The sequence below is a fragment of the Condylostylus longicornis genome, unplaced genomic scaffold, assembly GCF_029603195.1.
Source record: "Condylostylus longicornis isolate FDR11 unplaced genomic scaffold, ASM2960319v2 ptg000286l, whole genome shotgun sequence".
In the NCBI taxonomy this organism is placed as follows: Eukaryota; Metazoa; Arthropoda; class Insecta; order Diptera; family Dolichopodidae; genus Condylostylus; species Condylostylus longicornis.
The window spans coordinates 11,930-73,269 of record NW_026578250.1 but is presented as its reverse complement, the minus strand read 5'-3'; the positions used below and the strand labels follow the sequence as shown (position 1 = coordinate 73,269).

The following is a 61,340-nucleotide window of genomic DNA, read 5'->3' as shown; positions in this document are numbered from 1 at the left end:
GTTCATATATTTAATATTGAATAAGTTTTATAGTTGAACATTGAAAATTATATATTTATTTAGAATTAAGGTTCATTCATATTAAATAATTGATAATATATTTATACTCGTATAATAATGTTCGTACAGAGTGTATATGCAATCACAATACAAATTAAAAAAAAAAAAGAGTTTAAGCATTTAAACTTTTTTGTAATAATAATAAAGTTTTAAAAAATCTCTACATTTTAAAAATCTCTATTGATTACAGTTTATATTCCAACAGTCCTGTAATAATTACGTAACTGTAGATTTTAGACTGTGTAAATATTATAGTGAGGTAAAAATAAATCCGCCTATGAGCGTTTCCTATAAAAAACTCTTAAGACTTACAAGTTATTGAAGAGGTCGGGAAAGTTATAATGTTCGACAGATAGAAATTCTGCCGCAGAATTAGAATTTCGCAGTTTTCAAAAAAGTGCAGGTGCTTTTCAAAAAAGTGCAATTTCCTCTACTTCCACAAAAAAATTCCAAGCACTATTGCTTACTATAGGTCTATAACTTACATATAGATATCCCCTTAGCTTGCCGTATGATTAGATAAAACATCAGTCAGGATTTTCGTCTGGTTATTGCTTATTTTGCGTTTTCCCTATTTCAGCAATAACATTTTTGATTTGAATCAACTTTATTTGCTGACATAAATTGCTGAATTCGGTTTAAAATATTAATTCCTAAAATTAATTTAAAAATCCTGTTATAATGCAACGTTATGGAACTTTAAAAGAGAATTTCCAAAGATTTTTTTAATAAACTAGGAAAAATCGTAAGCACTGTGTAATTTTTTTATAAAAAAAAATGCATCTTTTTTTGCCTTATTATACAAGTAAAAAATACATACAGTACATGTATATATATGCAAAAATAATAATAAAAGAAAAAATAATAATGTTGTAGTTTTTTTTTTGTTTTTAATATATGGATAAATTTTAAAGTAAAAACATTTCAGTATGAACTCAGACTTGCTTCTGTTAAAACCTTCTCAATATATTAGAAGAAAAAAAAAAATTAAATTAAAAAATTGAAACAAAAATAATTTGCAAAATCAACTCAGACCAATAATAGAATAATACAATTGATAAATTTCTGAACTATTGAAATAATAAATTAACAACCACTTGGAAAGTGAGAATTAAAAGAGAAAAAAAAAGAATAAAAAACTAAATGAATACGAAACTAAACCTTAGTTTTGTCGAATTATTCGATCGTACGCACGTTATATTTTTATGTATACTTAATTAGTGTTTAAAATAACAACAGGATATAAAAGAAGAATAGAAGGGAAACTAAAACAGAACAACGAAAAGCAACTGGTAAATCTGCATTTTCTGACTTTTTTTAATATTTTTTAGTTTTTAATTTGATGGAGTATCGGTGTGCTTTCTCTACGCGATAAATGATGCGCTCAGTAGTAGCATTGTATTTTCCAATCAACTTCTATTATAGCTGTATAGATGACTGTATCTATTTCTGCATTCTTCATTTCCTCTCTTTCTCTTATTATTGCTCTAATGCTCTTTTATTTTCATGTTTTAAAATGTATTTTTTCTGCAATATTCAGAAAAACACTAACTAATTTTATATTTCAAGTTTTAATTTGTTTAAGAAAATTATATATGGATATAATTAAATGGATGTATAAATATAATGAATTTAAGAGTGTTGAAGGTCGTACAAGTGAAGAATATGTATAGATATGTTTGTACATATGAATATTATGAAGAGGTGAATGACGCCAGTAGGGGTAAAAGCTTAAGCGTTTAAACAGTAGAATCCTTTAATAATTATTGTAATAATATAAAGAAGATTCATATTGAAATAATTATTGTAATAATATTAAGAACACATTAAACACAATTATTATTATTGACCTATTTGAAAAAACAAAAAAAATCGGTTAAGTAATATTGTAAATAAGCAATATTCTAAATTTTTATACTATATACGTTATAGTATATGCTTGATTTGGATGCATATTGATCATCAATGAAATTTTTTGCATTATAAAAGTTTCATCCTATTTTAAATATAGACAATAATTTTATTTATAAGAGCTCGTATACATGATATTAAAATCGATATGCTTTTATTATGCTATAAGCGTTCAAATATTTAAAATGTCTATAATAAAGGCAAAATACATTTAAAGTTTTAAAAATTATTGAGATGTATATAAATTTGTACATAATATGTTTGTCTATAAACATACTATATGTAAAGTAAATTTGAGGTCGCTATATCTTTTGCGATTTTACTGTTGATATAGAATATATAATTTATATTGAATGTAATTGTATATTATTGAATTTCACTTTAAAATACGACTGCATTATTTCTTATTTAATTTCTTATTTAAATATTTATTATAGAAAAAAAAACAGAATATGTTTATTTTTAACTTTCGCGCTAATTAAACTGGTTCTTTCCTAATTTGAAATATCGTTTATTTTTTTCTTTAAGAGAACAAAACATTATTTTATAGTAGAATAAAAGATTCAATTAAATTATATTCAATATTATTCTTCAAAAAAGCTTTTTACATTTAACAATGTGCAATTATGCATAAAATCTTCAGTATAAGTTCATCAAAAATTTGTTACGTTATAATAAGATAAATTTTATTTTGTATTCTATATTATTTTAAAAAAATCGTATATTCTAAATGTTGTTTACTACTGTATTATTTCAAAAGTTTGGGGAATCAAGTAGAGCTTGTAAACTAACTGGTGCTGCTTAATTCACTTAACGTTACAAGTGTACTGGATAATAATACAAAAATTACGCAGAAATATTTATCAGCTGAATTGTGTAGCCAGTTTCATAAAATTAATTTAATTGTATAATAGTAGGTTAATTATAAACAAATCTATTAAGAAATATTTATTAACTGAATTAAGCAGCACACTGACATCTAAATGATATATAGTACAATATAATGTATTAATATATATAATTCAGCATATCATTTAAATATTTTATGGTTAGTAATAAGCAGTAACTTATTATCCAGAATAGTATATGTCAAATTATAAAACAAGTTTAATTGTTTCTTTTATTTTATTCTAATTTACATAATTATATAGATGTTTTATATACTTTTTGGTTTTTCGATAACAAAAGAGAATTAAAGCAAAAAAAACTAAATTTTATATTAAAAAAAACGTAAGTTTAAATGGGAATTCCAAAAAATATTATTTACTTGTTTAGCGAATTTTAGTGAATTTTATTTTTATAACTTATTTAGTATATAAAAATTTTATTTAAGTCGTTTATTTTGAAAGTGATCTAAGTTAATTGTATTGAAAAGTAAATTATTTGCATTTGAGTTTATAAAAATATTAAAGTATGGAAATATTCATAATGCACGTATATGTATAATGTATAATTCCAACTATAGGATATTGTCGTTGAAATTATCAATGGATTTAAATCACTATTAAAATAATCGATCCATTTATGTTAATTTTTGTTTTTATAATTACAGGATGATATTTTTGATTTTATTTAGAAAAAAATATCAAGTTTAAAAAATTCTGTTAAACGTGAGATCACTATAATCATGCATTCCATAAAGAAAATAATTTGTCTTAATTTATTAACAATATTAACAATGAGTGGTGTTATTATCGGTTTTATAGTGGGTATTACATTAATTAATGTGCGTGGTGAATCATTTACATCAAGAGAAATATCATATGTTTATTTTATTGGTGATATATTTTTAAGAATATTAAAAGCATTAATATTACCATTAATAATATCTTCATTGATATCAGCAATTGGAAGTTTAGATTTACAATTATCTGCTAAAATTGGTGGACGCGCTATTATTTATTATATAATAACAACAATAATTGCTGTTATATTAGGCATTATATTAGTACAAACAATAAAGCCTGGTAAAATAAATTTCAATGATCATATTAATTCAAATAATGATAGTGAAGCCATTTCAAATAAAAAACGTAATATAACAACAACTGATACATTACTAGATTTAATCAAAAATATGTTTCCACCAAATTTAATACAAGCATGTACAAAACAATATCAAACTGTATTAAAGCCACCAAAAAATTTTACAACAGGTAAGAAAAAAATTTTTTTTATCATAAATGCGGTATTAAATTATAAATGTCGTATTTTTGGAAATGCCGTCTCGTATGCATTTCATAGGGATTTTACACCGATCAAATGTAGATATATTATGTAAATAAATATTTAGAGAAAAAAATAAATGCGCTCAACGAATTAGAATTGATTCGGTTATCGATTTGTGAAGTTAAGCGGCCAACTACGTCTCTAAAAATGGACAGAGCGTTGTTTTTAAAAACGGGAATTAATAATTTTTCTTTTTAATTATTAATCTCTTTTTTGTAATATTTTTTATCTATTTTTTTTTCTTTTTCAAAATGTCTCTAAAATATTCACGTAATATATAGATTTATTGAAATGGAAGGTGACTGGTGAATTCGTTGATGGAATGAATATATTAGGCTTAGTTGTAGCATCAATTACGTTTGGAATAGCTTTAAGTTCAGTTAAAACAGAAGCTCAAACTTTAATAAACGTATTTAACGAGATGAGTAAAATTATGATGAAAATAACTTGCTGGGTTATTTGGTAAGTATATTTTATTTGCTTAACTTTTTATTTTTATAACGATATTTTAAATATTTTTTATAAAATTTTTTAATTATCAAAATATGTTTTTAAATTTTGGCATTATTTAGTAAACAAAATTTATGCAGACATACCGCAATACATGCAAGAAAATCTAGAGTTAAACAATTTATTTATGTGTTATTTTTGCATTTTAACAGCTAATGTGTTAGAATCTGCAATGTTAATGAATGCAATCTATTTTACAGTGTTATCAAACGTAGTATTATATACAATTCTTTTTATAGGAAAGTCTTGTATAAATATTATATCAATAAACTTATGTAAATAATTTAATCTTGTAAATTAGAATTATTTATAGTACATATGAATAGTTTTTTGTTAATAATTGGCATATTTTTTAACTATTTATTGCAGTGAAACCATAAGCATTTTTCAAATTTTGCAAACGTAGAATACCAGCGGCTTGCTTCTTCTATCGCGGCATACTGTAGTTAAATTAAAAAAAAATAAAATGGCCTTTTAAAATTACCGTTGTCTAAAATCCGTTTTTTTCAAATTTTTGATGTTATTTTTCTTCTAGACCTCAGGTTGTGGGAGCATAAAATTTTAGTAGCTTTTAGGCACTATTAAGTAGCTCATTTCGTTGGAAGAATATTTTTTTCCATCTCTACCCCCTCTCAAGTTATCGCCTTTGGAAATTTGTAAAATTAAATTTTTGGCGCCTTATATTTCCGAAACCGCAAGCTTTTTCAAATTTCTATAAACGTAAAAAGCTAACGGTAAAATCCATGACATTAAAAATTATAATTATTTTTTTTAACTCACGCAATTAACCTTCAAAATCGAGCATTATGTTAATCCCTTTTTAAATTAATTTTTGCTTTATTTCAAAGACTGCATAAATCGTTCATCCTAAATATATGCAAACGTAGAACTAGTACGTATTTTTCTTTCTTTTCGGCAATAACGAAATGCAAAATTATAAGCATATTTAAAACCATAGTATTATTAAACGTTATTTAACTATAACAATTCAAAGAAATTTATTTGGAAATTTATTTAAATATTTTAAATTTAAATGAGAGATTTGCTGTTGTAAACATGTATGTTAAATGATAATAAAAGAGATATTCATTAGTTTTATTTTGAATTATAAAAATTTATCAAAAACAACTTATAAATAAAACATTTAAAAAAACAAAAAAGCGCTTTATATACATTAGCTCTGTATTACGAACAAAATTTAGTGTTTTTTTTATAAAAAATACAAACGAAATACAGCTTATACGCATCTTCAGTTCAATGAAAATCATGGTTATTGTATTTAAAAATTATTTCAATTTCATTTTAATTATTATATTCTTTGTTATTTCGATAATAATTTTCTTTTTTCTTATGATTTTTATATATTAGGTTATCACCAGTTGGTGTTATATTTTTGATATGTTCCAAAGTTATTGAATTGGAAAGTTTAGATGATTTATTTGGTAAACTTGGTTTATTTTTTATAACTGTAGCAGGTGGCATCCTATTTCATGGTTTTGTAATACTTCCGTTGATATTTTTTGTATTGACTAGAAAAAATCCTTACAAATTTATTGCAAATATGAGTCAAGCTATGGCTACAGCTTTTGGGACAGCATCAAGGTAAATTCTTTTTAAAAATTGTTAAGAAAATATATATACATATATATAATAAATATATATACTATATACAATATTATGTACAGTCGCATTTCTAAAACTTTTGTTTAGAATTATTATGTCACAGCTCGACAGTTTATGAAATATAAAAATTTTAGGGATATTTGGTTAAATATTTATTACACACATTAATTTGTTAATATCTTCTGCTTCAAGAAGATGGGAGCTTTGAATTTGAAGTTCTTCTGAAGTTTCTATTGAAAGGTTTGAAGGTAGAATATGACTCCATTTTGTATTTAAAGTGGTGTCGTAATGACAAGCTTTATGTAATAGCTATTATAACTTATTAAAATTCGAATTCTTATCAAAAAATTCAAAATTTTTATAACTTTTACATTCCATATATAGTAATTCACTATACAGGGTAAATCAGAAAGGTATACAACAACATAAACCGTTGGTTTGATGGTAGAAAATGGGTAAAATTTTTGTCCTGCGCTAGTTGCGAAATATCAAGGGTTTCCAAGATACAGGGATTTTAACGAATTTCCAGGAAATTTTTACGAGTTTTTTGATTATTACTTCCGTTGCGAAAAAGATAAGGGCTTCAAATAAACAGTTCCTGAAACACCTAGTAAAAGGCTTAAAATAAACCTGTTGCTTGATTATGTTTTTTTTGAAACTTCGAATTTTGTCCACTTTTTCAAGCTTTAACTTAAGTCACTATGTGTTGGAAAATCTTTTATGGTATAGAAGATATAAAATGAAAGCCTTATCTATGTCAAAATTTTAAAGACCCTAATAAAATCTAAAAAACCAAAAAATTGTCATTATTTTTGATTTTTATTGACTTTGAAAGCTGTATTTATCACCTACTATAAATTTTTTATTGCGATATCACTCTAAAAAACAGTTAACATTTTTAAGAACCGTTATTTTGATAAAAAATCTGAATTTTAATGTTTTTGTTAAAATACGAGTACAATAAATTTTCAGAAAAATCAATATTTTTGAAATTTTTTTTTGCTTCGGGTCACTCACTAAAAACTTAAACTACTAAATTATACTGAAATTTTGATTTATCAATATAAAACAAAATTTAAAACATACGAATAATACAATCGCACAAAAATATAAAAAAATTTTTTTTTTAAATTTAACAACGTTTTTTTGTTACTACGTCTTCGAAATTTGGTTGAATTTAATTCACAGTTATAATTTTTAATATTTTTAATATTGATTGAACATGTTGATCTGTTAATCTTGATCTTTCAGTTTTATTATTTCGCACAAATATGTGCTTTCAAACATAACTAAAATTGATTTTTCTTTCGAACATGCTGAATTGATTTATTGGTAAATAATTATGAAATTTAGTAATTTCTACTTCTTTAAATTCTTGTTTCAATACAGAATCACACAGGATTCCAATTTTAATTGTAAATTTGCATCAACTGTTTCAATATTAATAGAAAATGCAAAAGTAAATAGGTTAAATTAATGTGGTAATCTACTCTAAAAATCTTCTTTCAAATTCGGTTTTTAGTAATTTATTCTGATTAGAATATTCAAAAAATTTCGAGTTCACTTAATTGGTCTACTGTTAACAAATATAACAAAATTAAACTGGTTCGAATATATAAGTTTTTGATTTTTAGAACAGGCGCTTTCCGCTTCTCGAAACAAACTAACGTGAAAATTCGGTTTCGGCTACGTTGTACATGCAGTTGTGTATTTTTCGCATATGCATAAGTTTGGTTTTTAGATGTGTGAAAAGCCCCCACAGAAACTTCACTTTGTTTTCAACACTTTCTAAATCAATATTTATAACAAAATTATAAGAATTAAGTTTCACAATTTTCAAAAACGTAACGGGCCGCAGGATTGAAAGGTCCGCTTGTTTGACATGCCTGCTCTAACCAATGGTATATGTTGTTGTATTCCTTTCTGAATCACCCTGCATATTACACCATATATCTTTATGAATGCAAGTTTAACATTAAGTAAATTATAATTCCCATAAGTAAATTTGATAGACTTACGGTAACGGTTTTCCATTGTGGAGTTTCAATTGACTTATAAATTTTATTTTTATTTTTTTTATTTATTTCTTGCCAAAATTCTTTATAATACTAAAAAAGTTCAGCAACATTGCCGGTAACAATAAATTGTTTAGAAGACAAAAATAATATTGATTCAAGGGTTGCAAGATTTGTATTACCAATTGGTGCAACAATTAATATGGATGGTACTGCATTATATGAAGCTGTTGCTGCATTATTTATTGCACAAATCCGTGATGTTGATTTAACATTTGGTAGTATTATTGCTGTAAGGTATGGTAATTTATAGAAAAAAAAAGCAAGCTAATTTTTTTTTCTGTAGTATAACAGCTACTGCTGCAAGTATAGGTGCGGCTGGTATACCACAAGCTGGTTTAGTTACAATGGTTATGGTTTTGGATACGATAGGATTACCAGCGGAAGATATTTCTCTCGTGATAGCAGTTGACTGGCTATTGTAAGTATATGGTTAATATTTTGCAATATACTCGTATACATGTATGTATATTATACAGAATGTTCAGTTTCTAATTGCTCACAATTAAAACTGACGGGAAACCCGATCCTGGGTGACCATGGATCTATTATTCCTCTTCCAATCTATGACCTTAACATCCATTATAACAGTTTTCCTAAAAAAAATGATTGTTTTTTTACAAAATTGATTGCCATTTATAAATTTTAATATTTAATTTGTTTTACTTATCCAGAGATCGTATTCGAACAGTGGTAAATGTTCTGGGTGATTCATTTGGAGCTGGTATTGTTAGTTTTTTAAGTCAAAACGAATTAAATAATAATGAAATTAAGTCAAATAGAAATATAAATGAAAATTCAAATAATAAGAATCAGTCAAGAACAATGTTAATTGAAAATGAAAATGATTCAACAATTGTTAGTGAATATTTGTAATTAACATTTTGAAACTCGTTTTAAAACTTTTAAGTAATAAATGAAGTACTGCGTGCGTAAAGTCAGCATTTAATTATAAATCATAAGTTATAAAATTTAAACTAATATTATTAAAAAAAAATAATTACCCGTTCATAATATGCAAATACCATAATAATACTAAATGAAATGTTAAATATATTTGCAAATGAAAGTTTAATTATAATTTTTTAACGTTGATAATAAAATTTGAATATTAAAAAAATAAAGTTTTAATTTTTTTTATAATGTCAAAGACACATTTATATTAAATTTAAAATACATAATAATATTTAAGATACATTTTGACCCTCTTCTACAAGAAATCGTTTAATAAGGATTGGTTATTCGTCAAACATATTTTATTTAAGCTCAATAGATGGCTCTGAGTAAAATTAAGAAACTGATATATCTTTTTATTTTTGATTTAAAATATACATATATATATTAGTTAATTTTGTGATTATAAATGGTCATTGATAATATTCTCATAATACTGCAGTTAGTTGAGTTAATTATCATATTTTTGTCAGTTTTTATATAACGTAAGTCACACCAAATTAACTATCAATATCAATAATAGATAATAATAATAATAACTTCTCAAATGATAGTTTGACGTGAGTAACCCTTTAGTCAAAAATTTTCGATAAAATTTTATGGTTTAATGGAAAAACATTATAATTATATTAGTGCTATTTCTTAAATAATATCTGATATATTATTTAAGAAATAGCACTGTAGGGCAAAAAATTCACAAACAAATTTTATTATGGTAAGTGATGACATAAAAGTAAAAATACAACTTTAATTGCGGAGGAAATTAATAATTGTTTTGTTGGTATTGGACAAAAGACTGCAAACTCAATTAGTTCATCGCATTGCGATATTATTAGCTTATTTGGTATTCTAAATGTAAATTACTCAGTATTTCATTTTGGTGCTGTGAACGAACCTGATGTTTTTGACATTATACAAAGTTTAAAAAATAAAAATTTTGTAGGTTGGGATGGGAATGGAATAAAAACTATAAAAAAATGCGTATAGAGTCTTCAATATGAAAAAATTATGTATAAAAAATTGAAAAAATTATGCATTAAATTTAACATCATATTCACGCCAATAATTTTTTATTTCAATATCAGTACGGATTTAGGATGGAAATTGGCTCTCAAAATGACCTTGAGAACGTAGTTAATATGATTTGATAAAAATTATTATCATTTGGAGTTGTAACGGGAGCGTTTGTAGATCTCGGAAAGGCTTTTGACACGATAAATCATGACTTATTACTTTGGAAATCATTTAAAGGATTCTCTCAGGATGAATTAATGTTAAATAAAAGTTACTTAAAGGGGAAGGAATAGTTCGTTCAGTTTAAGGATTTAAGAAGCACGTTGAAAAACATTTTTGTGGGGGTTCCGCAAGAATCAATATTAGGGCCTTTACTTTTCCTCATTTTCATAAACGACATTCAGTATCTGCCCTATATTGGAAAAATATTCTTGTTCGCTGACGTCTGTAACCTATTTTACTTTGGAAATGATTCCTATAAAATTAAATTAGATATTGAACATGACCATGTTATTCTTTTGAAATATTTTAGGATTAATAAACTGCCGATAAATACAAAGAAAAAACAAAATTAATTAACTTATCAGGTAGAATAGTTATTGATTCAACTCAACTTCGGGTAGAAAATGGCGTATTAGAAGAGGTTGAGGAAATAACATTTTAGGTCTTATTCTTTATAAGAACTTAAATTGAATGCCGCATACTTCTATGTTGGATAAAAAATTAAATATGCTCAACGGTATCATATATAAATATAAAAACAAATTGCTAATACATATAAAAATGAAAATGTATTATGCTCTTTTTAACTCTATAACTTATTATGGAGCGCTGGTTTGGGCATCGAATAGCCCAAATAAAATAATAAAGAATATATTGAACTCACCTCTACTGTACAATACTTTCCAATTATATCATAATAACAAAATTTTTCTGATCAAACGCATCTATCAGCATCAGAAAATTTTGTTTGTATATAAACTTCTAAATAATATGGTTTACTGAATCATCACTTCTATCGAGAGGTATTCTCATGGATTCTGTATAAAAGATATAGAAATAACATTAGAGTTTAATCAAGGGAAACAATACTTACTTCTCAAAGAATTTCTATTACAGGATCTAACCTTTTTAATAATTTGCCAGAAAGTCTGAAAAGCATTGAAAGAATAGGTAGATTTAAAAGTGAATTGCAGTCGTTTTTGTTGACACCAAGTAGATTAAATCAGTTAATCTAACATCAAATTTTGCGATGGTTATTCAATTTACTCAATTAATTACCTAAGAATAAAGGAATATATTTTAAGATTATTTATTTTTTACAAATATTTGTTTACATACTCTTAAATATAAATTGAATTTTAGTTTTATATTTGTACTAATTTCATATTATATTAATTTTTAGCACTTTTCCAAAAATTTTTTCAAAAAAAAATGCTTATTAATTTCATTCTGTCCGTCCGTCTGTCCGCCCGTGGACACTTTTTTTGTTTACAAAACTTCTACACCCTTGAAGATAGAAAGCTGAAATTTAATATGTACATAGATCTTTACTAGAAACTTATATCCGTAGAACAAAATTTTTACCTATCTTCCTCTTTCTAGAAGTTATACCCCCCCAAAACCCTAAAAATGCCATTTTTTAACTATTTAGTGCAGTGAGACCATAAGCATTTGTCAAATTTTGCAAACGCAAAAAGGCAGCGACTTGCTTCCGTTAACGCGGTATACTATAGTTAAACTTTATAAAAACAAAATGGCCGTTCAAATTTACCGTTATCTAAAGTCCGTTTCTTCCAAATTTTTGATGTCTTTTTTCTTCTAGACCCCAGCCTGTAGAAGCTTGAAATTTAGGGGCTTTTAGACACTAGTCAATGCTTCATTTCGTTAGAAGAAAGTTTTTTCCCATGTCCACCCCCTCTTAAGTTATCGCCTCTTGAAATTTGTAAAATTTGAATTTTTGACACCTTATATTTCCGAAATCGCAAGCTTTTTCAAATTTCTATAAACCCAAAAAGCTAACGGTAAATTCCATGACATTAAATAATATAATTATTTTTCTTTACTCAAACAATTAACCCTTAAAATCGAGCATTATGTGAACCCCACTTTATCTTAATTTTCGCTTATTTCAAATACTGCAAAATCGTTCATCCTAAATATATGCAATCCTAGAAATAGTTTCGTTTGTGAATGAAAATAATTTGAATAGTGTCGTGGATATACAGTATTTTCACTTGTTGAAGGGAAAAGTAGTACAATACAAACCATTGGTTTGACCCAAACTATGTAGAAAAGTTTCAATAATACCCACAGGGGCGATGAAACGAAAATGAAATTGTTACTTAATTAAACGAAAAAAAAATTTAACTAAATCAATTTTTTTTAATTTTAATTTTAAATTGAAATACGTAGTACAAATCCAAATAATACCATTTATAACTTATCAACCGTGCATTATATATTACCTTAAATATTACTCACAAGATGTCAATATAAACATTAAGAGTATTTAAATATATTATACGTTTTTTTACTTTTGATTAAGTATATTACCTTGAATATTATTAGCTTACAGCGCCATCGATTGAAAATAGAGAGAAAATATGATTCGTATTTGGTTTAAAATTGAATAAAAAATGTATCGACAGAATTCAAAGTGCTGAAAAAGTGTTGTTATATAAATATTTTTTCTTATGATGGATCCGTTAAATTTTACAAGATAGAAATTTAAAATATTTCTTAGTTAGGATTCTTAAGGTTAGGATTAAAATATTTAATTTTTGAATTTTTTAAATTTTGTGAACCAATAAAACTGGTTGCCAAATTTAATAAAAGATTAATTGAAAGGCAAAGGTTAAAATTGAAAACTTTATTAGTTTTGTTTTTCAACCAGTCATCATTTTTTACCTTTTTCTGTGTTTAACATTTACGAATGACAATTATTGTTTTCTAATTTTTTTGAATAACGCTATTTCACATTTAATGTCTGCATATTATGTTAATTGTGTGGTTTTTCATATATTTTTTGTCTTTTAAAATTGACGAAGATATTGCTGCCCTTTATGCCATTTATATGATATCTCCAAAAAAACATAAGGATCTATTATATGCCAATAAATTTTCCATGCATATTCCAGGCACACTCCTGTTTTTTTGATAAAGGAAAAGATAATTTAAAAAAAAAACATGAATAATAGGAAGTATATTTACTTTTTCTATTTCTTTTTTATTCTTTATTATTATTGTACTTTAAAAATCTTATATAATATAATCATATGAAAAGTTATTTGAAAAACTTTTTCTATAAAAATTATTCATTTTTAGTTTTAGAAACGTTTGAGTTTAAAACAATACTTTTTTAAAAAAAAATATTTTTAATATTATTAATAATTGTTTAAGTACTGTTAAATTTTTATAGAAATAGATAATTTTACATTTTTTTTATTTTAACCATCCCTGACTTTAAAATTACAGTAATACGGTATTGATACAAAATTCATTAATCATTACTTATAACCTGAATGATATATTAATATTATTTTAAAACGACTTTAAAGTCAGAATATCCCTAACTTGAAAATTGTAGTAGTATTGAATTGATACGCAAATACGATAGTATTTTTCATTTTTATTTACATTATAGCATTCTTTTATGTTTGATTTACTCCCACTTTATTATACTCGTAATTCAATTTATTAATTCAATTTTCAATTCAATTTATTTATTATAATTAAATTATAATTTAATTTATTTATTATCAAAAATATAAAAAAAAACTAAATCTAATATACTTTCTAATTTTGAAATTAATAATTACTGATTCCGGCGGGTATTAAATAATAATAAAGTATAAAACAAGAAAATGAAACAGTAATAAAAGGAAAACTTTATACTATCCTATACAATACTTATACATTTATATGTATATTATAAACTTTATATATTTGTATGTATATTAAAAGGAGTAACTTATAAAAGAAATTGAAGAGCTTTAAGACGTTGTTCACATATAATGTAATGCTCGTAAAATTTAAAAACAACTATTAGCTACAGAATTCAGTTAAGTATAACTCAAAGGGTAAATAGCGTATTAATACCGTATAATTGCAATTTTGAAGTCATTGGCAATTTTTGTTATTTCAAAGACCTTCTCCCTTTTTCTCACACCCTCATTTTAAAAATCTATTGCGAAAAATCCCCTCCTTCTTGTTTCTAGACCCTTACATGATATGTGAACAGCCCATGAACATGATATTACAATTCTACTATAAAAAAATATTAACAATTTAAAACTTTAATACTGTCTTAATTCGGTTTACTAAATTTACAATATAGATTAAAAAAATCTGATTCTTAAAAGTTATAATTAAAATTAAAGTAAGTTCACATTTGTATTAATAAAAATGTCATAGTAAAAAATGTTCAAATAATTAATATTAGTTTGAATAATTTTCAAACATTTTACCAAAAAATTATACATAAATACGGTATAATATATCGAATACACAAAGTTTTATAATAGGTTTTGTTCATAATATTAAATAAGTTATAAAAACAAATGGTTCGGTAAATTGGAGAATCTTGTTATATGGGGAATTAGTTATATAAAGATTTTAAAACATTTTCTTTTATTCAATAAATTATACATTATATTCTGAAATTACATAACGTATTTACTACTTTGATATGTTTAAGCATTTTATAACAATTTCTCCTAAACTTTATTTACCTATAATAAAATTAAGAACAATCGAAAAAAATAAAAAAAAAATATCCCAAATGTAATTTTTGCTTCTATTTTTCTAAATATTTCCTATACCATGGTAACATTTCTTCGACGTTTATCATGTTGTTGTTGGTGTTGCGTTTGGTGTTTTAGTTGTTGTTGCTGTTGTTGTAAATAATATTGTGTATCATAATTTTTATTTAAAGTATTACAATTGCTGTTACTATTATTATTATTATTATTACTTATTAAATAATCTATATTACAAATATTGCTAGATTTTAATTTTCCTATTTTTTCTATATTATCTATCGTTTTGGTTGTTATATCATATGGCAGTGGTAATGGTGGCACAGGTGGTGGTATTGTTAATGCTTTATTGTCTTTTAATGTAATGTTATTATCATTATCACTATTATTAATAATATTTATTAATGATGATGATTGATGATTATGATTAGGATGATTTAATAACAATAATGATGATGACGGCGATGTTGATGGTGTATTCCAATTGTTATTATTACTATTAGTTGTTGTTGTTGTTGTTGCTGTTTTTGGTAACTGTATTGAAGTTGTTATGATTTGATAATCAATATATGATGAATTAGATGAATATTTTCTTATATTATTATTATTATTATTATTATTATTAATATTATTGTTATTACTATTTGGTGTTAATAATGATGATGATATTATACTAAGACCGTTATTATTGCTATTATTATTACTACGGTTATAATCATTCAAATTTGATGCACTCTGTTGATATATTGTTGGTATAAAACTGCGAGTTTGTTGTTTATTATGTAATAATTCATGTTTATTAATAGTATTATCATCAATAATATAATATTGTTCGTTCAATAAATTTTGTTGAAATTGTTGTAGATGCGGTTGTTGATTATAATATATATGATGATATTTTTGTTTTTTTTTTATATTACTATTAGTTTTATTTATTATTAAATTATTATTATCATTATTACAATCATATATTGGTATACCAATTGTATGATGATCTGGATGCTGTTTTTGTTGTTGCACATTATCATTCTTATGTATATTATTATATAATAATGATTGATTATAGGATTTTGTAATTTTATTATCAGTATTGTTATCATCATTAATAATTATGCTTTCGTCATCATAATTATTATCATTTTCTGTATTGATTATTGTATCAATACAATTATTTGATATTACATCAATATGTTTTTGATCATGTTGTTCTTTTTTTTGTTTGTGAAATTTTTGTGATGGAATTGTATTAATTTTTGATGTTGGCAATGATGATGAAAATATTGTTTCAATATTATCATTATTATTATTGTTATTATTATATAAATTATTAATTGTTGCTAAAAAATTATTTTGTTCCGACTGTGATGCTATTGACGTGGGTGTTGAAGTTCTTGGTATTGTAGTTGTTGTATTTGTTGATATTATTGTTATATTAATAATATCATCTGGTACAATAATATTTGATGAATGCTGTTGATGATGTTGTTGATGCTGTTGCAGATGTTGTTCATTTTTTTGGGAAAAATTATGTTTATTAAATTTATTTTTTTTATTATATTTGTTCTTTGAAATATTTCTATGATTATTATTTTTATTAGTTTTTGATTTTTTTTTGCAGTAACCACAAAATATACAATAGATTATAATAACTAACATAACAAAAACTGTACCACATATTATTGGTATAGAGTATTTTATTTTAATGTCATATTCATTATGAAATAAATCATTATTATTATTTATGTTATTGTTATTATTATATAATAAAGTTTGATTATCTATATCATTTATATTATTTATGTTAGTATTATTTTTAAGATTTGGTATTAATATACGTATTGGATTTGATATTGAACATGGTATTAATTCATAATTTAATTTAATATATGGACGTATTGCAATATATATTTCTTTACCATATAATTCTTTTGTAACATTATCATTATTTTTGATATCTAATATATAATCCATATCATGACCAATCGGTTTTATTATTGGTATTATATTATTTTCATAATTCCATATCATAGTTAATTGATCATAATTATCAATAATATCATTAATATTGTATGAATATTTAATATCGTATTTAATTCCTTTATAACCACTTAAATCAGGTGATGTCCACATTAATTTAACGTTATTATCATTTAAATATACATAACTTAAATCACCAATATAACCATATATTTTATTATCAATATTATTATGTAAATTATTACCATTTTGATTATCATTAAAATCATTATTATTATGATGTATTATTATTGATGGTAAATAACGTTCAAATGGTATTAATAAATTTTGTTTTAATTTTTTTGTTATAAATGAACCACAACATTTTTCATTTAATATTACTTTATTATTCTTATCATTATTTTTATTGTTATAATTATTATATAATGATGTATAATATGATGTTTTTAAATTATTGTTATTGTTAATAACAAAATCAAATTTATAAATACCATTTTCATATAAATTTAAATATCTTGTATATATACCATCACCTTTTGTTATATCTGGCATACCACTGCCATTATCATATAATAATATCTTTTTAGTTGTATAACAATTATTTGTTGTTGAAGTTGTTGCTGTTGCTGTCGTTACATTAGTGTTACACATATAATCAATCTGTTTTACAATTACTTCAACATAATTGGAATGAATTGGATAATCATTGTCTAATTTTAATTCACAATATATAATATATGGCTTATTTATATATTTTGGTATTTTAATCCATGAACGTGCACGTATTATATTATAATTATTATAATTATTGTTATATAATAATAATTTATTTGGTGTTACTAATACTTGTACATAATGTGGTTGTGGATTACCATTAAAACGTTCTATTTGATATGACCATATACCAGTTTCATTTAAATTTGTTAATATTGTTAATTGTTTAACTGTCATTCTTAAATCACTTCTTATATTATATATTATGTTTGTTGGACTTACTAATTTAATATTTTGTATTAATGGTTGTTCTATACTGTGTGTATATATAAAAAAACCATCGGATAACGATGATTGTAATGTTCTTAAATTATTTGTTAAATAAAAATTACCATTAATAATATTACTTGAACGTTGTTTTATATTTTTTATATTTATATTATTATTTTCATAATTATGTATTATATTTTTTAAATTATCATTGTTATTATTGTTTATATTATTATTATTATTGTTATTATTTTTATTATTATTATTATTACTATCAATTTTATCCAATAATTCGTTACGATGTATTTCAATTGCCAAATTATTAATATCACCTTCATAATATTTATTACCAATAAAATATAATATATTAACTAATTCAAAATATGTATTTAAATATGTTTTTTCACTATTATATTTATTTTCTAATATTGTATGATAATAACCGTTATTATTTAATTTTGATAATATATCTAATGGTATACGATCATTTGTTATATAGGGATAATTAATTGTTATTATGTTAATATTCATTTGATTTGTTTTACTAATAATATAATTGTGATTAATATTTGCTTCCATACCTGGTGATATTATTAATATATTATCACTAGCATTACCATATAATTTGCGTTGTTCTGTTAACATATTTAATGACATATTAAATGCTAATAATAGTGAACCAAATTGTCTTGAATCAGACGGTGTGTATGGTATAAATGATGCAACTAAATCACGCTTATTTTGTTCATTTAATTTTGTTATATTTAATATTTTATTATTATTTAAACCGTTAAATAATATAATACCCATTTCAGTATTTGATTTTAAATCATAAACAACCCATTTACGAATTGCATTACGTAAAAAATTCCATGATTCACGTATCAATATATCTTGTGATTCATCAATAATTATTATAAAACGTGTTAATTTACGTTTTCTATAAAAAAAATTTGTTATTAAGTTATTATTATTATTAATATAATCATTATTTTTCATGTAATTACTTTTATTGCTATTACTATTAGCAATATAATTATTACCATTATTTTTTGTAAAATGTTTTGGTAATTCTGATCCTAATAGAATTGAAGTTGTATTTGATAATGTAAAATTTATATTATCATTTATATTATAATTATTATTATGATTAAAATCATTATGTTTTAAAATAACATCAAATGCACTTTGACGATTACATAATAAATTATGTTTTGTTGGGATATAACGATTATGTGTGGTTTTATTACAAAATTCAATAATATTATCAGAGTCCATTGTAAACATTATATTTGATCTAATTGTTGATTTTTTATTAATTAATTTTATTATATCTTTATTAGTATTAGAATTTTGACAGTATCTGATAAAAATTTGAAAAAGAAAAAAGAAGAGAAAATATTTTGTTAGTAACTGTGTTTGTATATATATTTGAATGCTACATAAAATAATAAGAAAAATTATTTTTAATGTTTCATATATCTTAGAAGCAATACACGCAAAACCGCCGAAATTTAATAAAGTAGAATGAGAAAAACGACTTCTGAAAAATTTTGCTGACCATGATTTTAAATAAAAGATACAATAACCCAAATTTGATTTTTTTTAGTATTCTTTAAATTAATTCAAATATGATATCTGAAATAGCCTGACCTTAAAATTGCAATAATATGGTATTAATACAGAATTCAGCTTATCGGTTGTGTTTGCCGAATTATGTATTAATGAGTATTATTTCAATTTTAAAGTCATAAATCTAATAAGACACCATAATTTTGCATGGTAAAAGCAATTTTTATATTAAATGAATTTTTTTCAATCGTTACATGCGGGTAACGATTACAATTTCATTAACTTAAAACTACATATCATTAATTCTAATTTAAATGCAGTTTTGTGTTTTTGCTAAATAGGTACATTACATTTGTGATACGAGTATAAAAAGAAATAATAAATGTTATGTATTTTACTTACCCCGAAATATCTTCAATTTCTTCATTTAAACAACCATTTATATATTGTTTATTATTTGTGAAATAGCATTTTGGATATATTTTATCATCCTCGAAACCAATTTCATCGAATATACCATAGCGATATTTTGCCCACTGTTTTACAAATTCTTTACCAATATAATTTGATTGTTTCTGTTCTAATTCATTATACGTTATATAAATTTGTTCACCTTGTTCACCACATCCACCAGATTGTAATGTCCACATACGATCACCAAATAATTGATTTATATTTGTTATCTGTACATCACTTCTTTGGCCGTTTGATATATCAATTGTACTATTCATTGATGTAATACATTCATCTGGCCATGAATCTGGTATGTTTATAATAATACTACCAAATGATGCACGTTTATTTAATACATTATATAAATGATTTGATGCGGAAATGATTGATTCCTGAATATAGTATGATAAAGAAAAAGAGAAAGAAGAGGAAAAATATTAACTAAAATATGAAATATATTATATATTTAATCTTTAATAGAAAAATTAAATAAAATATTCCTGAATAGAATGATAAAGAGAAAGAAAAAGGAAAATTATAATTAAAATATTAAAAAGAATATTAACAGAGTGATTAGTATATTTCAAATATCAAAAGTTATATGGTATAATATAATATAGTAATTCTATATTTAAAAGTTTCCACATATCTCTCCGCACCTCCGCCATTTTCACATTTACACACTAAGAGTAAATAAATCTAAGCGACGCGGTAGAGATCGTGTTGAAACTGATTTGCCTTTAGCAAGTGGTTTAATTTAGATTAATTTAGGTTTAATTTATCAGTTCACACGATTGTCAGAACAGTCAAATACGGTTTTATATTAAATCTCGTGTTATTTAGAGCATAACAATTTTAATCCAACAAGCCAATATCTAATATAACCTTCACAGGAATAAATTAATGAACGCGTTCTTTATAAATGTCACTGATGAAATATGTTTCTTCGTTTTCAGTGGATCCGTCATATATTGGTAACCCGGAAAGAATGGTTGGTGAGAGTTTTTCTTTGTCCCCAACGAATGAGAGCAGGTTAAACAGATTATTGTTGGCCTGAGGCCTAATATCTCTGCGAAATTTATATAAAAATTCTCTGGGAAATTGGCATCTAAGTTGCAATAGTGAATACAGTTCACAAGGCGGGTTCAACCTCGTATCTATCTCTATGTGAAGTGCCCCTTATAAAATGTTTGAAACAGTGATTAAACATCATCATAATGATTACCTGAAGAACAACAGCATATTAAATAGGATTCAAAATGTTTTCGGGAGCGATTCCGATAATACAGCGGCGTGCCTCTGTTAAACAAACTTTATTGCGAACAATTTTGATGCAGGTAATTTCGTGGTATATTTTTTTATAGATTTAGAAAAGATTCTCAACTGTGTCGACCACGACATTTTTCTGCTAAAAATATATTAGTAATAGAATTATATGTCCTTAACTCTTCAAAATTCACATCGTTGACATATTTCATAAAATAATTAACAATTTAATTAAACCTAACTTTATTTTAAATAGAATGATAGATACTCATACGCACAATACAGTAGTTTCTATGTGCTTATTTAATAGGTTACCCATGGCAATTAGAACAATTAGGAATTAAAACGTTTTTGTTAAACACAATTAATGTGAAATTATGGCTTTTTGATTTTGGTCGATTTTCCAAAAGTTAGGTGGTGCGAAATGGCCGAGCGAAGCGTATGTTAAGCTCTCCCTACCATAGAGAAGTGCGTTCCAACAAAAAACTCGATATGCAAACTTTTTTGCCATCACATAACCTACCTTATTGTATAGACAATGCGGTCGGTAAAAATGGCTGCTAAAATTAACCGTTATCAAAAGCCCATTTTTTCGAATTTTTCATATCGGTTTTCTTTTTAAACCGTAACTTATAAGAGTCTAAAATTTTAGAAACTCTTAGATATCAGTAGATGGTTTATTTCTTAAGAAAAAACATTTTTTCCTCCCTCCACCCGTTCTCAAGTTAACATCTCATGAAATTTGAGAAGTTTTAATTTTTGGCAGCTTATACTTCTGGAACTGCAAGCTTCTCCAAGTTTCCATAAATGCAGAAAGCTAACGGTAAATGTCATGTCATCAAAAACATAATTATTTTTCTTAGTTCACGATATTTAATCTTAAATTATGTTAAACGCACCTTCGTGAAGGGTCCATTAACTTTGGTATGGAGTTGGTAACTACTTGAAGGAGTCATCTGCGGTATGGATGTGTATATATATTCTTGCTCAGCGTAAAATTCTGCGTTGATTTAGCCATGTCCGTCCATCCGTCCATCCGTCCGATCGCATGACAACTCAAAAATGAATGAAGCAATCGACACCAAACTTTCGGAAGTTGCTTCTTTTGTGCAATGGACGAAACCTGCTGTAATTGGATCAATTTGGACAACAGGTTCGTGTAGCTGCCATACAACTCAAAGAGTTCATTGTAAATATTTCAAAAACTAATAATAGCTATAATTATGAAATTTTGTATACGTGTGTCCAATTACATTTTACATATACCCTTAAAATTTTAAAGAGAGCCCTGGACTTGTTCGGGTGGTTGCCATACAACTCCAAAACCAAATTTTAATTATTTGAAAAAATATTAAGGTCTGATCCATGAAACTTGGCGGTGGGGTATCCATTTATAGACCAGATATATTCTTGAAGTTTTGGTGAAATTGCTTGATAGGTTCGGGTAGCTACCATACAAGCCCATAAGCTAATTGTAAATATTTGGAAAAATAATAAAGCCAGATTCATGAAACTTGGCAGTCGTGTGTTCAATTATAGCTCAGATATATTCGTGAAGTTTCTGTAGAATGGTTTCTGAGTTTTGAGCACTTGCTATACAACAATGAAAGATGTTGATTTTCTTTTATATCTTATTTTTCTTAAGAAATGCATATATTATATTATTATACCCTGCACCTTCGTGAAGAATATATTAATTTTGATATGGAGCTTGTAACCACTTGAAATAGTCATCTGCGATATGGACATGTATATATGCTCTTGCTCAGCGTAAAATTCTGCGTTGATTTAGCTATGTCCGTCCGTCCTTTCGCACGGTAACTCAAAAATGAATAATTCAATCGACACTAAACTTTCATAAGTTATTTCTTTTGTGCCAAGGAGACAACCCCATTGTAATTGGACCAATTCGGACCAATTTCAGGTAGATTGTAGATTGTAGATTCTAAGGGAACTGAGTGGGGACAGGAGCATCCCCCAAGCCACCGCAGCCATTTTTGACTTATTGTAGCCACCCCACCCTCCCGTCTATAATATCCCCGTCCCAATCACAAAGCCGGAGATATCCCTAAGGGAGTTGGACAATAGTTCCCGAACACTTAGGGACCCATGTCCAAGACAATTGCGGCGCCGAACAGCCAGTGCCGGACAGTCGCAGAGAATGTGCACGGCGGTCTCATCGCCACCCCCACAAAATCTGCACAGGGGGGAGCCCGACTTCCCCAGCCTGTGCAGGTGGTATTTCACCGGGCAGTGCCCCGTGAAGAAATTCGCAATAGTGCGAACCCGGCTCCTGCTCATCCCCAGCAACTCCGCAGCGAATCCGCCGGAGCACGCCGGAACAAACACCTTCGCATGACGGCACCCTTTCGTGTCCCGCCAGTGACGACTGCATTCCGCCGCGAGTAGGCAGGCAAGCCTGGCCCCCACGGCGGAAGAAGGCAGACCACAGAAAGGCAGCGGCTGCACAAAGGCAGCCCCAGATCCCCTCCGCGCCAACTCATCGGCAACTTCGTTGCCCGCATGGCCACTATGGCCCGGCACCCAAATGAGCATCACTCTGTTTTCCGATGCCAATTCCACAAGTGCAGCAAGGCAGCTCCAGACCAGCTTGGATGTAACCTGAGCTGAACGGAGCGCCAGCAGTGCAGCCCTGCTGTCTGAGAACACATAGATGGTGCGGTTTCTATACCCCCTTTCCAAATTGATTCTCAGACAGATCTCTATTGCATGTATTTCGGCCTGGAACACTGTGCAATACGGGTCAAGGGTTGCATATACACGCGTGTCCGGGCGGACACCGTATACGCCCGAGCCCACACCCGACTCCGTTTTGGATCCGTCCGCATACCACACGCTCGAACCCGACCTAAGTACCGGACCACCCCGATCCCACGTCCATCGATCAGGAAACAGAACCCTGTACTTGTGGTCGAAGTTGTACCGCGGCAGACAGGTATCTGACATGGTTATCCTTAGAATCGGATCGCCCTCAATGAAGTCTCTGTGAGTTCTGTGGGCCAACTTTAGCCCTGCCCCGTCCTCGCCAGAGAGAAGTCGGTAAGTCACCAGCCGAGCTTCCTTCAATATATGGAGGTGCAGTGGCGGCAATCCGATCATCACCTCCAATGCAGCGGTGGGAGCCGTCCGCATCGCCCCGGTCACTCCCAGGCAGGCCAGCCTCTGTAGCTTTTCCAGCTTGGCCCGCACACCCGCCTGCTGAGCTTTACGGCACCATACAATCGACGCATAGGTGACGATGGGCCTAGCAAGGGCCGTATATAGCCACAGTGCTATTCTGGGACTAATTCCCCAGGTCCCCCCGATGAAGCTCCTACACGTCCACAAGGCCGCCGTAGCTCTCCCGATAACTCTATCGATATGGGTATTCCAAGAGAGACGATCATCCAGGGTTACCCCCAGATACTTCACCTCCCTCGAGTAACTAATACGTTCACCAAACAGAATTGGGCTCGTTAATCTGTCCCTGCTTCTGCGTCTGGTGAAGGCGACCAAAGTGCTCTTGCTTGGATTTATATTTAACTCAACGCCTTTGCACCACCTTTCCACAACACGTAAATTTTGCTGTAGAAGATCAGAAATAGTGCTCTCAAATTTTCCCCGCACGACGAAGGCCACATCGTCAGCGTATCCCCAGACACGCGCCCCGGAGCCCCTGAGAGCAGCTATTAGATCATCCACTACAATGGACCACAGGAGGGGCGAAAGAACCCCGCCCTGCGGACATCCTTTTGCAGCGGAGATGAAGAGTATATCGTCAGCTATGGTGGACTTAATAATCCTATCCTGTAGCATCCGATTGACCCATCTGCTAGTCGTCGCATCAATCCCTCGTTTGTGCAACGACTCACAGATGACATGATATGGGGTGTTGTCAAAAGCTCCCTCTATATCAAGGAAGCAGCCAACTGCTACCTCCCGCACTTCCAGTGAGTTTTCAAGGACCCCCACCAGACTCTGCAGAGCGAGTACAGTAGACCTTCCCGACTGATAGGCGTATTGAGATTCATGCAAGGGATTGCTTCCCAGTGCACCGTCCCGTATAAATCTATCAATCACTTTTTCCATTGCTTTCAATAGAAAAGAAGTAAGGCTGATTGGACGGAAAGACCTTGGGTGGTTGCTTGGTCGCTTACCCACCTTCGGAATATACGTCACTTTAGCCACCCTCCATGCCTGAGGGATGTAACCCCACGCATAGCTGGCGCGAAAAATTCCCAACAGTGCTCTAGCGATATGTTGGAAACCCCTCTGCAAAAATGCAGGATATATCCCGTCATCACCTGGAGATTTGAAGGGCCTGAAAGAGAAAACAGCCCATCTAATCCTGCCCATCGTGAAGACTAGACGGGATCGTTGCCAGTCATCCCTCCTGGGCCAGGGTGCCCCCGGTTCGATGACTGCATTTGAGTGATTCCGAAGAATCTCCGAGTCAGGAAAGTGCGTTGACGCCATAAGCTCCAACGTCTGCCTTCCGTTCTCAGTCATGGAGCCATCAGGACGTTCCATTAGGCCCAACCTACTAGCATACTTTTTGGAAAGCACCCTGTGAAGACGCGCACTGCTGGGGAGTTCATCAATGCCCTTGCAGAACGCCCTCCACGAGATTCTCTTCGCTTTCCTAATTTCTTTATTGTATTTTGTGAGTGAGTCCTTATACTCTTCCCACGAACCTGACGCTTTGGCCCTATTGAATAGCTTCCTGGTCTTTAGTCTAAGCCTTGAAAGCTCCTCATTCCACCACGGGCACTTCCTATTGCTCCGCCTCGGCTTAGCACGGCAGCTCCCGTGATAGGCATTAGTAATAGCCGCCGTCAGGGCCTCGCTGGCCAGTTCGATATCCATCACCGTTCTGACAGAAGCAGGAACGGATCTAATCCCATCCATGAGGAGCGTTTCGAATTGACTCCAATCTGTGGATTGGGGCACCCGATATATTTCTTCTGCCAGGCCCCCGGAGACCATGATATCAAACCTAATCTGCCTATGATCGGACATGGATGTCTCATTTGAGACATGCCATCCACCAACCCTACTGCCGATAAATTCAGTGCAAAGGGTGATGTCAAGGACCTCTTCCCTAATTGCATTTATGAATGTCGGCCTATTGCCTTCATTCATAATCATTAATTTATTGCTATATATAAATTCAAGTAGGCACTCACCTCTTTTGTTTATATTGCTGCTTCCCCAGACGGTGTGGTGGGCATTGGCATCACTTCCTATTATAAGTTGGAAGTTCCTCCTTCCACAAAAGTCCACTAGATCCTTCAGTTGCTCGTCCGGGTGGGCACAGTCCCCCGGGAGGTAGGATGAGCAAACAATGAACTCTGTCCAGCCCCCGCAGGACTTCACCTTCACCAACGCAGCTACCTGATCCTTAGAACAGTAATCTGGAATGGGAAAATACGTTAGCTTTTTACTAAACAAGATGCAAGCCCTAGGCCTGCCCCCAGTTGTATTATCATACAATAGCTCACCTGTTAGGCCCTTAACCTGATCCTTCACTATGTAAGGCTCTTGGATAAGGGCGATATCGAGGTGATCCTTCATAAATCTATGAGCCAGAACATCAGTAGATGCCCTAGCATGCTGTAGATTTATTTGGATGCACCTCACAGCCATATTATTTCCTCCGGCTCTTGTCTATGGGCTTTGGCCCTTTAGACAAAGGCTTTACATGAGCCTTACCTCCCATTTTCGCCTTTTTACACATCTTGGTGGGCGCCTGCCCTGCCACAGCCTCTTTTGCCGCCCCAGGTGCCACGCTAGCCCCTGCAACAGCAAATACCGAAGCATTTCCGGGCTTCCCAATGGGCTTGAGCCCTTTTGGTTCCCCCGGGACGCTTGTATTTGGCGTGCTGGTCGATGGTCCTTCCGTTTCCCTTGCCGCCATTTTCGGAGCGACTTCAGGCTTTCCAATGAGTTTTGGCTCTTTTGGTTGGCCTGAAGTGCTCGTCGTTGTCGTTGTCGCGGTGGGCACTGGTTTTTTATTTTGTCCTGCCCTGCCGCCAGCACCTTGAGAGGATTTCCTTCCTTTAACCCGAACGGTAACGCGGAAGAAATTCAGGAAAAGTCGGAACTCCGCTTTCCGTAGATCTTCCAATCCGGAATCATCCACGGAAAAGGTGATGGAGCAGCCCCCGTCCTTTTCCTTATCCATCCTCAGCACCCTCCAGGAACTTATCTTGAGGCTGGGATTTTGCTTCCCTATCCTACTTAGAAATTTGTCCCTGGAGAGACTGACGGTTGTCTCGTCCTTTGGTACGTAGGTGACGCAGACATGCTGTTTGGGCATGCTGTCGCCATCCAGTACCACGACATCGCAACCGTCCCAAGGCTTTATCTTCCTGCAGACACTGGTTATCCACTCCCTGGTGTCTTGATTGTTGCATGTTACGGATATCCATCCGTCCCTTTGCAACGCTGCAGTGAATTGTGGATGAGAGTCCACAATCCTATCCATTTCATCCATGATGGCTACTTTGATTTTCCCCATCTGGACTTCGGATAGCCTTTCCTCTGGATGCAGTCTATGAGTGATGGCCACCTTGACCTGTGCTACTGCATCCCGATAAGAAGTCATTTTCGGGTTTTGTTGAGGAATGTTCCCAGGGACCTTTTCCTCAACATTGCCTTTCATCGACCTCTTCTTTGAGGGCCCTGCATCAGGGGTGTTGCTTTCCGACCTTTCCCTCTTTTGGGGATGGTCGGCCACAACAACCGATCCGCAGGCCTTCAGCTTTTCCAGCCTTTCCTTCTCGTATCTGCGAGCTTCCTCTGGGGACATGCCATCCCTGATATAAGCCGCGATACGCCGCTTGGATGCACCAGAGAAATATTGTTTTTTTCCCCTGATGTCCAACCTTTTCAGGTCCTCCTCAGTTTTTTGGATAATAGGTCCAAGAGGATCCTGATTATCCGTCTCCATCGGAGGCGAAGCCTTTTCCTCCACTGGCGTGAGAAGGAGTTCCTCCTCTGCGTCAGTTGAGAGAAGCTCTGGTTCCGAAGACCCTTGAGCACTAAGTGGTTGTATGTTGTCCTTAGTGTCGTTGTTGTTGTTGTCACTGTTGTTATTTGTCTTGTTGTTGTTGTTGTTGTCTTCCATTTCTGTCCCACGAGTAGCGCGGGAAAGTAAAGTCACCCATGGCAGAGCCCGGCATACCATGGGAAGGCTCATTCAAACTGGAGGGCGCCTGGTATCCAGAGTCCGCATACTAACGACTAAGCTCCCCCTTAGCCACGCAGTCATCGGCATATGCTGTTCCACCTTGACTTGGGACGCCTGTCGTCAGCTGACGTATAGATATAGGGCTGAAACTCACAAAGCAAGAGGCTCGCCGCGAGACATGACCACGACACGAACGTAACTTTGATCGTTTCAATCACCCCTTTATCCTCCGCCATTACCGGGGCCCACCACTAGGAGGTGACAGTGCGGTTTTGGGCCCCCCAATTTCAGGTAAGTGCCATGCAACTCAAGGAGTTTATTTTAAATAAAGGTACACATATGAATTCCAAAAACAGGGTAAACATACAACTCCAAAAGCAAATTTTATGTTTTCGGAAAAATAATAAAGCTAAATTCATAAAACTTGGCAGTTGTAAAACTTGGCAATTATAGGTCAGATACACTTCTGAAGTGTTAGTGGATTTGCTTGACAGATTCATGGAACTTGGCAGTCGTGTGTCCAATTATAGATCAGACATATTCGCCAATTGGAAATGAAAGGTGCGGAGTATAATTCATTCGGTTTATAGTGATTGAAACGTTGTACTTGTTTTATTTAAACTATGGAAATTTAGATGACAGCACCTATTAGACAAGAAAAAAAAAATAAAAAATTTTACAAGGCTTTCTTTGTCATTTTAATAGTAAAATTCAATCAAAACAGCATATTCATAAAAAATCTATATAGTATTGTACGATTACATTAATATACCCAGGTTTGGTTTATTACTATAGACATACAATACTATAAAGATTATAAAAAATGAAAAATTAAACAAAAAAAAAAAATCATAAAGCAATTGTATACTTTTATAAATCCGAATAATTTAAATCAAAAATTTATAAAACATCAAGTAAAAACAACCAAAAAAAAATTCGATAATTTTCAAAACCCTTCTTTTTAGTTTTTATTGTTATTTTTTAATATATTTTTTGAACCGTACAATAAATATTTTAAACTCTAGGGTTTTAGATAGAGGGGACCACCTCGAATTTTGAATTTATTATTTGTGTTCTTATGAATTTTGTTTTAATGTTTTCTTTTTTTCTTGTTGCTCTTCTGTAGTTCTGTATTTGCCTGTGAACATCATGGTTTTATTGTATTGTATTTTTTTAAATGCTTTTTTGAACAAACAAAATTCTGATTCACGTTCCACAAAATATTGGATAAGTTAATTTTTATTCTTAAATAAAAGAGAAGTCTAAAGGGAATCCATGCGTTTACATAAAATTTATACATTTACATACATATTGATATACTTATTATATGAAATAATATGAAAACTGTTATAAAGGATGTTTATTTTATAAACGTGAAATGAAAAGTCACGACACAAGTTGAAATATAAATCAGATTCGCATGAATCGAAACAAAGGGTATATCGTTAAATATATATCTAACCCCAAATTGTCTAATTCAACAACACAGTTTTAATTTCTGAAAGGGCCAAATTGACGTTAGATCTGCATTTTCGTAGAAACACCAATATGTTCTTATTTTGCTTTTGATTAAGTCTAATCTACAGCGTAACGATTTGGCAAAACACCTTTTAATTATATAATTCGATTTTCCTTCCAAATCTTTACTATATATACTTTCTAAACTTACTATCGATTACTACTTTACACCTGGTGTTTACCATACGAAATTAATTTTTTTAAATTATTTTTAAATCAAAAAGAGGTGGCAGCAAACGCGTGATCCTACTGATAAAACCACATATAATCGAGAATCGCAGCAACTAAGATGCTGTATTAGAAAATGCAAGGAGGATTCGGTTGCCAATTATGTTCAAAATTTGAGGGCAACAAAGAAAATGAAGCAACCTATCAAATATCTCGCTCCTGATAAAAACAAAGATGGAACGTGGGCAGAAACTGACAAGGATAAGGCAAATGCATTTGCGGATCATTTGGCCGATATATTCTGTCCACATGACAGTCAGGGCGTGTATGAAAATGGGGAATCTGCTTTTGTTGAGGATAGCATGACTATTCCAATTGTCAAGGAAAGAGATGTTATAGAAGAAATCAGGACTCTTAAACCTAAAAAGGCCCCAGGATTTAACCTAATAACGGTCGATATTTTGAAAAAATTACCCAAAAGGGGTATAACGATCCTTAAGCGCCTAATAAATGCGTGTATAAGGTTTAATTACGTGCCTGACATTTGGAAAGTTGCAGAGATAATCATGCTGCACAAACCTGGCAAACCTATAGACAGTTGCTAATGATTTCAAAACTGCTAGAGAAACTTTTATTGAGAAGACTTCAGCCTATAATTGAAAGTAAAAGGTTAATCCCGAATCATCAATTTGGTTTTCGCCGGAACCACTCAACCATAGATCAGATTCATAGAATAATTGACCTAATAGAAATTCCCTGGAAGAAAAAACAATATTTTCATATTTTTGGACGTAGCCCAGATCTTCGATAAGGTTTGGCATTGTGGATTAATAAAAGCCTTAGGCGATTACTACCAAGGCAGTATGTTGACCTGCTCAAATAGGGTATTTCGAATAAACAGGAAAAGGAGTACTCTTCGCTTAGGGGTATCAGGTCGGGGGCACCACAGGGGAGTATATTGGGCCCGATACTATATATACTTTCGGGCCCGATACTATACTTCCTATACACGTGTGATATTAATGAATCGGAAAGAGTGATAACAACAACATTTGCTGATGATACAGCAGTTATCGCAATAGGACGAAATGAAAATGAATTTACACAAAAATTACAAAAGGCGAAGTATTTGGAGCACATAAAGAAAAAGAGATATCAATTTGAGGAGGAGTACAGAAAGTTTGAATGGCTTTTGGGAAGGCGTTCTAAGTTGACAATATACAACAAAGTTTTGATGTATAATCAAATATTTAAGCCTGTCTGGGCTTACGGTATTCAGTTATATGGCTGCGCTGCGCAGATTCATATCCAATCTATTCAAAGATTATAATCAAACAAGTGTTTGATTATAAAGATGGCGAATTTAGTAAACATGAAAAATTGTAGTTCCTGTAAAAAGTATTTAAAAAAAAACTGAAAATAAGATTATTTGCGATGGAAATTGTAAAAGCAGTTTCCACATAAGTTGTGTAGGACTGGGTATTTAAGAATTCAAAAAATTATCCACTAGCGGTGAGATATATTGGTTTTACCAAAGTCGTAAAAACTGTCGCAAAAATCGCTTTAATTAGTGACGAAATTAGGACACCTTCGACACCCAAAGATAGTATCTGTGAATATCTTCGACACCAATTATATCTGTGAATATGAACTTAGATGAAAAAGTAAACAAAATATTGGAAAAATTGGAATATCATGACACCTATTTCAAAAGTTTAAATGAAAAGTTGACTAAAATAAATGATATTGTTGATGGTTTAATTGAGGAAAACATAAACTTACGAAAATCAAATAATAATGGGTAAAATTAGGAAAAATGCATGCAGTATTGAAAAACTAAAGCAAGAAAAACTAAAAAATTGCATAGAAATATGTGGAATACCTGAAAATATGGCTGACATAAGAAAGGTAAGCAAAAATGTTTTTCAAATATTAGATGTAGATGTTAGAGAGGGACAGATAGAAAATATCAGCTCTAATAATAAATTTTCGAAAAAATCTAAACAACCTAAAAGTATAATTATTGAATTTAAGGATTCTAGTATAAAACCGAAAATATTGTTGGCAAAAAAAACAAAGGAAATATTATTAGAACTTTTACTGAACTTCCACCTAATACTCCTGATTCTTATGTTTATATTATCGTATGTTTATATTAATGAAAAATTAACTAAATATTTTCATTATTTACATAAAAAAGCTAGGGATTTAATAAAAGAAAACAAAATTAAATATGTGTGGGTGAAGGATGGCAAGATTTTTGTGAGAAAAGAGGACAACAGTAAGGTTGTCAGAATTTACGATATTTCGTCTTTTGATGACGTCATTAACTAGCCTGAATTTGACTATCGATTGCCTTTTCACCCAGAGAATATTAGAATAAACAAAATCAATGAACTATCTTTTAACAATAACCACAGCTTAAAAATTATGTATATTAATATTAAGAGTATAAAAAACAAAATAGATGAGGTACTATACTTACTAGATAAAGTACCCAACTTGATTCATATTATTGTGTTCACGGAAACCTGGACTGGGAGTGATGAAAAAGATCTAATACATATTCCAGATCTAATACACGCTATTGGGCCAGATCAAAGCTTGTAAATAATCAAAAAGGTTAGAGCAAAATTTAAATTTTTATTTTGAGGAGGGTGTTTTTTAGTGGATTAAAGCTCCACACTACTGCTTTTCGTCTGGCAGTGTCTTTCGAGATTTTTCACCCTTCCTCTCGGTAAAAAAAAAATTTAAATCAAATAAATTTAAGTAGAAACTTTTCCTTTATACGAGTATTAAAGGAAATTGTGCATCTGTGTATATCCGTTGGTTTAGTTACCTTGGCCATAAACGCTACATCCCTCACTGTATGGAACGAAGAAATCCTTCATAAACTAGAAGGTTTAAGTTTTCAAATTTATTTAATCAAAATTATTTAAAGTTTCTTAGAAGATTGTAAACATAAATTTTTTGTTAATAGTTCTCTTTCCCTGATAAAAATTTGCTGCTTCACTTGCTTTGAAAACATTATCATTAAACAAATTATTTGTGAAATCTGGTGAATCTTTTCTTTGATCCAAGTTGAGAATTTCTTCTGAATTTCTGACACGAATATGATTTAATATTTTCATTAAATTTATTTATGGTTGCTCTCTTCATTATATTATTATCAACACTGTTAAAAAGAATCTCTAAGCTCAAAATGACAAATTATCAAAACACGTGTTGAGTTTTATAGTTATACAAATTTCTCAGAAAAAATTTGTCAAAAAAAGTTGTCGAAAAAAATTTATAAACACAAAGATATACATACACACATCCACTATACATTTTAAAAATATATTTTACATACTCGTACATAATTATCATTTTATTTAATGACAAGTTTATTTTTTTGATTATGCGTTGCTTAGCGTTGCGACTTGTTATAGATTTTTTTTAATGTACAAATTTAAGAATAACTTTTAAATTTAAATTAAATACAAAAATACATATATATGCTTGTTAATTATTTATATGCCTTTACTTAATAACATATACTGTTACCATAGAAATTTTTTCAATATTTAAATACTTACAAACTAAAGGGTCTATAAACCGACGAAAAATAAAGTTGGATCAAACTAATGGTTTGTATTGTAGCACTTTTCCCTTCAACAAGTGAAAATTCTGCTTTTAAATACAGTCTATGTATACCTATCACACTATTAAAATTATTTTCATTCATATACAAAACTCTTTCTAGGATTGCATATATTTAGAATGAACGATTTATGCAGTCTTTAAAATAAATTAATAATTAATATAAAGTGGGGTTAACATAATGCTTGATTTTAAGGGGGTGGAGATGGAAAAAACTTTCTTCTAACGAAATGAACTATTTGTTAATGTCTAAAAGCCGCTAAAATTTCAAGCTTGTACAGACTGGGGTCTAGAAGAAAAACGAAATCAAAAATTTAAAAAAAAATACTTTAGATAACGGTAAATTTGAACGGCCATTTTGTTTTTCTAAAGTTTAACTATAGTATACCGCGTTAAGGGAAGCAAGCCGCTGCCTTTTTGCGTTTGCAAAATTTCAAAAACGCTTATGGTTTCATTGCAACAAATAGTTAAAAAAAGGCCATTTTTAGGGTTTTGGGGGGGTATAACTTCTAGAGGAGGGGGGCGGGAGATAGGTAAAAAATTTGTTCTACGGAAAAAAGTTTCCAGTAAAGATCTATATACGTATAAAATTTCAGCTTTCTATCTTCAAGGATGTAGAAGTTTTGTAAACAGACACACGGACACACGGACAGACGGACGGACGGACAGAGTGAAACTAATAAGCACTTTTTTTCAAAATTTTTTTGGAAAAGTGCTAAAAACGAATACAGAAATTTATATATTAGCCAATCTCGATTGGTTATTGTCAAATGAAAATTTATACGCACGAGAGGAATGAATTATTTACCATAAATATTTTTACTAAATTAAAAATATACGCAGTAATTGTATAATTTATTATTTTGTTCAAATATTTCCAATCAATTATTTTTAAATATTTAAAATTGAGTGATTAAATTTTTTTATTTAGAATGTTATTGACGTTGAATTTTTATAAATTTTAGCCTTCACAAAGATTCATACTCTTATCAGATTTGTACAAAATTTCATTTTTTTATTTTTACCGACCGTATTGTGTATACAATAGGTAGGTTATGTGATGGCAACAAATTTTGCATATCGAGTTTTCAGTGGGAATGCACTTTTGCACTTTTATTGATCAACTTTTGGAATATATCAGATCTGGGGAACTCCACTTTTTAGCGGGCCTGTTTTACATTTTTGAACATTTTGAAGAAAATATTCAACCGATTTTTTTGAAATTTTATATATAAGCTTCACTAGACCGACCGCGAAACCTCCTAACTTTTGGAAGAAATCGGGCCTCAGCAACTGGACGTTTACTACGGGCCAAATATACATTTTTGCGTATATAAAGAGAAATAATCAAGCGATTTCATTGAAATTTAATATTTGAATTCCTCGTATTAAAACAATGAACATATAAATTTTTTGGAGAGATCAAGGCTCGAAAACTGATTTGCGGGCCAATTTTACATTTTTCACCATATCTACGGAACGAATTGATGAAATTTCTTGAAATTTGATATTTGAGTTCTGGTTGTTACCGAAACTAACTGGCGAGCATTTCAGAGAATTCGGGTAACACAAAGCGAAACTCTACTAAGAGCTAAATTTACATTTTTCTAGGTATGTTAACTATAGGCTTACTAATGTTCTAAAAATTGGAAAGAAGTATTTAACAAAAATTTTTATAATATTCTGTACTAACACTTTCACTTAACTAGACAATGCACATTGCGGTCGGTTATGTGCTGATCACATCAGATTTTTTTTAATGTGCAGCATAGGATTATATGCCCACATTTTGAAGCCAATTCTTTAATTTTTTTGCATCTTTTCTTCTTTGTAAAGTTAAAACAATTAAAAAAAAAGAAGTCGATAAAAAAAAATAAAAATAAATAAATAAAGGCACTCATTACAGCAGAGATATGTTCGGACCCGATTTAATTTTGCTCTTAAAAAAATTTTAGTCAATACGGCTATATACTGCTTACGCTTTTTCAACTAGGGTGGCTTTCAATTAATTTTTAATGTTTTTTTATTTTTCATTTTTGTTTTTTATTTGTTATTGTTTAGACTCATGTCGATTCGTCGGGGATTTTTCGTTTTTCCTTATTTTTTTTAATTTTGCGTTACTCGCGAGATTAATATTTTTATAAATGTTGATAAATTCTTTTTCTTCTTGCTCTTGCCCTCTTCTTGTTCTTCTTGTTCTTTTTACATGTTATTGTTTAAAATATACTTTGTATTTGTTCTTTCTTAACTTACTTCGAATATTTTATATAATATTGAAAATTATTCATCGTGTGTGTTTTCTTTTCTTCTTTGTGTTCTCGAATATGGTCTTGAAGTTGCGTATTTTAAAAATATTGAAGTACAATATAAAAATCTTGACTTTGTGAACAAATTAATTAATTGATTACTTTGAATGAAGCTTATTTTGTTTTTACCGACCGTGATTACAACAATATTATATGTGATTACAACAATTATCGATATAAAATTATCGATGGAAACACACTTCCCTATAGTAAGCAAACGTAAATAAGCTAACTTTAAAACGTAAATAACCGTAAATAAACTAAGATTTAGGTCTGTTGGTCTATCGGTATTTGCGTGCAGGTGTGTATTTTAAGTTCGGCTAAAGCGATTTTGATGAAATTTTATATGTGAGTTTATTTTTGCTATAACACCAAATAATGATTAACTTTTATGAGGCCTCGGGAACTGGACCTTTTATCGGTCAAATTTCAAATTTTTGATCACAGATTAACTTGAAATTTTATTTATAAGTTTCGTCCGGAAGTACAAGAAACTATCTAATTTTTGGAAGAAATCAGGTGCCAGCAACTCTTCGTTTACTACGGGTCAAATTCACATCTTCGCTCATATAACGAGAAATAATCAACCAATTTTTTTGAAATTTAAGGTATATATTCAGAGTATATATTAAACGTATAAGAATTTTAGGAATATCGGGGATATCTAAGGACCGAACTGGACATTTTTTTTTTTAATTTCCTTTATTCATGTCCTTAAGCATATTTGCTAGTATATAGTTTAATAGAAATTTTAAATGTAATAAAATATATACATACAAACTAAATTAGTACAGAAAATCAGTGCAAAAAAAAGAACCACAAAACTTAAGAAAAATAAAAACTAGAAATCAAAAAGAAAGTTTAATAAAATTAGTTAACATTGCTAAACTATATCACATTCAACAGAAATTTATTTGAATTATTCTTAAATTTAAGTATTTCATTAACTTTTTAAAGTTCATTAGGTAATTCATTGCAGTAATTTTATGCAAGATTTGTCTATCGTATTTTGTCCATTGAATCTAATTTTCGATGATAAAATTCGTAAGCCGTTTGCAGCTCTTGCACTATAGGGTAGTTTTTATTCAATGGAACAATAATATTTGTTTTTATGTTGCGTGTTACCATCATGTATTTTTGAATGGATGAATTTTTTCAGGTATATTAACCAAGAACTTACTAATGTCCTTCCCAGCATTTTCGCTGAACTAGACAATGATCTATACATTTAAATGGAAATTTATTTTGTTGCTTAATTTAAAACAAATAACATAACAATTAAAGTTTTGTTCAAAAATATTGTAATGAAATATTTGAAATAAAAATGTTTTGATTTGTTTCGATAGTTGAAAATGGTATTTATAGGGTTTCAGTGGGGTACAACTTTAGAGGGGGGGTGGAAGATAGGTAAAATTTTTTTTTTACGGAAATAAGTTCCTAGTAAAGATCTCTCTGTACGTATGAAATTTCAGCTTCAAGGATGTAAAATTTTTGTAAACATGTCAACGGACGGACGGACAGATTAAAATTAATAAGCACTTTTTCCACAATTTTTTTGTAAAAGTGCTAAAAACAAAAACATGAGTGTTCATCATGATTTTGTATTTTCTCAATTTAATACAATAATTTTTCTATTAACAGTAAGATATATGTATGTATTTTTATAAGAATCGTTCATGTATTGTCGTGTTTACTTTGTACACTTTAAACTTTTGAGCCCTCTAGGCTTTTTGTTTATTTTTGTTTGATACTTTTCTTTAATAAAATTGTATGTAAAATGTGAAAACTCAAAACTATTTAAATGTTAAACGCCTTACTCTTCCCATCCCTCCTCTCATCCTGCTCTCTTTAGTTTTCTTGAATCAGTTGTTCTCTAGATATTAGAATAATATTTTACCTATATTGTTGAAATAATAAAGATAATGATGATTTAATTAATGATAATTATTATTTTAAGTTATTATAATAAATTCAATTTTATATATATACTTATATATATATATAAGAATATACCCATAATTAATAGCATGTACACAAACACACGTATATTTTAGAATTTTGTTTTTAATTTTTCCTTGTTTTAAAAGTCAATTGAAGAATATTGGGTCTACCTTTTGTATACATTTTTTTTTGGTTTTACGGTTAAGCTTTTTACTTTTGGCTTACATTGGGTTGAGTTGGCTAAATTTTTGTTTATTCCTAAACAAAAGAAATATTTCAAAAGCATTAGGTCAAAAATTTCAAATTAAAAAAGTTTTAAGTACACGTTTTGCAATTCTTTTGACTAAGCAGATTCTAAAGTTATCGATATAACACAAGATGTGTATTAAATCGTTTCCAAAATTTCATGATTCAAAATTTTCATTTAACGAGTTTTTTTCACCTGCAATCTATTGTTATTTTGTGTGTCGTTAATTATCGACCGCATTGTGTATACAATAGGTAGGTTATGTGATGGCAACAAATTTTGCATATCGAGTTTTCGGTGGGAATGCACTTCTACATAGTAGAGAAGTGTAAGTAAACTATTTTTAGCAACCTGTCGGTCTGTGTGTGTACTCGTGTATCTCAAGTTCGGCTGAACCGATTTTGATGAAATTTTATATGTAAGTTTATTTCTACCATGGCACGAATTGATCAACTTTTGGGATATATCAGGCCTCGGGAACTGCACTTTTTAGCGGGCCTGTTTTACATTTTTGAAGATTTTGAAGAAAATATTCAACCGATTTTTTTGAAATTTTATATATAAGCTTCACTAGACCGACCGCGAAACCTCCTAACTTTTTGAAGATATCAGGCCTCAGCAACTAGACGTTTACTACGGGCCAAATATACATTTTTGCGTATATAAAGAGAACAAATCAACGAATCTCATTGAAATTTAATATTTGAATTCCTCGTATTAAAACAATGAACATATAAATTTTTTGGAAAGATCAGGGCTCGAAAACTGATTTGCGGGCCAATTTTACATTTTTCACCATATCTACGGAACGAATTGATGGAATTTCTTGAAATTTGATATTTGAGTTCTGGTTGTTACCGAAACTAACTGGCGAGCATTTCAGGGAATTCGGGTAACACAAAGCGAAATTCTACTAAGAGCCAAATTTACATTTTTCTAGGTATGTTAACTATAAGGTTATTAATGTCCTAAAAATTTAAAATAAGTATTTAACAGACATTTTCATAATATTCTGTAACATTTTCACTTAACTAGACAATACACATTGCGTTCGGTTATGTGCTGACCACATCAGATTTTTGTTGTATTGGGGATCATGTGCATCGTGAAAATTCAATTTTGTTTCTCTCTTTAATAAAATAATATTAGAATATTCTTATTTTTAATCTACTTATTTTACAATTGTTGAAATTTTTCATGTTATTATCTATTATATGATAATATAATTGTTTGTTATAATAAAATTTATATTATTATTGTTGTTGTTATTGATATTTGTTGCTACAATTTTATATTTTATGCAAGGTATAAATCGTGACGATACGTAGCAATGTTGTGTTGAATGTTAAAATGTGTTTTGATTTTTTTTTACTTCTCCTTATTTTAAATTTTGTAATTTTGTGATTATCCCATTGTATACAGGATGCTGCATCATTATTTTTACCGACCGCATTGCAAACAATAAAAGAGATTATGCGATGGCACCAAAATTCGGACGTTGAGTTTTCGGTGGAAACGTACTTCTCCATAGTAGGGAAGCATAAATAAACTCTTTTTAGAGAGGTGTCGGTTTGTCGGTCTGTGCGTGTACGGCCGATTTTACATTTTTGCGTATATAAATAGAATTTATAATTTAAATTCGGGATGTTTAAACAATAAAACTATAAATTTTCTGGAAAGACTAGTGCTCGAAAACCGAACTGAAGGCTAATTTTACATTTGTCATTGTATCTACGGAACCAGTTGATGGAATTTCTTTAAATTTGATATTTCAGTTCTGGTTTTTACAGAAACTAACTGGTCAACTTTTCTTAGAATTCAGCTGGCGCAAAGCGAAATTGAAGGGAAGTTTTTAAAAGGTATTATCAGAATCTTCTGTAACAGTTTCTCTAAATTAGGCAATATACAGAAAAAATTAGGCAATATACAGAAACTTTGATTAAACTTTATGAAAATTCATAAAAAATTTAAAAGAAAATTTTGGAAACTGTTTCCCTCTTTTTTATTTATAATTTGTTTCCCTCTTTTTTATTTTTTTATGTTTTCAAATATTTTAGAAAAATTAAAAAACACATATATATATAAATTTATTTTAGACTAGAACAAATAATTATTTGCTTAAATATTCATTTCAAAAATTAATACATAATTGGTCCTATGAAAAGGAACCATGAAAAGATGAGGGGAACAAGACTTAAAGCTAGAGTTAGTAACAATTTTATTTAAAATGTCGGGAGAGATTAAGTCAGTTTTCATAAGCTGAAAAATGAATAACACATCCGCGACATCATGTTTTTTGCTAGTGTGGGAAAGTCAATCAATTTGAATCTGGGATCGTAAGGTGGAAAAATGGAGTCTTCTTATTTAAAAGTAAGTTTCGTTGAGTTTCATAAAATAAAATGTAGAATACAAAAGATTTAAGTGGAAAACTTTGAAAGTTAAATTATTAAAAAATATACAGTGTTGTGAAAAACTTAAGCAACAAATTGTAGTTAAATAATAGCGGTTGCTTTTTTTTAGACTAATTATACAGTTTTGTTTTCCCAATATACAAATTTAATTTCTATTAGTCGTTAATCACTTTAATTTCAATTAAAAATTTAGCAATATTTAAAACAATTTATTACAATGCAACTTTTATCTCATGTTTGGTAGGGTATACATTTGAACTGCTGAATAAAGTAAATCAAAAAAATTATTTTAACATTGTTCTCATCTTCACTGAATATTTTTTGCATTGTTAATAAATTATCTGGACAAAAAATTATTGATGTTAATACACTAATATATACACTAACTAAACAATAATAATATTGTGTAACATAGTAGATATATAGGGTCAAGGCTAGTAAGCTATATTAAATTGAGTTTTTACTTTCTGTTTTAAGCTCTCTTCAATGAAAATTTTCCATGTTTCCCGGATACCTATATGCTCTCATAAATTTTTTTCTTCCAGTAAATTTTTACTTAGCATTTTTTTAAACTTCTTTTTATACAAGTAAATAACACTTATTTGAATTTTTTGTTTTATGGAGTTTTGAAGTGTGAACGACTAAGAATATTTTATGTGATATTTTCTTTTTAGTTTTAGTAAATTTCATTTATCTTCATATCTTAATATAAGAATACAATTTCTATACTAATTACTACATATAAATTCATACCTAATGCCAAACCTCACAAAGTTAAAAAAAGAAAATAAGTTAAGAACATTCTGTTATGTTTAATTAATATAAGTAGTGAATTAGTAATTGAGTTATGAAAGAAAAAACAAAATTAACCATAAAGGTGTTGGGGTAAACATACAATAAATATGTTATTTCATGATTTTATTTTCAAAAAGATTTTGGGGGGGGGGGGTTTATAATAAGTTCGAATACTAATGGAAAAACCATTAATGAACTAGAAAGAAACGTATCAAAACATTTCTTCTTAAATATTACAATAATTTTTATGTACTATAAACATCCTTTTCAAAAGAGTTTTTATTTTCAGATATGTATTAGATACTATAAACATCCTTTTCAAAAGAGTTTTTATTTTTAGATATGTCCTGCTAGCTGAAAACTGAGAAATGAATATTTTTCTTTAAATATACATTTTCCACGGAGTTTCCCAGAAATATTTGAAAGGAAATGAGAGCTCTCAATTTTTTCCACAATGTTGTTGCTAATTTCGCTGGTCCGAAACTTTTTAGCTTGACGACATTACTAAACAAGTCATATGTCGTTCATAAAAGATTCATTTTTATCAAAAAAACCTACCACTCAATAAAATGAAAATGACTTGTTCAAAAAGAATCAAATTATACTAAAAGAATCAAATATACATACATATATAAATATATAAATATACATACATACAATATTTTAAATTATTGTATATCATTACAAAAAATATTTACACACATATTTTATACTATACAAACATAAAAACTAACCTAAAATTTACGTTCTCTTCGTTATACCCGTACGAACGTATGTTCGAAGGATATACTAAATTTGCCTTAATTAAAGCTAAGAAATAAGGGTTTGAGATATAGCTTAAATGTATGTTTGTGATCAGCGTTTGAATTCTGAGTCGATTTAGCTTTGCCTGTCCGTCTGCCCGTCCGTGCGTCCATCCCAACGATAACTCAAAAATTATAATTGAGCTAAGTTCATCAAATTTCCACAAATAATTTATAATAGTAAATGCCAGAACTTTTTTTGAAGTGGATATGATCAGGATACTGGTTCGGGTAGCTGCCATACAACTTCAAAAGTTATTTGGCTATATTTCAGAAACTATAAAAGCTGTGATATTGAAATGTCGTACAAGTAAATATATAGGTTGGACCGATATGTTTGATAACAGTCGTTGAAATTTCTATTGGCTATGTCAAGAATTGATCAACTTTTCGGATATAAGGCCTCGCGAACTGGATGTTTTTGCGGGCCAATTTTTATATATGAAGAGAAATAATCAAGCAATTTTCATGAAATTTTATATTAAAATTTAAAGCTTTAAAACAATGAACATATTTTTTGGGACGATCACGGCTTGGGAACCAAACTAGGGGCCGAATTTACATTTTTTATCATATCTGTGAAACTAAGTGGTGGAATTTTTTAAAATTTGATATTTGAGTTTAAGGACGAGGGAACTTATATTTTTCTAGGCTCTTTCAAAGAACCAAATTCACATTTTTCTAGGTATGTTAACTAAAAACTTACTGACGGAAAGAAGTATTTAAAAGCCATTTTTATAATATTCTGTAATATTTTCACTTAACTAAACAATAAACATTGCGGTCGGTTATGTGCTGATCACATCAGATTTATCTAATTAATGTAATACATTAACGTATTTTTTATTTTCTTTTGTTTTTTGCATGCAAAATATTATTAAATTTAGCATACAAATTGAACTTGCAATGGTCATTGAAATATTTTATTATAATATTCTTGCTATTGTTGTTTATGTCACTATTGTCGTAAACACGTATAAAAACGATCTGTACACGCGTAGTTGCACATAAACGATTTTTATTAATTTTAAACTAGTAAAACAAAACAAAATTAATCTGTATTTAAAACCTGCTATAATGTGGAACTACAATGTACGTTGAAAATATTTGAAATTTATGAGTTTTTATGTATGTGTACGTGTTTTATATACACTGAACTTTGGAGAGAGTTCATTCATTGTAAATCGAGGACCTAATGTATGTGATATTTGTTTACAAAAAAATATGAATTTGTAGTTCAAGTTTTCTAAAAATTACGTAATATTAATGATTCTGACTTGAAAAATGGCGGAACTCAAAACACAAAATTCAGCTAATGATATGAAACTGCTCATCATTAAAATTCAAATTGAAAAAAATTTTTTTTTATTATTTATTAAGGAAAAATATTTAATTTCAACTTACCTCAATTTTTTTTAAAACATCAGTACATTTATGTGACGGTACCGTATTTCTAATATCAATAATAATATCATGATATTGATTATTGATAAATTTAATGGCCGTAATATGATTAATTTGAGTTTGTATTAATATTATTAAAAATAACAGTATGTTAATAGTAGTTTTAAATTTTTTGATTAAAAATATCGATTCCTCCATTATTGCCTTTCTTTTAAATTTCTCACCTTTGTTTAGTTTCACTTATTTTTTTCACTCTCGTTTAAATATTCATTTATTAAGTTGTTTTTTTTTGTTTGCAATAATTTTTACTGTTCTTAGTTTTTTTTCGACACAATAACTGTAAAAGAATATGAAAGAACAAAAAGTTTTATTAATGTAGAGTATACACAGGGTGTACTTTGTAAAAAGTACAATATTATATAAATACCATTTTGTTTAGATAGTCAAAAATATTGTTTTTATAATAGACTCTATAACGGTGCATATATTCCATGTATCAATATGTTATTAAATATTCTTTTCAAAAGGGGAGAACAAACTAAATAAATTCATTTTATATTTTAATAAAATTTCTCTTCGATTCCCCTACCCGCATTGACTCAACATTCTCTATACACAAAATGACTAGAAAGCATCAATTTCAATTCCATAATATAATTACCATATAATTTATTAACTTAACCATTCCGTCTCTTTCCTTCCTTTCTCAAATTTGAACGGTTCGGTGCACTTCCTTCCTTCCTAATTTCTCTCTCTTTCTTCTAACAATTTACGACTTTTTATACTCTATTCATATTTTCGCACAATTGCAAAGATTATAATACTAAAACTTATAAATACTAAACTATTGTATATATGTCTATAGTTATAAGTGGTATGCAAGAAATTATTATATTATATAATTTTGTATAATCGAGTAGATGTATAATAATATTGCGACCCTCTTTCATGTTTGCCCATATTGTAAATATTGTAAACTAAAAAATACAAAAAAAAAACGGTAAAAATGTCAGGTGAAAGAGGAACTATTACAGTGTTCAAAGCACCCATACATTCTTCCTTGTTCTTTATTAAATTTTATGTTTCAAATACGAGAAAAAAACCGAAAATGTATATATAAATAGAAGAAGGACATAAAAAATGAGTAAAAATAAGACCGAAGTCGACAAACCAAATATGAAAAAATCTGATGTGGTCAGCACATAACCGACCACAATGTGTATTGTCTTGTTAAGTGAAAGTGTTACAGAATATTGTAAAAAAGTCTGTTAAATACTTCTTTCCAATTTTTAGAACATTAGTAAGCCTATAGTTAACATACCTAGAAAAATGTAAATTTGGCTCTTAGTAGAGTTTCGCTTTGTGTTACCCGAATTGCCTGAAATGTTCGCCAGTTAGTTTCGGTAACAACCAGAACTCAAATATCAAATTTCAAGAAATTCTATCAATTCGTTCCGTAGATATGATGAAAAATGTAAAATCGGCCCGCAGATCAGTTTTCGAGCCCTGATCTTTCCAAAAAATGTATATTTCATTGTTTCAATACGAAGAATTTAAATATTAAATTTCAAAGAAAACGGTTGATTATTTCTCTTTATATACGCAAAAGTTGATCAATCCGTGCCTTAGTGAAATAAACTTACATATAAAATTTCATCCAAATCGGTTTAGCAAAACTTGGGATACACACGTGCACATACAGACCGACAGACCGATAGGGTGCTAAAAATAGTTTATTTACACTTCCCTACTATGGAGAAGTACATTCCTACCGCAAACTCTATATGCAAAATTAGTTGAAAACGGTTGATTATTTCTCTTTATATACGCAAAAGTGTATATTTGGCCCGTAGTAAACGCCTAGTTGCCGATGCCTGATTTCTTCCAAAAGTTAGGAATTTTTGGGGACGGTCGAGCAAAGCTTATATATGAAATTTCAAGAAAATCGGTTGAATATTTTCTTTAAAATCTTCAAAAATGTAAAACAGGCCCGCTAAAAAGTGCAGTTCCCGAGGCCTGATATATCCCAAAAGTTGATCAATCCGTGCCGTGGTGAAATAAACTTACATATAAAATTTCATCAAAATCGGTTTAGCAGAACTTGGGATACACGCGTGCACATACAGACCGACAGACCGACAGGGTGCTAAAAATAGTTTATTTACACTTCCCTACTATGGAGAAGTACATTCCTACCGCAAACTCTATATGCAAAATTTGTTGCCATCACATAACCTAGCTATTGTATACACAATACGGTCAATAAAAATGATATTTGTTTTTCCACAGTACCGCTACACTACGCGTATAATTCTTGTGTTTTGTTTATAATGTATAAGAAGAATATAACATCTAGCGCACAAGTGAAAAAATAATATAAAAAGAGTAAGAAAAAAATTAACAGATGTCAAAAAAATGAAACACTGCTGGTGCTCGCTAATAATAAAATAATAATAAAAATAATAATAACAATAATAATAATAATAATAATAATAATAAATAATAATAAAAATTATAATAATAATAATCCAAGTGGAAACTTGCAGATAGGACAAGGAAAGGTTCGAGAGCTGAGGGCCTGTTTATCGAATATTGCGACCAACCCTCCCAAAAAGGGGAAAAGGACAGAAAGCAACACTCCGGATGTAAAACGTCTGCGTCACCTACGTTGCAAAATCAATCGCCAATCTCTCCATAAACAAATTTCTCAGCAAAATAGGGAACCTAAATCTCAGCCTTAAGATGAGTTGCTGAAGGGAGGCTAAGGATGGATTAAGAAAAGGACGGGGGTTGCTCCATAGTCTTCTCCGTAGAGGATTCTGTCTTCGAAGATCTATGGAAAGTGGAGTTCCGATTTTTTCTGAACTCATCCTATCTCGCGGGACACTGTGACCGTCCACACGAGCATCTGAAGGATTTAGTGAGCTTCTGTGGAAGGAGAAACTTCCAACAAATAATAGGAAGTCATGCAAATTTCCCCCAAACCGTCTGGGGAAGCACCTATATAAACAAGAGCTGCTTTGGAAGCATTCGTTAGACTGCCACCGTTGCACCTGTAGACTGCACTCTTGTGCCAGAAACACGAGTAACAACTTACCGACTTGTTCCTGGTCATAATGACGCAGGGAAAAGATTGGCCACGGCACTCATGGAACTTTCATCAAGAGTAACCCAATTAGGATAGCAATTTCAGACTACTGTCTCCTGCGGTATAACTTCGACCGGCAATACAAAGTACTCTTTCTTGATAAACGCAGCTGGGGACAGGGTATCCCAGTTTTTGAGACTGGTTTTAGTGTTTAGTACACTGATGGGTTCAAAAGGTACTCGGTGGTGGGCTTGGGCGTGTATGGAGTGCGATGGGACACACGTATAAGCACGAGCCTGGATCCGTATTGCTCGGTGTTTCAAGCCGAAATATGCATTAGAAATATGCCTTAGAGTAAACTTAGTAAGGGAATACAAAAATCGCACCAATGCGGAGGAATAGTCGTTGTCCGGTGAAATATCAATTTCACAAAATGAGTAAATCAGACTCTTTTTTGTGTAGGTTCTGCCAAGATGTTGGATTCGTCTTTACACAAAATGTGTAGAGACGACTCTACACATTTTGTGTGACTATCCTGCTTTGGCTGTCAGGAGAAGCAGATGGTTTGGGCGCGGCTTTTTCAATATTGGTGAGCTCACGTCGAACTTCCTGAATGATATTTGCTTGAAATTAACTGAGCTTAAGTGAATCAGGAACTTTAAATGAAATTAGTCCAGTTACTTTTTAAGTTTTTTTGATGAAAATAGATTTTTTAACTTTATTCTACAATAACATTTTGATTTCTCGGATTGTATACATTTAGGTTGAATGATTTATGCAGTCTTTGAATTAAAGTGAAAATTAATTTAAAGAGGGGCTTACATAATACTCGATTTTAAGGGTTGTTTGTGCGAGTTAAGGAAAATAATTATATTTTTTAATGGCAAGAAATTTTTCGTTAGCTTTCTGTGTTTATAGAAATTTTTAATAGCTTGTCGTTACGCAAATACCAGGTCCCAGGTATTCAAATTTTACGAATTTTGAGAGGCGATAACTTGAGAGGGGGTGGAGATGTGAAAAAATTTTCTCTCAATGAAATGAACTATTTATGAATATCTAAGAGCTGCTAAAATTTCAGACTCCTGCAGCGTACGGTGTAAATGAAAAGCGCACAAGCTAGGGAAAGATTTTCTTCTACGGAAATAAGTCTCCAGTAAAGATCTATGTATATATAAAATTTCAGCCTTCTAACTTTTTTTCAAAAATTTTTTAGAAAAGTGCTAAAAATGGATATATAACAAGTAAAAATATCTATTGTACATTCATTATAAGAAAAAAACAGCTTAATTTACGTGTTAAGTTTTTAAAGAAGATATTTTTAAGTGCCCTTTGTTTTTGTAAAAACTAAATTTTCTAGGAGAAGCATAGGGCTAGTGCATGATATCATAAATAGTTATGCCAAAGTTTCATTGCGTCATAGAGTTTTAAACAAGTAGGCGACTAGCCCGCCGTATTTTATAGATATTGCATTAGTCTTAATGATAATATTGTTTAAAATATCGGTTTATATGAGGTCCGATTTAAAAACTCTAAAGATAGGCGTTGCATGCGCGATTTGTCAATAAGTCTTAGCCTACGCTTATAAGCGGACCACACTATATAAAATAAGGAGGATAAACTAAAAGAAAAAATGTTTGAAAAAAATGCTTATTAGCTTCACTGTGTCCATCCGTCCGTCTGTCCATGTGTCTGCTTACAAAAGTTCTACACCCTGAAAGATAGAAATTTAGATGTATTTCTTTACAAGAAATTTATTTCCGTAGGAGAAAACTTTTATCTTTCTCCCCCCTCTAAAGGTTGTACCCCCGCAGTATGTTGTTTCTTCTACCGCGGTATATTATACTTGTACTTTAAAAAAACAAAATTACCTTTAAAATTTACCGTTATCTAAAATTCGTTTTTTTTTCAAATTTTTGATGTCTTTCATCTTATTAAAAATTTTAACAGCTTTTAGACACTAATAAATGGTTCATTTTGTTAGAAGCAAATTTTTTTTCATCTTCACTCCCTCTCGAAATTTGTAAAACTTGAATTTTTGGCACCGAAACTGTAAGTTTTTCCAAATTTTTATGAATGCACAAGGCTTACAGTAAATGCCATGCAATTAAAAAGAATAATTATTATTCTTAACTCACGCAATTAACCCTTAGAATTTATTTGCCTACACCGACTATGTAATATATGTACATAAGTCCAAATAAAACACAGGCATATATATCAAATGCTTTAAAGATAATAATTTGTATTAGATTTTAATTTAAATTTTAATTTGAAATCTTTTTGACAAAACGAAAAAAAAAGAAAACAAACAAGAAAAAGGGAAAGAAGCGCATAAGAAAATTTTTGTTTATCCTTCTTGTTTTCTTTTAATTCCCTAGATCCTATATACATAAGAAATATATTTGATTTTTTACATATACTATTCACATACATTGATTTGTTTTTTTAGGAAAAATAAAAAAAAAATAAAAAATGCACTTGTAAAATTGTTTACATTATTAAAAATATACAAAGATAAGTTCCCTATTGTGTACTCATAATTCTCATATTTCGTAAATTCTTAATATATTAGTGGATGCATATATTGTGCACATACGATTATCTATAGAAATTATTTAACAAACTCTTAATATTTCATTTTATGTGCTTATTTTTTGTTTATTTATGTTGGTTTTCAAAAATTTGTTGATTTTTTTTCTTTATTCATATATAGAAAATATTCTTAGTTTTCTTTTTCTTCAAAAGACGGGAAAAAATAATAAAAAAAAACTAAATTGAAAATTTAAAATAAAGGGATCTCTTATACTTTTATACCCGTACGAACGTATGTTCGAAGGGTATACTAAGTTTGCCCTACCGTTTGTAGCGCTAAGAAATAATGGTCTTAGATATAGATTCAAGTGTATGTTTTTGATCAGCGTCAAATTCTGAGTTGATTTAGCTTTGTCTGTCCGTCCGTTCCAACGATAACTAAAAACTAATTAAGCTAAGTTCACCACATTTTTACAAATGATTTATTATAGTAAATGCCAGAACCCTATTTAAATTGGACATGATCGGGGTACCGTTTCAGGTAGCTGCAATACAACTTCAAAATTTATTTGGCTATATCTCAGAAACTATAAAAGCTGTGGTATTGAAATTTCACACAAACGAATATATTAATAGGGCCGATTAAATTCGTTAAAATTTCTTGGCTCTTTCTGGTAGCTGCCATACAACTTCAATAGTAGTTTGGCACACACAGTATTTAAAAAAAAAACAATACTGAAATTTTGGATAAATTAATATGGTAATACGGCAACTTAAAGTCATAGTCTGTCCCATATTCAGTTATGGCATCTTTATTCGCACATAGGATAACAAATTCGTACGGGTATCACAGAGTTGACAAGGTCAACTCTATTTTTTCTCGTTTTTTCATTTATAATATATTATGAATGTTATAGGATATAATATGAACACAATATGGATTTAGTTTATAATCTTAGAGAACATAAGTTACGAAGTATAAAACATTTAAAAATATAAAGAGAACTATATATTTACACAGTAGGATAAAAGGCCGATTATAACCTTATTCATATATTTTTTAGGATAAGTAAATATTGTGGCACAGTATAAAAAAACTGCTACGCTACATTCTATATATTTATGAAGATGGAAATATTTTATAAAAGAAGGGTCTTTGAGATCCTTTTAGTCCATAAGGCCCCTAAGACTTTTTTCTAAAATGTCAGTTGTATTGCCTATAGCACTGCATTGTTTTTAGTACTTTTTCGCCCTTCTTTTTAGACTTATGGTTAACTTATATTTTTTTCTATTTCTTTTTAGCTTTTGGCATTTTTCATTTTTCTAAATGTGTTAGTTGCAAAATATAGTTTTTATTAAATTTTCTCTGAAGCTATAATATGAAGATAGAGGAAACCCAAGAATAATAAAAAAAAATTTGAGAATTTCTTTTGAAAAATAAGAGCGTGAAAAAAATTAATAAACAATTCATGCCTAGAGTTTTTTGCTGTCTTTCAACATCATTGCATGAAATGCATAAAAATACATACAAGTGTTTACTATATATGAAAATACATGTTCATACATATTAATTCAATATTATGGTATATATAAACATTTTATACGCTCTTTAAATTTCAATAATGTATGCGTAGTCATGATTTTCTTCTTTATTTTTTATGACTTTTTTTAAGTACCTGCATAATAATTTTAAGTAAGTTGTTTTTTATTGAAAAAAAGAAAAACAAGAATTTGCTGTCACTTTATCTGTTTACAAAATTTTTATTCTTTTTCAAAAAGATTTTTTTTGTTACCCTGTAGAATGTTCTCTCGCCTGTCCAGCTGGTCTCTTATATATACATATTATTTTTTAAAAGATTCTAGAGATTATTTTTTATTTAAACTATTTGGGGTAGAATTCCAGAGTTTTTTAAATATATTTTTATATATTATATTTTCTCATATATTGTTACGCATATTCTCAAAAAATTTATCCTGTGATTGTCTATTGAAAAATGTCTCGAAAAATTTTCAATCTTTTTGAAGACCAGCATTGTGTCTATAAATAAAATTTGTTTTTCCCACACATCCGATTGGGTCTGTCCACATTTTTCTTTCTTATTCAACAATATTTTCATTTTTGAATCTGCTTTATTTCCACATTGTTTATGAAAAAATTACCAATGTGTAAACAAAAATAAAATAAAAGCGGATACTTTGAAAAGTAGGCGATTATTTAAGGAATCTACATCTTCATGTCGAAACTACATGTTTAAGGACGCCTGAGGCACCCATCTTCGGCTTTTATTTAATCGAAAAACGAATTTTTTTAAGTAATTTTTTTTCCTGATTACTTAATCGGTTATTCCAAAAAACTGCACATACATATTTTAAAAAAATTAAATAAACTAAAAAAACAAAAATACGTTGCATATTGCAGCATCTTAGAAAGTTAGAAAATCCAAAAAAAAACTTATTTCAGCCAATCATTGGTAACCAATCTCTGTATCACACACAGGTGAAATTCTTAAATTTATGGAAACTAAATAATTAGAAAAGCTTAAAATTTTAGGTTTTTTGTTCTTCGAAAGAAATTAAGCTTATTTTTTTAGTTATTTGACTTTAAAAAAAATATAAAAACAAAACTAAAGCTGTGACTGACTTCGGCGGATTTGCGTTGCTAGCCCAGAGCAACAGCGGAACAGCAATATCAAATGTTCAGTATTTTGCATTTAAAATCTTTTTGGTTTTAAATAGCCTGATGGATTATAGACTATTTAAAAACCAACGGTAAAATCCGCAATGGTAATTTTGCTCTATTCTGGTTAGCCCCATTTTCATAAATATGTATATTCTGTATGAATTTTGACATTGTTCTGTTTTCAACTTAAATCTTACTAATATAATATGTCATAATATCGTACTTCGCAAGCATTATATTAAGCAAAAAAAAAGTAAAAAGAAACACGATAATTATAATAGATAAACATATGTATGTTATTAGTTGATAAAGTACGTAGATTCTGCACACATTTAACGGTATGTAGGAAGAAGTTCTGTTCACGAACAAAATTGTTCACCTGTTTTTGTTTTACAAGTTTTTTTTCACTTTACCTGTGAACAGAATGAGTGGTATTGAATTTGTATAGCATAGTGTATTGATTTTTTTTTGTTGTTTTCTGAAGACTTATTTTATTTACGTTATTTACATAATGTTTATAAGCATGTTTTAAAATTTTAGGTTCATCTAAATTGAATGTTAATTTTTATATCGTATGTTAGTTTGTTTGTCGGTCGTGTGATGACATTCTTGATGACATTTTTGAATGGCTCTAGCATGAAAACGGCTTAACGTAGAAAGCTGGAGTCTGGACCTTTAGACACAGCTCTTCGTCGGGAAAGTTTGACTTTTTTGAGTGATTTTTTAGAGCGTTTTTTTTTAGTGACTTTTTTAAGGGATTATTTGAAGTGCCTTTTTGAGTGACATTTTCAAGTGATGTTTTGAGTGACTTTTTTGAATTATTTTCTTTACGATGATTTTTTGGTAATGTTTTCATGGTAAAAAGCTGGGATTTTGTCTTTTTTAGCTAGAGGTTTTTTCAAGTGATTTTTTAAGTGAGTTTTTCAAGTGATTTCTCGAAGTCTTCTGAGAATTCAGATGACACAAAGCGAAATTTTAACCAAATTTACACTTTTTTAGGTATGTTAACTAAAAGCTTACTAGTGTAAGCTTAAAATTGAAAGGACGTGGTCAAAGGCATTTTCATAATATTCTGTAACACTTTCATCAAACTAGGCAACACACATTGCAGTCTGTCTGACTACATCAGATTAGAATAGGCGGTCGGTTATGTGCTTTTTTTCTTAATAAGTATCAGCGTTTCGATTTTTTCAATTGTCATTTTTATGGGTTTTCTGGTAAATTAGTTTAAATTTAACTGGCATGTTGTACATGTATTACAAATGTTAAATTACTGATTTTAAAAATTTTTACCTAATTTTAAAAATTCTTACCTGATTTTGAGAGTTTTTACCTTTTTTTAAAATTAAATTTTGTATTCTAAAAACGCAATTTATATTTTATATTATTCTTTACATTGTCATAAAAGAAAACAATAGTTTTGGGTTGTTTCATCGTTTTTCTAATGAACAAAAGACAAAAACCGATTTTTTTTTTTGTATTAGTAGACTCAAACGTTCGCCTCAAAAAATTTAGATTCAAAAGAGAAGACACAAAATTTCATAACTACAAAACTACAAGTTTAGTATATGAGAAAGAGGGACGAAACGTAGTATGAAAATTAAGGAACTGAAGAAGAACACAACAGAAAATCAACAGAAAATATAAAATTACATTCTTGGATAGACAGACAAAACTTTGTTGTTTTTATTTATTTATTTATTTAATGTTATAAACTTATATGCCAATTGAATGAATTGACGAAACATTGATAAAACAAAAAAAAAGGGAATTTACAACTGATAATGCAAATTTTAAATATATGATTAATTCCGAAAATATGAAAAACAATAAAGTTGGGTCAAACCAATGGTTTGTATTGTAGCACTTTTACCTTAAAGAGGGGTTAACATAATGCTCGATTTTAAGGGTTAATTGTGTGAGTTAAGGAAAATAATTATATTTTTTAATGCGATGGAGTTTACCGTTAGCTTTTTGCGTTTATAGAAATTTGAAAAAGTTTGCAGTTTGGGAAATATAAGGTGCCAAATATTCATATTTTACAAATTTCGAGAAGCAATAACTTGTGAGGGGGTGTAGATGAGAAAACATTTTCTTCTAACGAAATAAACTATTTATGAATATTCAAGAACTGCCAAAATTTCAGACTCCTGTAACGTACAGTATAGCAGAAAAACGGCATTAAAAATTTGGAAAAAACGGGTTTTAGATAACGATAAATTTTAACGGCCATTTTGTTTTCTTTTAAAGTTCAGAAATAACATGCCGCGATAGAAGAAGCCAGTCACTTTTTTTCTGCTTTTGCAAAATTTGAAAAATACTTATTGTTTACATATTACAATATTACTTTTTTTATAAATAACAATTACAATATTATTTTTTTTACATAAATAATTATGTAAATTGCCATATTACAATATTAATTTTGGCCAAATTTCAGTACTTTGTTTTCAACTTCAGTTTCTGAAGTATAGCCAAATAACTTTTGGCCAAGCAATTTCAACGACTTTCATCAAACACGTTGGCCCTACTAATATATTCGCTCGTGTGAAATTTCAATACCGTAGCTTTTATAGTTTCTGCAATAAAGTCAAATAACTTTTGAAGTTGTATGGCAGGTACCAGAAGGAGCCAAGTAATTTTAACGAATTTTATCAGACACATTGGCCCTACTAATATATTCGTTTGTGTCAAATTTCAATATCATGGATTTTATGGTTTCTAAGGTATAGTCAAATAAATTTTGAAGTAGTGTGGCAGCTATCCGAGCCAGTATTCCGATCATATCCAATTTAAATAGAGTTCTGGCATTTACTATAATAAATCATTTTCCTATGTAAACCCTTCGAACATACGTTCGTACGGGTATACATAGATCTTCTTTTTATTTCAGAATTGGTTTTTTTTCGAAAATCATTTTATTTTAAAAATTTATATTTGTTTCGTTTGCCATGAGCCGACATATATATAAACAAATAATCCACAAATTTCTTTGATATTTGATACTGAACTTGCAGCTTACTCACTATAACTTAAAATTTTAAATAAATTTTTAAAGGAAAGTCTGTGACTAGTAGACTTTGTTATCGCTTATGTGCTGAGCACATCCATTGTTTTTTTGTAAATCTTTTCAAACAGTAATTATCATCGTTTACTTATTTTCGGGTATGTACATATATGTAAGTACGGTGGTTGGTGTGAATAACCTAGGAAAAAAGGTAAAAAACATGAAATAATAATAAAAAATAAATTGGAAAGAAATGTAAAATAGGGAAACCAAAGTTGACAATATTATACAAAAAACAATGTTGTACTCTAAAATCGCTAAGCATAAAGATTTTCTTTTTTTTTTTTCGTTTTTTTTTTGTATTATATTTTTATGGTTAAAAACGGAAATGCAATACCATACCGTAACTATTTACACAAAAAAAAAATAAATAAAAAACTTAGAGAATAATAATATACAATAAATGTTCTATAACTTTTTTATTATTTGAAGTAAAAAATCAAACAAAAACGCAAGAGACAATTCATTAATAAAAAAAAAATAATACCAGTCTATAATTACCGACTGCTATAAACACATAGTATAACATCTGGATGCACCTAATATCATAAAATGCAAAAAGGGCGAGAATTAAAAAGAAAATAAACAAGTAAAAACGTTTCAGTCGGTATGAACCGATTGAATTATACCCTGCACCTTTCATTGTTGTATAGCAATTACTCAAACCTGTGAAACAATTCTATAGAAACTTCACGGATATGTCTGATCTATAATTGGACACACAACTGCCAAGTTTCATGAATCTAACTTTATTACTTTTCCAAATATTCAAAATAAGCTTTTGGACTTCTGTGGGAGCCACTCGAACCTGTCAAGCAATTCCACCAAAACTTCAGAAATATCTTTGACCTATAATTGGACACACAACTGCCGAGTTTCATGAATCTGTCTTTATTATTTTTCCAATTATTTAAAATTAGCTTTTGGAGTTGTATGGCAGGTACCCGAACCTGTCAAGCAATTCCACTAAAACTTCGCAAGTATATCTGATCTATAATTGGACACACAACTGCCAAGTTTCATGAATCTAACTTTTTTATTTTTTCAAATATTTAAAGTAAGCTTTTGGACTTGTATGGGAGCTACTCGAACCTGTCAAGCAATTCCACCAAAACTTCAGAAATATCTTTGACCTATAATTGGACACACAACTGCCAAGTTTCATGAATCTGACTTTATGATTTTGCCGAATATAAAAAATTTGCTTTTAGAGTTGTATGGCAGCCACCCGAACCGGTGCAGTTATCTCATTAAAATTTTTAGAGCATGTGTAGAATATAATTGGACACATGTATACAAAATTTTATATTTGTACCTTTATTAGTTTTTGAAATAATTAAAATAAACTCTTTGAGTTGTATGGCAGCTACCCGAACCCGCTGTCCGAACTGGTCCAATAACAATAGGGTTCGTCCTTGGCACAAAAGAAGCAACTTGTGAAAGTTTGGTGTCGATTGCATTATTCGTTTTTGAGTTATCGTGCGATCGGACGGACGGACGGACGGACGGACATGTCTAAATCAACGCAGAATTTTACGCTGAGCAAGAATATATATATATGTCCATACCGCAGATGACTCCTTCAAGTAGTTACAAACTCCATACCAAAGTTAATATACCCTTCACGAAGTGCAGGGTATAAAAAGATAAAATGAAGGGCTATTACGCTTCTCTCTGTACCCGGTGATTAGAGTTACCGATTTCGACTCTCCTCTTATTAAATGATTTTTTAATTATTTATTTTCAATAAATATATTTACCATTTTTTATTGATTTTAATGTTATTTAATTTAATACCAGTCTATAATTACCGACTGCTATAAACACATTGTATAACATCTGGATGCACCTAATATCATAAAATGCAAAAAGGGCGAGAATTAAAAAGAAAATAAAAAAGATAAAATGAAGGGCTATTACGCTTCTCTCTGTACCCGGTGACTAGAGTTACCGATTTCGACTCTCCTCTTATTAAATGATTTTTTAATTATTTATTTTCAATAAATATTATTTAATATAATGCATTTTAAAAAAATAATGTATTTTTCTTCCGATTTTTTTTCTGAATTAATTTTTATTCGTATTTTAAATACTTTTTCACAATTTATTTAATAATGTCCTTTTTTATACATATTCACAAATATTATATGTACATATATTTTAATATTTTCACGGATATTAAAAGTTAAACGAAATAAACCTTTCCATTCATAAAAATTGTTGTTTAATACCGGCATGTATTTTTTTATATTTCAGTTATTAACGGCAACTAAGAGAACTCCCACGATTGTTGTTTAATATCTTTTAGAATTATCATTATTTTCTTTTAATAATTAAAAACTATTTTATTTTAACTACAATTTTTAAATTTAATTTAAAATAACTTTGTAAACACTTTTCTGTTATTATTTTTATTTAGTAATATATGAAATTTATAAAATAATAAAAAATACTCTACAATTTTTTTACGGTAAACAAAATAGCAAAAAAACACAGATTTTTTACATCCTAATATTCAAACAAAAAAATATTTTCATGCGAACTCACGATCTACTCAATTTAACGTCTTAATCTCTTATAAAAGCTGTTTAAATATATTGAAAAATTCAAATTTACCTTCTTTGCTAGCAATGAAACAAAATAATCATAAAAAAATAACAAACAAAAAAAATTAGAAAAAATGAGTAAATTGAACTACACCACAGGGTTGCCATAAATTGAATTTAAAAAAATATCACAAACAGAAAAATGGCACATTTTTATTAATTTATTAATTTTTAGTACTCTGCAGCAATTAGTAATTCTTAATTTTAAAGCGTATGTATTTTTTAACCATTCTTTTTTTTCAATTTCTTTTTAAATTTAATTTCTTATTAAAAAATTATACTCTTTAATTCAGTATTCAGTAGCTGTCCATTTGGAAGACAGGACAGGTAGACTACGTTAAAAATTGAAATTTTTCACATTTTTTTAAATGCATTTTTCAGCAGAATTCACGAAGTGATTTTTATGAAATTTAAATTTTAAAACTTCTTCACACGCTTGGTGGCACGATAGATATATATGGCGTTAGGTTTTACGAAAAATCCGAGAAATATCCAAATAAACTCTTTTTAAAAATTTTAATTAACATCTTAAATCAATGCAATAACAAGTCAAAATTTTTCATAGTACGAGAGTCTAAAAAAATAGTACTATCATGAAAATGGTACGATTGGCAGTACTGCTACACATCAAAACTACATGCAGCCCATTATAATAACAAAATAAAAAATTTCTTTGATTTTTTTTGCTTTTCCTGTTTATTTTTTTTTGTTGTTGTTTTCATTCTATATTTTTAGCGACCACATTGTGTATACAATAGGGTAGGTTATGTGATTGCACCAAATTTTGGATGTAGAGTTTTCGGTGGGAACGCACTTCTCCATAGTACGGAAGCATAAATAAACTACTTTTAGAGAAATGTCGGTATGTCAATCTGTGTGTGCAAGCGTTTGTCTCGAGTTTGGCTAAACCGATTTTGATGAAATTTTGTCATTATGTAAGTTTATTTCAACTATGTCACGGATTGATCAACTTTTGGGGTACATCAGGCCTCGGGAATTGGACCTTTTAACGGACCTGTTTTGCATATTTGATCATTTTGAAGAAAATATTTAACAGAATTACTTAAAATTTCATATATTAGCTTCGTTCGACTGTATGCGAAACCTCGTATCTTTTGAAAGAAGTCAGGTGTTAGCAACTTTAAATTCGAGGTGTTAGAACAATGAATCTATATTTTTTGGAAAGATCAGGTCTCGGAAACTGATCTGGGGGCCGATTTTACATTTTTTACAATATCTACGGAACGAATTGATGGATTTGATTTTTGGTTGTTATCGAATCGAATTCTCTTCTGAAATTTACACTTTTCTAGGTATGTTAACTAACAGCTTACTATTGTCCCTAAAATTGAAAGGAAGTGGTCAAAAGGCATTTTAAAATCTTCTGAAATACTTTTACTAATCTAGACAATATTGCGGTCGGTAGTGTTCTGATCACATCAAATTTTTTTAATATTGTGGTTATAAAATTTTTGCGGCAAGCATTTTATTTTATTATATTGACAAAACGAAAGACAACAAAAATTAACTTTTCATAAAGTTCCTCAAATCGTTGTTTTTAATACATACTTATAATTATACAAAAGTGAAGTGAGTAAAAGTATAGAATATGATAAAATGCATGCACCTTAAAATATCGCGTGTACGAGTATATTTTGTTTTTTGAAATAATTAATTAGGGGCGAATCGGGGATTTGTTCAGTATGGTGCAATTTTGGTATTGTTTCTGTTTTCCAATACAATTTATTCTAGAATAATGGGCATGTGTATTCATAATTGTAAATATTACAACAAATCGAATGAATTAAGTATGTACTCGGTATGATTGAATTTTCACATTATTATTAGCATTGCAAACTTGAGTGTGTAGTGACACAAAAAAATTAATAGTTATTTAAGATAGATAGGTATACTCGTAAAATTATTTAGTGCGACAAAGTTAATCGCGTAAACAAGAGATATTACAGATTTTATAACATAGTATAATTTTTACTTTGAATTAAAGTAAATTTTTTTAATTTTATTTAAATTCTCTATTATTATAAGTCCAAAACATCACAGATATCTGTTTTTATCAATTTTTTATTCTCTATCGTTCTTTTAAATTGTGTTTTTTTTTCTTTTTAGCAATTTTCCAAAAATTTTTTGAAAAAAAGTGCTTATTAGTTTCACTCTGTCCGTCTGTTCGTCCGTCCGTCCGTCCGTGGACACTTTTTTTGTTTACAAAACTTCTACATCCTTGAAGATAGAAAGCTGAAATTTTATATGTACATAGATCTTTACTAGAAACTTACTTCCATAGAACAAAATTTTTACCTATCTCCCCCCCTCTAGAAATTATACCCCCCAAAACCTTAAAAATGGCCTTTTTTAACTATTTGTTGCAATGAAACCATAAGCATTTTTGAAATTTTGCAAACGCAGAAAGGCAGCGGCTTGCTTTCCCTAGTGCGGTATACTATAGTTAAACTTTAGAAAAACAAAATGGCCGTTCAAATTTACCGTTATCTAAAGTCCTTTTTTTCCAAATTTTTGATGTCGTTTTTCTTCTAGACCCCAGCTTGTAAAAGCTTGAAATTTTAGGGGCTTTTAGACATTAACAAATAGTTCATTTCGTTAGACGAAAATTTTTTTCCATCTCCACCTCTCAAGTTATCGCCCCTTGAAATTTGTAAAATTTGAATTTTTGACACCTTATATTTCCGAAACCGCAAGCTTTTTGAAATTTCTATAAACGCAAAAAGCTAACGGTAAATCCCATAACATTAAAAAATATAATTATTTTTCTTAACTCACACAATTAACCCCTAAAATCGAGCATTGTGTTAACCCCTCTTTATATTAATTTTTCTTTATTTCAAAGACTGCATAAATCGTTCATTCTAAATATATGCAATCCTAGAAAGAGTTTTGTATATGAATAAAAATAATTTTAATAGTGTGATAGGTATACATAGACTATATTTAAAAGCAGAATTTTCACTTTTTGAAGGGAAAAGTGCTACAATACAAACCATTGGTTTACCCAACTTTATTTTGTTATTAATTTCACTGTAAAAGTATATTTTAGGTTTTTGTTTTGACTATCTGGTTGCTTAGTTATTTTATATGTGATTGTTTTATGAAACGTTAAGATTAAAATTCAACCCTAGTCATTTTATTTTTGGATTATTTTGCTCTAAAGATTGCTACAGCATAAATTGCTATATTCAGAAAAACATTTCCTAATTACAAAAATCAATATTTGGATTGGAAGTATTAGTTTTTCTGCATACGCTCAAAATCATGCTTTACTTGAAAAAACAGTTGCATTAGATTAAATTCTATATCCACTAGAATTACTTAACTTCTTTCTTTTTGAAACGGTAGTTATAAACAAGAAAACTTAAGTATCGCCAAATTTTTTTAAAATCCCTGTAGCTCGGAATCGGTTTCGATTTAACACTATGTTCTGAATAAAAATATTACTCATTTTCCACTCTCTACCCAATTTGTTGCTGAATTTTAATTTCATCTTGTTATTTCATCTAACTTATTGATTAATTTTAGTTT

At 29.4% G+C, this 61,340-nt stretch overlaps 2 protein-coding genes across 3 annotated transcripts; one reads left to right on the top strand and one right to left on the bottom strand.

The window, feature by feature from the left end:
* Positions 1 to 1,000: 1,000 nt before the first annotated feature.
* On the top strand, positions 1,001 to 9,511 carry LOC129616761 (excitatory amino acid transporter 1-like). 2 transcript variants are annotated; one of them, XM_055532328.1, is made up of 7 exons: positions 1,001 to 1,352; positions 3,524 to 4,127; positions 4,482 to 4,662; positions 6,079 to 6,312; positions 8,451 to 8,645; positions 8,695 to 8,829; positions 9,083 to 9,511. In XM_055532328.1, the coding sequence occupies exons 2-7, from the start codon at positions 3,599 to 3,601 to the stop codon at positions 9,282 to 9,284; spliced, it is 1,476 nt and encodes a 491-aa protein (XP_055388303.1). In that variant the 5' UTR covers positions 1,001 to 1,352; positions 3,524 to 3,598; the 3' UTR covers positions 9,285 to 9,511. The 2 variants fall into 2 exon arrangements, with proteins under 2 accessions (XP_055388303.1, XP_055388304.1); XM_055532329.1 differs by having other exon boundaries at positions 8,451 to 8,640; positions 9,083 to 9,224.
* Positions 9,512 to 14,976: 5,465 nt separating this feature from the next.
* Positions 14,977 to 57,555, bottom strand: LOC129616764 (putative uncharacterized protein DDB_G0282133). The gene is made up of 8 exons (XM_055532334.1): positions 57,103 to 57,555; positions 43,816 to 44,152; positions 20,072 to 20,514; positions 19,217 to 19,460; positions 18,328 to 19,060; positions 17,486 to 18,243; positions 16,937 to 17,314; positions 14,977 to 16,843 (listed from the first exon to the last, which is right to left on the bottom strand). The coding sequence occupies exons 2-8, from the start codon at positions 44,011 to 44,013 to the stop codon at positions 15,194 to 15,196; spliced, it is 4,404 nt and encodes a 1,467-aa protein (XP_055388309.1). The 5' UTR covers positions 44,014 to 44,152; positions 57,103 to 57,555; the 3' UTR covers positions 14,977 to 15,193.
* Positions 57,556 to 61,340: the final 3,785 nt, after the last annotated feature.

What these genes read in the sequence shown, in the direction of transcription:
- LOC129616764 (XM_055532334.1), bottom strand. Translation starts at nt 44,013, where the DNA reads ATGGAGGAATCGATATTTTTAATCAAAAAATTTAAAACTACTATTAAC. An exon ending in ATGTTTTAAAAAAAATTGAG is followed by an intron (nt 20,515 to 43,815) that starts GTAAGTTGAAAT and finishes TACTATATTCAG; the next exon opens with GAATCAATCATTTCCGCATC. An exon ending in AGAATAATAAAGTAATATTA is followed by an intron (nt 17,315 to 17,485) that starts AATGAAAAATGT and finishes ATATATGGTTAT; the next exon opens with ATTGGTGATTTAAGTTATGT.
- LOC129616761 (XM_055532328.1), top strand. Translation starts at nt 3,599, where the DNA reads ATGCATTCCATAAAGAAAATAATTTGTCTTAATTTATTAACAATATTA. An exon ending in GCTTTTGGGACAGCATCAAG is followed by an intron (nt 6,313 to 8,450) that starts GTAAATTCTTTT and finishes ATACTAAAAAAG; the next exon opens with TTCAGCAACATTGCCGGTAA. An exon ending in GGTAGTATTATTGCTGTAAG is followed by an intron (nt 8,646 to 8,694) that starts GTATGGTAATTT and finishes TTTTTTCTGTAG; the next exon opens with TATAACAGCTACTGCTGCAA.